This window comes from Pelecanus crispus, chromosome 5 (assembly GCF_030463565.1).
Source record: "Pelecanus crispus isolate bPelCri1 chromosome 5, bPelCri1.pri, whole genome shotgun sequence".
Lineage (NCBI taxonomy): Eukaryota > Metazoa > Chordata > Aves > Pelecaniformes > Pelecanidae > Pelecanus > Pelecanus crispus.
Window position 1 is genome coordinate 24,066,317 of NC_134647.1, and position 70,187 is coordinate 24,136,503.

At 47.8% G+C, this 70,187-nt stretch overlaps 3 protein-coding genes across 4 annotated transcripts; 2 read left to right on the plus strand and 1 right to left on the minus strand.

The window, feature by feature from the left end:
- Window positions 1–2,775: 2,775 nt before the first annotated feature.
- On the plus strand, window positions 2,776–29,848 carry METAP1D (methionyl aminopeptidase type 1D, mitochondrial). The gene is made up of 10 exons (XM_075711395.1): window positions 2,776–2,839; window positions 8,060–8,226; window positions 10,805–10,954; window positions 14,401–14,549; window positions 15,238–15,280; window positions 19,078–19,241; window positions 27,883–27,980; window positions 28,598–28,645; window positions 29,555–29,633; window positions 29,770–29,848. Exons 1-10 carry the CDS (start codon window positions 2,776–2,778, stop codon window positions 29,846–29,848), a joined length of 1,041 nt encoding a protein of 346 aa, XP_075567510.1.
- A 4,242-nt stretch (window positions 29,849–34,090) lies between these two features.
- On the plus strand, window positions 34,091–35,699 carry DLX1 (distal-less homeobox 1). 2 transcript variants are annotated; one of them, XM_075711182.1, is made up of 3 exons: window positions 34,091–34,403; window positions 34,923–35,122; window positions 35,445–35,699. In XM_075711182.1, the coding sequence occupies exons 1-3, from the start codon at window positions 34,091–34,093 to the stop codon at window positions 35,697–35,699; spliced, it is 768 nt and encodes a 255-aa protein (XP_075567297.1). The 2 variants fall into 2 exon arrangements, with proteins under 2 accessions (XP_075567297.1, XP_075567298.1); XM_075711183.1 differs by lacking the exon at window positions 34,923–35,122 and having other exon boundaries at window positions 35,445–35,482.
- Window positions 35,700–44,224: 8,525 nt separating this feature from the next.
- DLX2 (distal-less homeobox 2) lies at window positions 44,225–45,548 on the minus strand. Its single transcript, XM_075711387.1, has 3 exons — window positions 45,227–45,548; window positions 44,819–45,006; window positions 44,225–44,554 (listed from the first exon to the last, which is right to left on the minus strand). Exons 1-3 carry the CDS (start codon window positions 45,546–45,548, stop codon window positions 44,225–44,227), a joined length of 840 nt encoding a protein of 279 aa, XP_075567502.1.
- Between the last annotated feature and the right edge of the window lie 24,639 nt (window positions 45,549–70,187).

Here is a 70,187-nt window from a genome sequence, read left to right on the forward strand (position 1 = left end):
TAGAAACAGCTGTAAACTCTTACACCTCTCTGATCATATATTTTGAAGTCTGGGTTATAGGATGTAGTCCCCTAACCTTACACTCTTCACTCTAGCGAAGGACACGTACCTTTTTGCTCAGTAAAGACTCACTGTCCTAATGTAACTTGTGTTTTCATGTGAAAACAGGACAAGTAATTAACAACACTCAATACAAGGCAAGAAACACCGCTAACTGACATTTTTATCAAATGAGTAGTAATGTAACCTTATTTTATTAAGGTATTCATCCCAAAATTGCTAGCAGTGCACACTTTTTTTTTAAATTTTGAGGTAAGACTGGCTTACGATTCAGGAGTGATCTTGTATCCTTAGAGCTTCGGCTGCAGGTGTATTGAAAATAATTGTTGCAATGGGTCTTATGTTTTGTGTGGGGAAAAGACTCCTGACTGCCCATTCTCTTCCTGTGTCTCAACCTATGCAGAAAATCCCGATACGATGTTCAGGAGCACTCCTAAATAGTCTATGCAAAGATTCTTGTATTTCAGCAGCCTTGCTCACCCACTAGAAGGGTTTCTGTGGGAAACGTTTTTTTTTGTGGTGATTCAGACATATTTTTTCCATTTCAGGTGGAAATTTAAGAGGTTAAAGTAGGATTTATTTTTAAGATTTAATACGGTATCAGGCGTGTATATAGGACATAACCATGCCAGTTGAAAAACAGTTGTTTCACAGAGCACCTGAAAAGATTTTATCCCAGTAGGATTCAATGAATGTTAAAGCTGTGGGCGGGTGCATATTAACAACAAGATTTGGTATTGTGTGTGTGTGTGTGAGGACTATTTGAATAGCTTATTATTTTAATCTGAAACAACGGCTATTTTTTAAACTGAGTAACTTTTTCCAACAGTTGTTACTTCCCTACAAAATCAAAATAATGAATACAATACCCAGTCTTTCAAGCAAAAGTAATTCCTCTGATCTTTTAAAAAACCTAAAGATAGAGAGAAAGTGATTGAAAGATGTATTTAAATATGCAAACCTGAGCAGATATGTTTCTCGTTCTAATTTATTCAGTTTATGATAAATTAATTTACTCAATACGGGAATGCAGTAACATAAGAGGAATGTTTCTCCTGCTAGTCACAGAAGTTGAAACTTGCCAGATGCTGTGATCTGGAGCCTAAATTCCCCTGATATTAGCTGTGTGTGAAACTCTTAATATTGCTTTGTCCAGCTTTTGTACCCGACTTCTTTCATTTTGGTGTGATACTGCTTTAGGCAACACTTTCTTTTTATTTAGTACTTGTGTTATAGTGTCAGAGAGAGAAAACGTAATAGAAATAACACTAGGATGGAAGGCTCTATTAGAGAACTACAATGCCCTGCTCCCAAAGTTAAGCCTGTACAGCCCAGTCCCATTTTCTGTAATAGACAACTAATTTCCTTTGCTGTATGAATGAATATCATTCAGATGTAGTTAGATTGTACTTTATATTTTTTAAATCCTATAATAAAATGGGAAAGTGCTGTTTAATGATACCAGAATTGTACTCAGTCAGTGATTATTTCTTATACTGGCTTGGTGTGACTCTGCGTGTGTGTATATATATATACACAACTGCTCAATTGGTCGAAGGGGTTTTTAAGGATATAAAATTAATTTTTCCTTTCCTTCTTGTTTGTTAAAGTTGCACTGTCAATTGCTGCTGATAAAAGGTGGCACCGAGCCAGCTTCCTGAAGGAGCTATGGGGAGGGTCATGGCTTGTCATGACCTGGGCACCATTACTTGAATGTTGTTATTATTGGGTTGAAGTACCCTTAGGCTGTCATCCTTCCTGTAAATAGAAGACGTTCTGATTCTCTGTGGTTTCCCAGTTTACCAACTTGTAGAACAGCTATTTTGTTGGCCCGAAGTTTGACTGAATAATGAATTAAAAGAACGGCACTATTCCAGAAGGCACTGCTTTATCATTTTAGTGTGCTGGTCTAGACTAAGTCCTAATAAGTAAAGCCAAACACGAATGTATTTCTATATAGTTTATAAATTTACACCCAATTTAAAAACTCATTTGTATTAGCATATGGCAAGCAAATTGCCTGGTTCCGCTCTCCGTGCCGTAAGGGCAAAATTTTAATTAGCGGGGAGTATAACTGGTCCTGAGGGCCAAACTTGACTTTTTTCAGTGTCATTGAGGAGTCCCAGTGGTGTCGGCAGAGGTGCTGACTCTGCTCCCTTACAGTCGGTCGGCGTTTGGCCATTGCCTTGCTTTATTGGCTCTTAAGAGAGTAACGAGAGCAGCAATTCTGTTAATGCCTTTATTACCTAAACAACTTCTGTTGTTAATTTCCAGTTAAGTTCAATAATTAAATAAAACAATGCCAATTAGAATATAATGTTTGCAAGATAGTGGTCCGTGTTTCGGTTTCTCTGGGTACGGTCATAAGCATGCCGTTGTCGAGGTTTTCACCAATGTGTTGCTGTTGTAACTGAAGTCACATCTATCCTGATGAATATTTCATTTCCCCAATCATGCTATTAAAACTAGAGTGTTTTTACCCTTTCATTTCTGTTTTCTCTTTTCCAGTACCATCATGACAGCTGTGGCTGCGTCCTGTTTACAAATTGCTGCTAGTCACATTTTCAGTAGTCCTTGTGGGTTTTGCTTTCCCCTAATATGGGCAATTAGGAGGAAATATTTCTCACGAGCATGGACTTGCTCTTCTCCTTGTAATGACATAGTCCTGCAATCCAGGAAACGGTGCTGCATGGTGTCCATGTCCACGATTTCCTGATGTGGGAAAAAAGTGTGGAAAGCATCTGGAGAGGAGGAGACCCCCTTTACCAGCTTGTTTCCTGTAAGCGAAATTGGAAGACCTTGTCTGTGCAAATAGATTTCAAAATAGAGTCTGCCCTTTGACTGTCTCCATAATTACACAGCGCTCTCTGTATTTTATTTGGCTGCCAGAGCAGTTAACCCCTGGAAGTAAGGGGCTGATGATGGCGTGACCAGCACGGGTATGCAGACATGACCATGTGAATACACTCTTGTTTGGAGAAGCCTGTCGTTAAGACCTCGTTACAATATACTTTTACCAAATTTAAAAATTATTACGTGTTGGGTTATGTTGATTAAGATATGTTATATCCTTAATGTACAGAAAACGCGGAGGTATTAGTTGCAAAAAGGGAAAAACAGAAACAGAGAAAAAGTTCTTTCGTGGCTTTGATGTAATCAACATCTGTCACCAGAATGAATTTGCTTTTGTTTAATTTCAAGGGCTCTTGTCCTTCTACTTTGCCCAATCAGTTTCAACTTCTGCCTCAGGCATTTCCCTATGTTGTTCTTTTTTTTCCCTCTCTCTCTTTTTTTTGGTAGCAAATGCACAGGTTATTGCTTGTGAAATGTGAGCTGCTCTTCTGCTACACAGGTTACATAGAGTTGGAGAGAACCTTTAATCTTTCCCATCCTATTTTTGAAGCTTGGACCTACCTTTGCAACACGGGGATTACAAAGTCAGTGTTTCATTAAGACAGTTAGAATTACAATTACAAGTGAAGATCTATCAAAACACAGACATTATTTTGGATTGAAAAATGGGAACATTTGGTAATTAACAGTAAAAAGCTATATATTCTTACCTAGTTGCATTGGCTGGATTCCACATATTATTAGCCATAGTGATTTTTGATACCTCACTTTAAACTTTATTCCTCTGAAGTTTCAGCAAAAGGAATATTTGCACAAGAAGCAAAATTATGATATAATATTAAAATGACCTGACAAGCCAAATTAAAGATTTCTAGTGATTTACTCTCAAACGCATGTATACAAAGAAAATGTCCACAGTCATTGGTTTTTTAAGTTTAAAATATATATATAAATAGAATCACATATTTAAAAATGAGTTATCTGAACAATGCTTTTGATGTTGTTAATTTTTCATACGTATTAAGTAAGATTTACTTTATCAAGAGCAAGTTGATTTTATTTCCTAAATCAGTTGGATGTTAATTCTTGTAATCCATAAATAATTATGCTTCTGTTGATACTATGACTAAATTATTCTAAAATATGTTAATTTTATTTCTTGGCTCTTTTAAGATGTGCCCTTGTATTTACTGTAGCTTGGAACTGTCATGAAGTTTATTCTTTGGTAACATTTTTGCTAATTGCTGGGAAATTTGAAGTCTTTCATAAATAAATACAAAAAAAATGGTTGCTAACAGCCACATTTGCTGAATCGTGTAGATGAGCAGTTTTTTGCATGTCTACCCCACACCTCATTCATTGAAAACATAGCTGATAAATTGCTGTAACTGTTAAACAAGAAGCATTAGAAAAGGGCTTATGTGAGAGTTCATTTCCAACATCTCCCTTTAAAAATACTTCTTGACCAGAGGAAAATCACATTTAAATGACTAAAATCAACTTAATTAAGGGTCATTAATAGAGATACACATAAAAAACTCTCTACTCTGTGAGTGAAATGGGAGCATTTCATTATATAGTGTAGCATGCATGAACAGATAACAATTAAAATAGACCTAGAGTAAAAGGCTAATAAATATAGGGCACATTGTGCTGCAAAATCAGTCACTTAAAATGCTCCCACCCATCATCATACTTTAATTCTGTATTCAGCCCCTTTGGCTGACTCGTTTAAAAGAAAAAGAAAATGTAATTTCCACGCAAGATAAATTCATCCGGTAATTCACAAAAGCTCACAGTGCATATTTATATTATTAATACAAATTAAGGTCTGGAAGGTATGCGGAGGAATCCCGCGGCTCCGGCAGGACATGCGTGCATACAGATTGCACAGTGTGATTCAGTGTCGAGTCAGAGGAGCAGTTGTCTGTAATTTTCCGTGCTCGGTACATCGTATCTGCTGATGTGATTCAGTAACGCTGGTAATAATTCTCCTTATTGCAGCTGGTAGCAAATACTCTGTTAACTCGTGGCAAGTGACGTGGCCTTGCTGTTGGGGGAAAGAAAGGCGTAAGGGGTCAACTTGGCATCCGGGCTGTGCTGGCGCGTTACCAGGCTGCCCGGCTTCAAATGCTGGGCTCGCGCCGACGGCTGCAGTTGCCCCTGGCAGCTGCACAAATCCCGCGTTTCTGAACTATCTTACAGTAATTAATATACACAGAAAGCGCAGCGAAAAGGATGTGCTTGAGTGCCAGTGTGGCAGAAGTAAATAAGGCGCCGAGAAAAGCTTTGATAGGTGTAGGGGATGGGGAGGAGGGAATATGTGAGCCAGACTTGGAGAATACAGCCAGTTGTTCCTGTCTCCAGTGATTGATGATGTTGCTATATCGAATTAGCTGTGAATATGGGAGCTTAAAAAATAAAAGCAGCTGTGGAGACATTAGGAAGGCCTTCTTAAGGAAGGAAGTGTGTGGATGGAGTCCAGATTTTCATTATAAAGCAGTAACTTCATTATATTTTAATGCCATTTTATTTCATTTTCTTTTTACTTTGTAGGAGAATGTTTTCTGCTATAATTTTTTGTATTTCGAATAAAGGTTTAGTTGTCCTGTGTTTATAATTCTTGCGATGTATTTTGGAAGTTGAATTATACTATGGTGATATTTATTTGGTTGTCGCATTTCACCTGTTCAAGTAGTAGATATTTTTGTATGAGTCTGGTTTATAATGAGTAGTTAGTAGAGTAACAACAGACTACAGTACCTTATTATCCTGTTACCTTGTGACAACACTTAAAGAGTGTATCTTTGGGAGAACAGAAGTAAGAATTTTATTCCAAATAAAAAGGTATCCCTTCTGAATGTGGGATAGCCGATAGGCAGGCACCTATGAATATAAACTGGTTAATGTGTTTAAAGTGTGTATTTGGGATGTTTGGAGTTTTACTGTTGAATAATTGACAAGCACACTTGCACCTTTTCTTCTCCAATTAAACTTTTACACGGTAGACTAGGTGCCTGGGCAGCATGCCGTGCATCAGGGAGAGCATTTGAAATACACGTCCACATATTGATGTCCACGTAGACTTTAACTGACTACATCAGTGAGTGTGGGTTTTCAATATATTTATAATACCTTCAGCTGTGGTAAGAGCAACGTACTTCTACTGCACTCTGTGGAAGAGCTACCTTAGCTTATGCTGGTGGACGGATTGCTACTTCTGATGGCCCAAAAGTTGCTGCCTCAGCAGATTCTGTGCTTCCAGCTTCCAGAAGCTAGTGCAAACCGGCCAGGGAGTTTGTAGGATGCTTTGGGCTCTTTGGATGTACTTACACATTGTGCAGGTTAGATGGCCCAGATTTATTCTTTTTTTAATCGGACAATTATTTTTTTCTTGTGAAGGAGACCCTAGGAAAGCAGTAGATGATGAGGTTGTTGATTAAATGATAATTAAAACACCACCAAACCAGTCCATCCTCTGTTAAGTGGGCAACTCCGCTTCCATGGAGACGCCTGAAGCAGGTGGCTTCCGTTGGGGTACCTAGGTTATACTGAGAGCTTGGTCTGAGCCTTGCTTTCCAACTCTGCCTTATTACTTATAATCAATTTTTAAAAAACAGTAAAAATTTGCTTGCATTGAGTAAAAGTCTCCACAACCTTTCAGGTGTTACACAAATTCAGATATTGGTAACTAAATGTAGCACTGATCAGTGTACGAAGAGTCAGGAACAAGTTTAAAGCAAACTGCATGCAACTATTTAATTCATTTTGGGTTTGGGGGCTCCAAAAAAAAGGTGCATAACTCAAAACTCCTGTATATCATGCAATGCTGCAAAAGGGCTGTTTATGAAGCCAAGTGTGCCTGTGGAAGGATAATTTCTGCATCTGGACATGATAAATGCATCCAAAGGAAAGGAAAGAAGGTACAATAAACACGTACGAGATACGGAAGAAACTCTTCTTCTAAAAAAAAATAAATCATTTTTACATGGGTACAAAATATGCAGTAGATTAATTTCTTAGTTTCTGTGATATAAAAATGTTTAGTTACTTCTGTTTAAATGAAAACACTTTGTTTTTACTAAAGAGTAATTACACATATGGGGTACTTGCCACAGAAGATTGCTCTTGTGTTTGTATACCTATGACATTTTTCAGAAGCAGATTAACTATTATGTGAAACTTATGTTTCAAAAACCCCCTCTGTTTAGATTGTAGAATGTTTGAGTAATGGAAATATGCACTACATGTAATTGTCTTTTAATTGGGCAGTGTCAATAATCCTTTTGAATTTAATATATTTCCCAGTTTTGATGCTAGCATCGTCTTTTGTGATGCATTATTTTGGTTTTGATGTCTCTGACAACCTTTGGGCCTCTGTGCTCTTCTTTCCTCCCTGTTTTTTTCCCCCTCTTTTTTGAGGGGGGAAAAAACGTGTCATTGCCCGACAACTAAGTTTGAACAATGAATACTCTGATGAACTGTCATCCCAAATTCCCATGTGAATTAAATGGAAATCTGATTCGAATATTGCAAGTCAATTGCATATTTTAATCCCTTTGGCCAAGATTAAAAATATCTCTTGAAGTTTGTTCTGTTGCCTTGCTAGGCAGGACAAATTAAAGCCCATTCCTTGCGTCTTGGCGCAAATGACAAGAGCAACATTAACTTGGTTATGCTCAAATCTGTGACCCATTCTGTAAAAATACAAGTGAAAATATTGGCTGAAATCAACATTAAATAGTTTTTTTCTCTCCTCTTTTCTTGCTATTGTCCCATATTCACCGTTTCCCCAAGCCTTGAACACTGCAGCTTCTAGCCATGCAAATGGCTACAAGCAGAGGCCAGCTGGAGCGCCACTCCTGGCTGTAAGCTTTGGGGCATTTACCCACTATTTTTTAATGCATCAAATCAAAATAGATCTGGTTTATTAAGCTTCAAAGTATTGTTTAGGGATTTTTTTGTTCTCATTGCTTCTCAATGCTCTTTCTTTAACGGTACAAGACTTGAACAATTTGAACTACCCTTGGCTAATACGTGAGTTTTGTAGATGGTTTTACATGATGCCCTTCTTTTTGCATACTTTCCACTTTGTAATATGGTAGTAGAAAAAAATGTTAACCATTTTTCACTTATCTCTTAACAGGTTCTGTGACTGGCTGCCACGTAATCTTTTCTTCGTACAATCGTATCTGCCTGCACAGGCAGTCGAGCAATCAACAGCGACGATGCTTCTTTTTTCAGGGACAAAGAAATACTGCTTATAGTATAGTTTGGCCAGCCACGGTTTCTCCAGCTCACCCAGTTCCTAAGGTACTGCAATTTCTATTACCTAATCTGTTCTTCAGTCAGTATAGAGTTTGGCTGCAGGCATGATCAAGTGTATTTGATGTCCGACAGCTGGGGATTTGTATCACCATCCCGTTGCTTGGTCTGGTATTTGAAGTAGGAGCGCTGGTGAGAGAAGTTTTCAGCTGCCTGCCATGTTAAACACAGTGGTGTATCTAGTTATTAGGGAATTTAAATCTGGGTCTTGTTCAGTTATGGTAGTATAAATGTGGAATATAATTATCTGTTGACACTTTTGGGTCCAGATTCTTGTTTTGGACAATGGCCCTACCAAAAGCCAGTAGGAATCATTCATGATCATCTGAGTCCTTTTCTGTATAAATCTCTAGCAAGTTAATTATAAAAATGTTTATATTTTGTGGAAGGTTTTGTTAATGGGTTGTGTCAGATTTAGGAAGAGAAAGTACAATACCTGCTGGTAGCTGCCCTGCAACCCCACTGCACATTCTTTAGTCCCTGAGTGGTTTTTTCAATACTTGTGTTTTTATTTACTTTAGAACCAAAAGGAACTTTTTCATGCAATTTTAACATGTGTTCCACTTCTGGTTTCCCTGTTTTCTTTTTTGAATTTTTTTTCCTTATTTTTTATTTTTCTTTTTCCTTTTTTCCTTTTTTCTTTTTTCTTTTTTTTTTATTTTTTGTGCCATTTAATTATAGCACACAGATTAACTGTTTAGTACCTTTTCTTTAGCCAAAAGAACACCGAAGTACCCTTTCTAAACAGTGCTTTTCAGGGTGTGTATTTGTATTTTTTAAGTTTTACTTTTAATTTGATTATAGATTTCTTATGCGAAATATAGAGTATTTCCACGGGCCAGAAATACTAAAAAGTTGTTACATAGGAAAGCAGATAAGGATGCTGGATGTAGGGCTCTTACATCTAAAAGGCTGTGGAAGCTCTGTGTGCAGGGAGACCATAGGGTTACATGCTTTATATATTTTCAAAGGTGTAAAAACTGTAGAACTTACAAGCTTTTTTTTCCTGTATTTAGATGCTTCTTTTAGGATAAAGAGGGAGAAATATATTGTCATACTGAAAAGTTGTCTTCACAGATCAGAGTTCTCAGTTTTCTGTCTAAAAAATCAGTCCAGTTCTTCAACTCTGAAAACTTGAGGGCAAAGTTATTACCTTATACAGAGTATGCCAGAAACCACATTGAAGTAACATAGGTTTTTTCAAGATGTTGGTGTGAAACTGTATACATAGACATTTGTATGTACGCTGCTTTGGGCTTCTCTGTTAACAGATCTTACAGGTAGCAGGGTTGGGTCTCAGCAGTTGCTAGGTAAGTGCCCTCCAAGGGGAAAGCAAGGGTGCTGCTGCGTATGGAGTTGCTAATCCAGCAAATGGTGGGGTTTTTTTTCTAAATTAAGTCCCAAACGACTGCAATAGGATGTTGTTAGGGTTGATATGCCACTGATTTGAATGAAATGTAAATCTGAAATTCTGTTGATGCAAGTCCACTAAAGTTAGTTTCACTTTTTATCAGAGTAGAAATTAAATACCCGCAGGAGTAACAATAGTCTTCCTATTTAAAGTCCCACTAGAGCTAACCAGTTGCCCCACTCTTCTCTACTCCTACACCCTGCTGTTGTATGGTCTTGTTGTGTACAGCCCAAGTGCCCGCTTTGCCTTATGCCTGCCAGCTTGATTCTGTATTTTGTGAAGTCAGTGCAAAACTCGCCTTGTGGCCGGCGTGGCAGAGGATCAGCCTGGCTGTGGCAGGCGAAGGGACTCCTCCAGCCAGTGAAACAGCCCATGACCCTCCGAGAGAAAGTGCATTTCCATCTCTGTGCAAGATGTTACCGTTGTTATTATTAGTTTTGTTTATACACGTGTCATGAAATTGTTGTGGATTTAAGAAAATCCAAAATGAAATTTCACCTCTGTATGAGGGCTGAGAACTTTATATGTGCAAAAAATGAAGTTTATTACACTTTCCTTGACACAGCGAATTGGGATACCCCTGCATAATGTTGTAGATGGATGAATTTGGGCACAACGTATGAACTAGATTGATAAGTAAAAACCTCTAAATTAAAATAAGTTAAATCCTAAGGTTCATAGTCAGAAAGCAATCTCATGGAAGTTAATAGGAGTTTTGTCTGAACGAGAAATTAAGGATTTGATCACTTTTGGTTTTGAGCCTAGTTCTGTATATTTGTCCCGTCAGTTCCAGTGTTTAGATGCCTTTTGTAGAAAATGTGCCTCTTTGCAAAAGAAAGTAAACAGTGTTTAAGTCTCTTTCTCACAGTTTTCAAACTTGCGACTGTCTGTGCTGGAAGTTGGCTGCAGTATCTGGGGTTTCAGCACTGGAAGGTTAACAGACTGTGTAAGTCAGTAGTAACAGGCAATGTTAAGTTCAAAAGGGCAGTGGAAGAAATACTGAGGCAGCCTTGAGGGTTTGCCCTGATGGCTTAGGAAGGTCGATACTACGACAGAAAGGGCAAGCTGCCATGAAGCAGGAGGCAGTATCTGAGAAAATGATCCCATTGTCATGCTCAGTTTTCTGATCTTCATTTTCAATCCTTTTTCTCCAAGCACATAAAGAAGCCAGACTATGTGACGACAGGCATTGTACCAGACTGGGGAGACGACATAGAAATTAAGAATGAAGATCAGATTCAAGGGCTTCGTCAAGCTTGTCAATTGGCCCGTCATGTCCTGCTTCTGGCTGGAAAGGGCTTAAAGGTAACAATTACAGAAGTCCTATAACAGCTTGGATGTCTTTTATGCTTTCGCTTATTTGGGTTTTTTTCCTACCTTTTTTTTTTTTTTTTTTTTTTACTTTCCCTTAATGTGAATCCAACTTTAAGTTACATACTGAAAAAAGAAGGATTTATTAACAATTTATTCAGTCCATGATATGCCTGTTTAATTATTTCTGTATTTTGGACCTATGTAGTACTTAGAGTGAGTTGCTGGCTCAGGTGTAATATCTCTCTGCCTGTAGTCCCCCTCTGTTCAGATTGTGCCAAATCACGTGAGTTTCTCATAAGGCCCACGCTACATTTTTTCCTTTCATTTCATGGCCCATCTTCCTTGTATGTTGTGCTTTCCAGCTCTGCATGTGTGCAAGTCCGAAGGGCTGGGCTGCCTCCTCCGTTCCCATCCATCCTTCAGCCCCTCGCTGGTCGCAGGGTCCGGCACAACTTGTAGAGCTGCTATTGGAAAAAACAGCTGCCAAATGCCACGCAATTTTCCAGAATGCATCGATAATAAGGCCTCATGGTTTCCAGTAATGTTTCTACGGTATGCTTTTTGGGATACCTCCCAAGTTAAAATGTACTGGGAGGAGCCTACTACCAGGTTTTGCAGATGAGGGAGTGCTTTTTTAGCCTTGCCTCGGTATTTCGTGTAATAGCATACTGGATAGGGTAAAATGGGTTGAGTAGCTATGAGATGCAGAGATAGATGGGGACTCTAGGTTAATGTCATTGACTTAAAATGGGAAAAAATTATCAGTTTACTGTGCATTTTTCATTCAGCTATCATCACACTTTCCCAGAGGTTTAATTCTGGAGCTGGGGCGGCCAATAACAAAACTGCCTGAAGCTTTAATCTTACATATGCTTGTGCATATTTAACTTCTTTATGTGCAATTATTTCCCAGTACAGTAAAACTTACTCATGTAAAGTTAAGGGCATATACATGTTTCTGAAGGATCAGGGTGCAATGTGGGTTTTGAATAAGAGCAGTTTTTAACTAATACTCTTTGGTTGTTATCATGTGTAAAACACATATGTATGCAGCACAGTGTAGCTTATGATCGAGTTCATAGTATGTGCCAAATCATACATAATAGCAAAATACTACATACAAGTAATGAACGTTTTGGAGCAAGGTGGCGTATAAAGTAAGAATTACCTGACCAGGAGCTGTGGCCTGGGAGGGGGGCGGCACTTGGAGCTGCGGTGCCGAGACCACTGCCCAGCTCAGCTGCCGACAGGTGGTGAGCTCCATTTTACACCAGTAAGTGTTTGGCCAAGACTCCCCTGACTGGGAGGATGCTCCAAAACCCTCCCTCATCGATGGGGAGCGTCTTGGGCTTTCCAGCCTGACGCTGTGCGTGGCCAGTTTATACCCATTTGCTCTTGTGCCAACACGGCTCTTTAATTTAAACACCTTCCTGCCTTTCCTTGAGTCTGTCCCCTTCACGCAGGGATAGAGCTATTGCAGCTTTCGGTGCACCAGACTAAACAAACCGAGCTCTTTTAGGCTATTCTCATAAGGGAAACTCTGCATTCCTATTTTATCTGAAGAGCCCCATCCCTCCACCTGTTCCTGTTGTCTTGCTGAACCCATCTTGCATGCAGCCCTCCAAACCAGCTCTCGCCTGTGCTTTAGCTAATGGCAGTAACATCCCCCAGTATAACAAAGGTGCATTATAATGCATGGATGCAGAGAGACAAAGTTTGGGCTGAATGTGGGTTTGATATTACCATTTACTGCCTGTGGGACTTCAAAATACAATATGGTATTGTGTATCATAGCATTTCCTGGGCTTGAGTTAAAGATTTGGGCATCAAGCAGCAAATTCTATGACATGGAAGTATTTTGTTAGATACCATCAGATTGCCCTGTCCCAAATAAGGCGTGAGGTGCACAGTAGGTGCCTCTCCAATATTGCCCAACTAGCAAAAACCCCTGTAAAAGTGAAGCAGATACTGTTAAAAGCGGAACTTTTCACAATGTGTAAGCCTGCCGTGCAGAGAGCACGGATCTGTCTGCTGAGTGTCCAAAAGCCACATCAAATTCCTTGGGCAGAGCAGCGGCAGACAGCACCCAATCTGGTACATAGCGGTTCAGTTTGTCTGTGGGCTGAAGATGATGGATGGCTGAGCGAAGGCAGGAGCAACAAACCTATATTTATCCAGAACCGATGGCTGCAATATCCAATACAGACAGCGCACCGGGGCTGCGGCTGCTATCCCAGTGCAGAGCCTGCAATGGCTACTGCAAAGCAGGAGGGTTGCGCAGTAACCCCAAATCCTGGTCTTGAGTGGGTTTATCGCTCCTCATCTGCCCAGCCGCATTTTCATGCTGAACAAGATGCAAGCTGAGCAAATAGACCTGGTTTTAACCTCAGCACAGTACACAAGTGCGCTCCGCTGTATTCACTGTGCGTGATCGTGGAATATTTCAATATATGGATAAGTATGCCTCCTGCGCCACAGCCCACCTATATTTCACATGTTACTAAAAAGTCCTCCAAAATCACAGCTACTGTAGTGTGTGTGTACGAAGTATGATTTTCAAAGGCTCAAAACTCATTCAAATCAAAACCAATTTGCAGAGGAACCCTCAAAGGCACTTCTCAATGAGGGAGGTTTCCCTACCACATTTCAAATGTCAGCTCTAACCATTCCAGAGACAGTGTCGGTCCAAAAGAAAAGCGAGAAGAATGTTATTTTAAGCATGTGCGTTTTCCACTCCATGGATACTCAGAAAATGGCTGAATGATTTATGAGAGGTTTTTTTTAATATGTAAAATTGTGAGAATAAGATGAATCTAGAAAACGTCAAGCATAAAAATGAAGATTTCTAAAAATGATGGATAAGTGCTTGTAGATTCACTGTGATCATCCAGGCTGTGGCAACTTCAACTAAAATATCCTCAAGATATGAAGTCAAGTATTTAAATCTTTTATAAAATTAAAGAATACTCGGAAAACAATTTCATAAAATGCACAAGTACATTATGATAAATGTACTGGGCAGTTACAAGAATTAAAATCCTTTCTTTTACAAATAAAAAGGGAAAGTAATGTTGTTTTAAAGGACTGAAAGCATCGAAATGAGACATTTCTATAGCAGCTACTGAAACAAGATGCCATGGAAAATTGGTGTCTTTGAGAAAGCAAATGCGGAAAAAAGAACGGAAAGGAAGTAGAGAGTATTTTAGGTTTTCTAGGAACCTTTGAGTGCTCGTTTCTACTGCATGCTTTATTTAAAACCTTTTTTTAAAAAAGGCCCAATATATCAATAAAGTGTATCAGACAGTTTAGTGTTTTGTATCAAAGCAGCATATTTGAAACATCCAAGGTTTCATTGAAACGCTTGGCTGCAATCACATTCAGTAAATATGAGAAACTATCTTTGCTTTTTTAACAGGATGTTATGTTTGATTTTTTAGGTTGGCATGACAACTGAAGAAATAGATTCCATTGTTCATCATGAAATAATCAGACAGAATGCCTATCCGTCACCTCTGGGCTACGGAGGTTTTCCAAAATCTGTTTGTACTTCTGTAAACAACGTGGTATGTCATGGTATTCCTGACAGGTATTTCCCCAATAATATACATTTTACCACCGGGAATGAAAATGTTAAACTGAAATTAATAGATTGTGTTTAATATTGAACATACTTCAGCTTAACTAAATGTCATATGTAAACGTATTGCAGATGCGTATCATGTTACCACACAATGCTGGTAGATGTTATAGAAATGTATGTGAAATAGAAAAAAAACCCTATCCTGTTTGTCCAGACACTTAAAAAAAAAACCAGCATAATGCCTTTAGAGTTTAGAGGTTGTGGGTGGTGGGGAAGAAGAAACAGTACAGTCTGATTTTTTTTTCCCCTCCAGCAAAATAAGTATAGGATAAGGGATAAATATATTTGAATTTATGTGGGTTTTTTTTTTTTTATTTGCAATACATTCAGCTACTCACAAAGTAAAATATGAACCCTAGTGAGAGAAAAAGAATAAATATAATGGTAGATTTTTCAGGTGTTGATATGTTTTCTGGTAGTTGTTTCTCATTATTTTATATTCAGCTACACTTGTTCTCTAAGTAGTGAGAGCTGAACATTAAAAATGGTTATTCTGTTTGCCTCTGCCTTCCTCCATCACAAAATATCTACCCCCTGATTTTTTATGTATGTGTCATTAGGTGTTTATTCTTATATTCCCTTTGTTGGGAACTGTCTGTCACAGTTATTATTTTTTTTTCTGTTTATGTTTCAGTCGACCTCTTCAGGATGGAGATATTATCAACATTGATGTCACGGTGAGTAATTCATATAAAAAAATAGTCTTTGATCAACTTTAGAATCACTAGTAGCAACAGGAAGAATAGCGGATTGGAGATGGGGGATGCACAGATGGATATGCTGTTTACTTCTGAGCCAAGGCACAAGCAGCTGGTTTCCTTTTTTGTTTTTAACTGTGTGTTTATTCCAGCTAGACCCAGGCCTGACTTGAATTTAGGACTGGAATCAGATGCACTGAGATCAATGTTGGCCTAAGTGAAATGTCAACCCAATCCTGCTATGTGTCATGTTTTTGAGAAGGTGTAATTGTTATTGATCCACTGTGTAGTTAATGCAGAGCACCACAGTACTGGGCAGCAGCTGAAGATAGATATGTATGAGATGAGCTAACATGAAGAAAGCCAGCATTTTTCCTTCACTCTGCCAAGATTGATCTTCCTCTTCCTGCTGATTTTGAGTGGGGCCTGTCATTATCTTACTCTGTCATTAGAGGCTACATTGGCCTGTGTATGTCAGTCTATTTGGACAGCAACTCTTTTGCTAGCAGTGTTCCCTACATTTATTAAAATCCCCGAAGGTAGTGTTGTGTTCCATTTCTGGTATAAAAGCCCTGAACCTTTTGCGCAGAAACAGAAATAGTGTGATACAACCGTGACTTAGTATTTCCAGCGAATGGTCAATTATAGCTATTTAAATAAACACTGGCCGGATTTTCTTAGGAGCAAGAAAGTACAGAAACTGGAAACCTAATTCTCATTTCATTTATGGAAAAAAAAAAATATTTGTCCCTTGCAGATGCTTTTTTTCTTTTTACTGTGCATGTTTTTATTTTCCCAAAGTGCCATTTTTTTCTAATATGAACACAGACATCTTTTGAATCTCACCGTTATTTTGCAATAATATGTCACATACACGAGAGTGATGTCTCATAAAACCAAGCTTTTTTAATCATTAAAGCAACTCTCGGTAACTTGATACTATTTTCCATGGGCCCAAATTTCATACTGGCAGAAGCGAAGAAATCTCCAGCAGACCTACCTCTGAGCATGAGATTCAAGCTTTCTAAAATACTTTTTCTATTAAAATTAGGGTCAGTGACCTTTTTCCCATGGCATACTCACATGTGATCCACAACTGGGTTTGTTTTGTTGGTTTTTTTAATCTTTCTAAATTCTTCCCCATCTCCATACTTTCTAATTGTAGAATTCTGACTGTCAGGTTTACACAGCGCGATCTATCATTTTTAAAGTATATTTTTGGACTACATTTTTACTTTGGTGAACTGGTGTAGCTTTGCTCATTTTATTAGACTAAATCAGTTTGCAACAGCTAAGTATTTAACATCCGATTTCTTTGTATCTCATTAAGGTTCATTTTATTTTTTTGTTTTATCCATCCAGATAATAACAACACCTTAGATTAAAAAACCAGTGTAGACTCATATCACAGGTACTTTCCATGATAAACCATACAAATCGGTTTTATATTAATGTGGTGTGCATATCTTGTCCACTCTGCTTTACAAATAACGTCTGACTAAATGTTACTGGTCTTTTTGAAGACATATTTTTATTTGTTTCTGTTTACCTTCATAAAATAAAATAAATCTTGATGTTTCTGTGAATCTGAAGATTCCTGCAGGGATGGGAATTGCTGATTATCTTTGTAAGGGGTTTTTTTATCATTTAAAACTGAACTGTGCTGTTTGATAATTGCTCAGTTCCCAAATAGCTGAGGAAAAAATATTACTTTTCAGTGTTGCTAACTGATCTTTTAGCTTATTTTTAATGAGCAAAACTGGGACGTTTCACTGGTGGACAAACTAAAAATCAAAGTAAACATTGGCCAACAAATTGTTTGTAATTGTGTACAGGTTCTATAAAACGATTAAATAATATTCTGGTTATTAAGTGTAAACACTTCACGTTATGTACAAATTATTTCAAGAAAATCCATTTTTGCACAATTAAGATGGTAGAATTTCATAGATTAAATACAAATTTTATTGGGTTGAATCATGTAGCCTTTAAAATGTATTTTAGTGTAGAAACAATAGCATTATCCATCACTGAATCCTCAGCATAGTGCAATTTTCAGCCAGTCATTACCAGGTTAATGTTTCTTACAACTCGGTTCTTTCATTGACTTTTAAGGAATTAGCGTGTTACAGTTGCTGTGGTTGTAGCTTATTAACATCAAAAATACATAATTGCAGTTGATGGGCTGCAGTAGATATTACTATTACTTTTAAGCTCTCCTATGTTTTAAATCTGTGTTTGTTTTTCCAGGATGATGATGTTTAATGCTGGGGTTTTGTGTGTTGTACTTGCTAGAGCTAAAAATGAACTAGTTCAGTTTAAATATGAACTAGCTAGATTAAAACCTGCCCAATAGGCATTAAATTTAAAAAAAAAAAAAAAAGATTTAGTGGGAGCCTGGACTGGCAGAGGAAGGCGTAGAGCAGGGGATCGCAGCTGCTCTCTGCTAGAGCGGTGGCAACACGGTTGGGCCCTTGCTGGCACTCACCTTTCTTTAAAACACCTCTTGCTCCTAACTGCCTGCATTTTCTTCACATCTCGGCCTGAACACAAACCTGGCCTTGGGATAAACTGTCTGTAGCAATCTTTTTTTTTTTTTTTTTTTTAGTTTGGAATTGACCAAAAAGAATGTGAGTCTGTCTTTCACAAATAGCTCGCCAGTGGCAAAAGTTCAGTGCTCCGAGCTTCGTGAGTTATTAGTCCTAGAAGGATAGTTGCCCACTGTTCAGGGGAAAAAAAACGTTTTAGAAGATCAAAACTGTGCACCATTACAATTTGTCTTTCTGTAGGGAAATTTGGCTTGGTCTTACAATTATGTGCCTGCCTGCCATACTGCAGAGCTGCAAACCCCGTTTTAATGGGGTGTTGGCAGAGCTGCATAGTGCAGAGCCAGGGTTTCCTGTGCCCGGCAGAGAATTTCTGGAGAGGTGAAGTTTAAAACCTATGAAATGTCAAAGAAAAAAAAAAAAAAAAAGTAGTACGTAATTAATTCAACAGGGTGCTACGTTTTCAGCACATGAAACTTTACGGTGCCAGAACAGTACATTTATTCTCTTTCAAAATTCATCTCTGGAAATCAGAAGTAAAATCCAATGTTAGTGCCACGTTGTAGTTTAAAAATGAGATTGAAGAAAGCACGCAATGGCGGGCGTTGGATTTGGCCCGTGCTTTCCGTGGGGCTCCCTCTGGTTGTTGGCAGCAGCACGCGCCTCTCGCCCAGCTGCTCACAGCATCACCCCAAAACCCCACCGGGGATGCTGGCTGCAGAGGGACGGGTCTCCCCGCCAGCCGCCAATGGGTGTCCCAGCACCCACGGCCAGCACCGGGGCTCGATGCCCTACCCCTGCGGGGTGCGAGCAGGTCCCTGGCCCCAGAGGTGGGCACCTGGGGCAGGTGGGCACCCAAGGGCCCCCAAGGCCCCCTTCAGCCCATGCACGGCCCCCACCCATCCTCTCACATACAGCCCAGTTAGCCTCATGTCTTCTGGTTGAACAGTGTCATCATCTGGTGCGCTGCTGGGCAGAGATGAACAACTTTTGCATTTCTTGAATTTTTAATTGTCAACCCCTGCGCACCTTGCAATCTTTCACGCCTTTTTTTTTTTTCCCCTCTGCAATGTTTTGCTTTTCTGGTCTCTTTCTCGCAACTACAGCTTACCCGTGGTCTGTCTCTTGCAATATATAGCTCAGTCTTAGAAAGAATGGATTTAGTTAAGGAGACGATCTGTTTCTGGATGGAAACCGAGAAAATGTCTTTACATTTCTGCATATGTTTAGGTGTATTACAATGGCTACCATGGTGACACTTCTGAAACCTTTTTGGTGGGCAATGTGGATAAATCTGGTCAAAAGTTAGTGGAGGTTGCCAGGAAATGTAGAGATGAAGCAATTGCAGCTTGCAGACCAGGGGCTCCCTTCTCTGTAATTGGAAACACAATCAGGTAAGCCTTATATTGACAAGTAAAGGGAGGGCTGGCAAGCGGGACAAAGGTTATTGGTGGTTTGGTATAAAGCTGATGACATGTTTTATGATTCAAAACCATCATTTCAGTCTGATGTAAGTATGTGAACTGCCAAGCTATAATGTTGTTCCTTGGGTAAGAGAGATTTTTTTTTCTAAAGTGAATTACACTAGGGTCAGCAAAGATAAATGTGGAAGGAGTCAAAGATATTCATAAGGTAGATTTAAATTAACAGATGTAATTTGTGGTGGGGTTTTGTTTATTTTTTATTTGCGTGTGAAACTACACCACATCTGTCTAACAATGTAAGAAGGTTAGAAACCATTGTTTTCATTGTATAGCAATAACAAATGTTACAAAGGAATTAGTCAACATAAGTAAGTCTCTTTGTTTAAAAAGTACAAAAATATTTAACTCGAGAGCTTCTGATCTTACAAAGAGCAGTGCATGCTAACGTCACAGGGAAAAAAGAGCTCACATTCAGAGATTTTTCCCTGTTTTGCATCTCTTCTAGCCTTCACATAAATGCAGTCATGACTCTTCTTCTGCTGGCGGTTTTGAATAAAAATACAGCTTAGAGATTTTTCAAGGTACCTATGGATTATTTTAAAATGTTTGCCAAAAAAAAAATAGACATATATCGTATACATTTCATTAAGCAATACTTCACTGGACTATTAATGGTCCCAACATGCTATTGAATACATTCTGATTACTTAAAAGCTGCAAGGCTTAGTCACCTTGAAAGGATGCTGCTTTTTTTTCTTTGTAAATCTTCAAATACTTTACAGAAAAAAAAGAGAACGGCAAAATATCAGTTAGATGTATTTATAGCTTTAAAAATATTGTAACAGAGTCTGAATCAAACTTTAGTAAAACCTCTTTGGGTTATATCTGAGAAGCTTTTATTGAAGACTTTGTATAAAATTGTGTTTTTGACAGTTTTAAATTATAGGCTAACTAGCCTGGAGAAAAAGGATAGTGTCTTTCTGTTCTTTCATAGGAAATGTTGAATCAGACCCCTACTGGGAAAAGAAATTTAATGCATATCTCACTATCTTACTGTCCATGAATATAATAGAAGTGAATTCAAAATGTAGTTTTATTTTTGCAAATGGGATGAGTCGATAGATGCACCTCATATTTTTGAACACCTAGGGTTCAACAAATTTACTGGTGGTGCTCTTGCATTTTAACAAAATTTATTCTTGAGTAGAAGGGGGCACAGAACACTGGATTCTTATTCAAGCATTCTATCGAGCTCTGCATTCATGGCTGTGTCTAAAGGGCATGTCAGCCTTTGATTCTCTCTGAGAGGTAATTATCCTTTTCCTGTCACGGAACAACAAATGATAGCTAACTACAGAGGCACATTTGCAGTAGTCACATTCATCAACTGCAGAAAAAAAATTCAATTTAATTGTGCAACACAGCTGCACATAGGCTTTTTGAGCATTTCTGTTGTTCTCCCTGTCTTGCTATTCCTCCCTCCAGATCTATTTTTTAAACTTTTTTTCTGGTTATTTTTTCCCCCTTTTTGTCTCTTCTTCCATTTTTACTCTCTGTACTTTCTTGTTAAAGTAATTTTCCTTTGTGGCTCTCATTCTTTTTTCCCCATTGAAGGCTATGAATGTAGAAAATTATCACAATTACTCATATAATTGAGCCTCTTTGTAGCAAGTGCAACTCCAGTAGCCTTTCTCCATCATGAAAATGGTTTCATTATAGGGTTTTTCATATTCTCTGACACCATCTACACAGAGGAACAGGCGTGCAGATGAGATGTACTAGGAACAGGGTAGATCAGTAAGGTCACAGTAGGAATAATTAGCTCTGCTATGGAAAGAGCATCTAGGCCTTTTACTGCTACATAAATGTACTGTCCGTGGCTTTTAGTCACAAAAAAACTTACTAACAAATGGAGCTCCCGCCTACTACTTTGAAAAAAAGATTTGTATCAACACTACAATTTTCCATCATTAAGACTAATAACACAGAGCCTAGTATACATCAAGGGGAATAAAAAGAAAAATCTCACATTCAAGTGGCGGCTGGGTGCTGACCTTTGTTCCCTTTTTTTGTGTTCAACTTAACTCTTTACAAAAAAGAGCCACACGCCACACCAACACGCAGGTGAACTCCAGCTAGTGCTAGCAAAGCATGGCATTCAATTGGAAAATCTGATAAATCTCCATGCAGGATAATGCATTTCATTACAGATTCACTACATTAATTCTAGCTGTATTAAAAAAAAAAAAAAAAAAAAAGAAGAAGAAGAAGAAGAAGAAAAAGAACAGAATTGAATGTGACATTGGATTTTTGCTGTGTTGGTACAGAGGTCAGTTTACTTGCAAAGTGTAAATATATAGTCAGCGCCCCCTTTGAAAAGCAGATTAATCAAAGCTAGTAGGTGTTCAAAACTACATATGGAATAGCAGGTCATTAACTTTATTTCTCAAGATTTTATCGTGTAGACGATTTAAATGTGCTGATTTGTTTAGAACTACTTTAACACTGCCTCTGCTGAAAGATCACCTTCGTTTGGTGAAGCTGTGTGTTTCTGGTTATTTGTCATTTGACATTTGCATGCGGACAGACATACGTACATAATACATATATCAAAATCTTAAGTTTCAAGAGAGTTAGATATCATAAATACCTGAGAACAAGCGCCTACAAGCTGAAAACATTGAGGCCCATCAGAATGGAAATGTGTCTAGGTTTCTGTCATCAGTATTTTTGATAAAGGTGCTCAAGTGATATGCGGAATGTATCTTAGGCACAAATAATCAGAGTATTTCCTTTCTACAATGGGATTGGGAATAATTATATCACAGAGGTAAGTTTGCATTCAGTATTCTAACATAGTCTTTGTTATGGAAGCTCGATAGCTGACACTGAGTATTTCTTGGATAGCTCTTCCTTCTCCCATCAGCTACAAGTTGCAAATAAAAGATTGCATGGATTCATGAGTTACTTTGCTTAGAAAAATTTGAATCTTTGCTAACCTGTTCTTATTGAAGGTGGTGGCAAAACTGTCGGTCCACTCCAGTGGAAACAGAATTGGGCCCTACATTCCATTTTCTTCTACCATTTCTGGCATTTCTCTTTCAGACAGAAACAAATTTAGTTTGAAATCTACTTTTTAGACAGCGAGTTTAGGTACGTGGAAGTGTTGTGAGTGTAGAGCGCTAAAAAACATAAACGTGATATTGTTAAATAAACCAATTTCCAACTCCTAGGAAAAAATAGTAGTGATGAAAGTATTAATAAATGGTTTAAAATGTTTAACTCATAAGTATATGTTTTGATATTAATTTAGAACAATATAAAGCAGATTTTAAAAAAAATCCGTTTCTATCAGATTATGCACATTTAAACAATAAGTGGCTCAGGCAAAATAAGTCATTTTAATGTCATCTGTGATAGATTTTCCTTGACAGCTACTGTAAATTACAATTACACTGCTTCTCTCTGCACTTGAAAGTAAGCATTGCAATAAATTATCTTTTATTTCAATCCATCATGTCTGCTTTCAGAAACAGAGAACCTCAAATAAAAGTTCAGCACTATTGTAAGAAAAATACAGTAATTTGTGTTCCAGTTTGAAACTAAAATGTACCTTTCTTTCAAAAAACAATTGTTGGCTTTCAAAAATATTACTAATTATACCTCAACATTTATTGTCATTATAGGGAATCCCTGAACTTGTGCATTCCCTCAGTCTAGGATTACCATTTAAGAGAAAAATACTTCAATATTTTCCCAGTAGAATTTTGTAATTTCTCAAATTTGATAATATTCAAAATTAATATTTTTATCACGAGCAAATCTAGTTTAGGCTGTTTTCAAGAATTTAAAAAAAAAAAACAAAACCAAACATGCCATTCAGTGGTCATTTTGCTAACAATGTATCTCAGAAAAACATGATTACTTCTAATTAAAAAAAAAAAAAAAAGATGCATTCATATGGATCCCTAAGTAAAAAAACAATTATCATGGGTCTGTTACTGCTTTCCATGTTTCCCAAGCGTGTTCACTGCCCAGAAGTGTAAGACAGGTTTGTTTAGCAACTTCAGCCATTTGTGTCATGCTGCTCTGGAAGACTGTTGTCGATAGTTTCATCCCTGGGGAGAGAAGCTGGCGCTGCATCCCTAGCTGGGAATCCGTTCACCAGGATGTTCAGCCTGGGAAGCGAGGCAGTCTGTGCCATCTTGTCTTCCCTTGTGCCACCAAGAGCCCAGAGAGGCAGTTGCTATCAATGCTGAAAATGGGATTTGTTTCACTCGCTTTCTTTGGTGAGGGCTTAGAATACTGGACCAGGCCTGCCTTGAGGAAAAAGTGACAAAATTTGCTAAAAAGAAAAAAATGCAGGTTTTGGGGTGGGTTTTTTTCCTCCCCAAAAAATGGGAGTTCCATGGATGGTTTTTCCTCTGGAGCTCAGACGCCTGTTATCCCGTAGACGCTCCTAGAGGCAATCCGCACAGGGCCAGCCCCCTAAAGAAATTCTTTCGACCCGCTTTTCAGCTTCCTAGCGGGAGGGATTTATCCCATTCACCCAAGAACTCCTTTCAGGGGAGGCTCCAGAGTATCGGGGAGAGCTTTGTAGAGAGTCGGTCTTGCCTGTTGCTGCTTTGTGGCGTTTCCCCTGTTCGGCTGCTGGCAGGACGGCAGTGCATGCCTCCACACTTATCCCTCCTTTTGGAGAATTAGCTGTTGTCTGGCAACATGGGAAGAGGATGCTCGGGGGGGAACTGACACCCAACTCTCCTGTTTCTGTGCACTCTTCGAAGCACGATACCACCGTATGAGAGGCTCTGCCTGTGGGTTTAGGTGGACAGCCTGGCCCTCAGTGATGTTCCTTTACCAGCTGGGCCGGACGCTTTGCCTGGCTTTGCCATCAGCAAAAGAGGAGCAGCACTGCAGGTACTCTTGACTCTGCAGCCACTGGGCTGGAACACATGGCAGCAAAACATGAAATCAAGTACTGGGCTCATTAAATGATTATGCTTTTAATCCTGCCCAGTTCACCTCTGCCCAAGCGTGCAACATGGCTCAAAGAATAAAATGTGTGATGACAAATGTATGATGGGTATTTTTAACAATTACTGTTCTGAAAAATCTTTTTTTTTTCTTTTGTGATGCTGTCGGTGCAGCTTGGCTCTGCTGCCCCAGCCTTAGCTCTGGGAGTGATTTGGCTGGGGGAAGCCCCGCGGCCGAGGGGAACTGGCAGACTGGCACATCCACCCAGCGGTGCAGCTCTCCTTTCCCACGGCAGATGCCAGGCAGCCCAGCTCAGCCATGCTGACTCCTGCCTCCTGCCTTCACTGCTTTCCCGCTTGCAATTGGGACTCCTCCGGCTGCCTGATCTTACGCTGCCTGTCTGCAAGGAGCAGCGCATGGAGCTGGGGCTGCAGTCTTGTAAGGTTGCCTTCCAGGGAAGGCTGGAAAGAAAGGCCACCACTGACAGGTCCTGAGCTGGGCAACGAGACAGCGAGACCAAAATGTTGAGCTGTTGTCAGCAGCAAATGGCAAACTTGGGCAAAAATGCTCCGCTCCATGACATCCCGATTTTGTAACCAGATTCCACAGCTTGGGAGTCCTGGCTGGCCAAGATCAACAGTTCGGTTCACTCTTCTCAGAGCTGTTTCAAAGTCTTCCCTGCTAGCATATACAGGCAACATGTACACATGCATTTACAGGATTACCTTTGCAAGTTGTAGCGGGGCTTAGTAGCTTTGTTTTTTATGAAAGCTGGGTGTTTTATTGTAACTCCATGAGGATGTAAGAGCTCACTAGGATTTTTTAAATACTGCAAAGTAAAGCTAGTAGTTGTGGAGTGAAATTCTCCGTAAGGTGCTTCTGAAGCACATGCAAATACTAAAACCAGATTGCATGTGGCTGAGTCTCATACCTGAAGCTTATGTTTTCTCCACAGGTTTTCTCTGTGTCACTTTAGGTTCATTGGCCACGTTACATTTTACGTGAAGAATACCCAAGCTCTGTCTATAGACATTATTCGGTGCTTGGGGGGGGGGGGGGGGAGGGCACAGGCGTCTGTCAGTGCAGATGTCAAAGCCCTGTGTGCTCCAAGATCCCCTATTTTGATCACAGACAGTAACCACTGAGGTACTGGTGCCAACAGAGTTGTTTTCAAGCTGTTTGGCAAGAAAGTGGCAGAATTCACCATTCAAATGCACAAGAACCACTTCTTCCACCGTGTGAGGACGCGATACTGTCTTAACACTGCCTTCTGTGCGCCCTGGCGCTCGTGCGCCCGGTGCCCGGCACGCAGCTGCTGCTGCTGCTACTGCCGCCCGCCTCGGCAGCAGCTGAATGCTGGGGCAAGAGCTTCCCCTGCCCTCAGGAGAGTATGTAGCTGTGGTGCTCGGAAGAACAGCTTTCTGTCTTGCTACAGAAGATGGATTTTTTGGGGGTGAAAATCCTGTAATAATACAAAACATTTCAAAAAATGACGGTGCTCTTTCAGTGGGCAGGGATACCATGTAAGGACATCTGCAAAGCTGAATAGTCATTGGGATTGTTAGTGCTTTTGCAAAAAGACTTGCAGAAGAAGGCGAAAGAAAAGCTTATCGCATGTTGCATGGACGGCTTCTCCCATCTCTCTTCAGAGAATCGCTTCACCCGTATGGGAACCATTATCTGCATTGCTCTGGGCTTGGTCACCGGAGATCTTCCGTTTTGTTTTGTGTATGTTTCTGAGTAATCTGGCTTTCTAACTCCTCGCTGTTCCTCGTGCTTCTTCCTTGGCCTTCAACATCATCATAGGTACTGGGCCGAGCCTCTGACCCAGACATGGGTGATGTGATAGAAAGGCATGGGAGAAAGTCTTTTCCATTGCTAGTAGGACTTTTTGCTGCATAAACCTTCATGATTTTTTTCCACATAAATGATGTATAAGGTAAAAGCCTGGACTTTGAATACGACCAAATGAAGCCCAACTTCTAGCCCTATCGGTAACCCTCTTTGCCAGTACTTAGGAGTTCGGGGGCAGCTAAACTTGCAATTTCCATTCTTCTCCAGAGTTAATGAAAGAAATGTGATAGGTCTTTGTATCAGGGCGATGGGTAGGTAAAAGCTAATACACAAATCCTGTTAAAATGTGCTCTTAAGGTCTGAACACTGCAGCGTTATTAACCGTTGACCTAACTCACCTCTCTCGTTGCCATTTCGTTGTCCCTCAATTGCAGTGGCATTAAATTCTGGGATGGTGACCCACAGGCACTGGAGCCAGCACCGCAGGGTCTGTGGAGCCTGGTGTGCAAAGGGATTGCTGCGTACAGCAAGCTGAGGCCACTTTGCACCTGAGTAAGAGCCTCCCCATGGGGTTTAACATGCTTTAATTTCTCTGAGAGCTTACACCTTTATTTGAGGTTCTTAACTTTTCCGCTTTTCCACCTGTAGTCAAACTCTGAGAAACCATTTGTTAGGGTGTAAATATAGGCAAACCTGAAGTTTGAAAGTGCCTACCTCGATTTAAAAGAAATAAATGAAGCTTTTAATGTTGTAGGTGAAATCTCAGGCTAAGTGCCTTCCTGTCTGGCTCGTGTTTGCATTGAGAAATAGCTGGGGATGATATGCAGGGACAGGGATAGCTTCCTTGTCACTTCCCATCTGCCTCCAGGTCCCCCGAAATCTCCACACATTCCTGTTTCGGATGTGGGCAACCTTCCTGGCTGAGCTGCCTCAAGTCACCCCCTCCACCACTGCTTGAGTAAGGGCAGAGCCTGAGAGTGAAGCCGGCAGGCATGGGGTGGCCAGAGACACCCCACATTTCTCCAGGTCCTCCGATTTTTAGGGATCAGGATAGGACTTTGCTTTCCCAACACAGGTAGGGATCAGTGCCGGGACATGTTCCTACAGGCGGCTCTTGGAGACACTGCCGGAGGCAGGCCGTGAGGGACAGGACAGATCTCCCAGATGGAACTGAAATGCCGTAATTGTTTTTGCTACGGTGGTGATGGGTTCATTAGAAATATGTTGTTAATTAGCATGAACAGATTTGCTGGAGTTGCAATACATTTTGGTACTGAATGTTTGCAGTATTCCGAAAGGGAAACGGTAAGGCTCTTAACTCTCCCTGTGGGCAGCAGGACCCTCTTTCTCCTGCAGAAAACCCGCTGCGGCCAGTGGGTACGTGGCCCAGCACGGGCCCTGCACGTAGGGAGGACTCGACGGCAGCTGCGGTTTGGTGGTGTGCCAGGGCCTCGGCTGCACAACTTGGCTGCCATTGAGCTGTCCCACACGCAAAACGAGCTCCCAGTGAGTTCATGGAAAAGGCTACCCTCCATCAGACAGGGAGATAACGTGCTGCCATCTTGCTCAGACAGCAGGGCTGGCACAGGAGCTGCCAGCCTCTGCTGGCAGGTGTGTTAACTCTGAAACCTAACAATGGCTCGGCGGTGCTAGCTCTGATGGCTGCTGTCTTTCGGAGCAGGTGCAAAGTGGTGACCTGGCACTGGGGGTGGGGGTGAGGGCTTGCAGGAGCTGGGAGATGCCGCTGCTGGTACCAATGCGGTGGCAGGGGCCAGGACCAGGGCCGGCTAGCAGAGGTGGTGTCGGGGCGTGCTCCCTCACGGTGTCCTCTTTGCCCCTGCAGCTGCGTGGCACGGCGGGGTGGCTTCCAGGTCTGCCCCTCCTTCGTCGGCCACGGCATCGGGTCGTACTTCCACGGGCACCCCGAGGTGTGGCACCACGGTAAGCGGCCCCCGCCGGCCGGACCTGCCCCCGGCCCCCGCCGCTCGCCCGCCGCTGGCCATGAAACGACTTCGGGGGGGCGGGGGGGGGGTAAAAAGAGCAGAGCCCCCCGCACCCGCCCGCGCTGCCGGTCCCGGTGGGGGTGCCCCGGGCGCGGGAGGGGGTGCCTTTCCGCGCTGGAAAGCCGGCGGGGTATTTTTAAGGCCGAATCCCTCGTTTAACGGAGCCGTCGGGGCAGCGGGGCCCCCCGGCTCGCCTCCCCCGCCCCGCTCCGGGCCGCAGCTCCCGGCGGCCCCCGCCGTCTGCCGCCCCCCCCGCCTCCCGCCCGCGGCCGAGCCGCGCCGGCGGAGTTTGCGCGGGGCAAGGAAAAATCTCCGCCGAAACGTTAAAGCCCCCGGAGCCGGCCTGCACCGAGCCGCCGTCGGGGCGGTCCCGCCACGGCCCGGGGGGGATCGCTTTCGGCGGGTGCTCCGGTTCATAGCGGGGACCGGCGTGCACGGTACCCTGCGAGCCAAAAAGGGGTTCAAACCAAGTGCTGATGGCGTTTACTAAAAAAAAAAAGGGGGTGGGGGGGGAAGCCCCAACAGCCATAAACGCGTTTTTATTTTCTTTTGTAGCCAATGACAGTGATTTGTTAATGGAAGAGGGAATGGCGTTCACAATAGGTTAGTAACTCTCTGCTATGGTTTTCTTTAAAAAAGCACACACAGAGCAGCCCAGATCCGAACCATTTCTTTATTGGGATGCAGAAAATATCCATGCAGATACGGGGATGTCGGCGACACCGACCCCTTAGGAAGCAGATTAAAATATCATTTTTTTAAAAAAACGCATTAAGGAACCACTTGGGTGAAATAGCTTCCAACTGGTAAGATGTCGAAAATGAAATGTTTATTATAGATCTTACTAAATGACATATTTGACGCATGTTTTTGGCAAGGCGGAGACTCCGCCGGCAGGCTTGGGCTGTGGAGGATGAGCAGGATGCGATCGTGTCCCTGAAGCCGTGGTTTACCCGCAAGCTGCCTGGTGGCTCTTGTGTCACTCGCTGCCTGCCAGAGCTGCTCTTGGGGTTTGGGGACTGCAGCGCCGGTGAGCAGCCGGAGCCTCGCCCCGCAGACTGAACGCGCTAAATACCAATCATGGCGAGCTGCTGGGGCAAAAGCCCTCTTTCTCACTGTGTGGCTAAATGGCGCGGCAATTACAGGGAAATAAGAAAATTGTTGTTTTGCTCATTTAATGAACATTTTAAGGCTGTTTCAAAAATTCAAATATTTAAAACTATCTGCTGTTTGTAAGTGTGGTTGGTGCTTTGGTTATTATCCACGGGGTCTTAATTGAAGCTTGATTAAAATTCCACGCTTTTACAAAAGAGGACTGGGCAACTTCCTACCTTGGTATTTCGTCTTCCTCTTTAGTTCACATTTTAGTGTTGCAAGAGAGTGCCGGCCCAGGGAGGACGGGACCTGTGCGGAAGGGGAGCTGCCTGCTGGGACACCCCCCTTCTCGCTCGCTCCACAGTCCACACGGGAGTGTGACTAACTTTAGAACACATTTTGTTTTTCTTGTTGCAGAGCCAATAATAATGGAAGGATCCCCCGAATTTAAGATTCTGAAGGATAAATGGACTGCAATTTCTGTAGACAATAAAAGGTGCCTGATTTTATTTTTTGATCTTTCCCAAGCCATGGAACTGATCACCGACAGCCAGGGAAAAAAAAAAAAAGGTGAGTTTTACAGGCATGGTGGACGCGTTTGCCCCCTAATAACCGCTAAATGTGCGTTTCAGGTCAGCGCAGTTTGAACATACCATTGCGATTACCTCAGAGGGAGCAGAAATCCTCTCGAAATTGGTGGAAGAAGCTTAAAGATGGAGCAAGGAGTGGAGGGACTCGCTGTGCTTCTGGGATTTCCACTTTCACTCGGGACAGAGAGGAGGTTTCTGTAATTTCTGTGGGGAATGGGTGCTGCAGGGGACAGAAAAAGCAGCTTGAGGGGTCAGCTCTGGTCATAGTCCTTTCTGTGTGTTACCTGGTGAGTATTTAATAAAAGTCCCTCGGCTTGTTTGTGACCCTGGAAGCAGCCACGCACAGCCTGCAAGTGCAAAGGGTTTGGGTTATTTGGGGTGAGGGGGAGAGAGCGGGTGCCCTCTCTTCCAAATCCTCCGCGGGACAAACACGTATCGGATGACACGGTCGCAGTGCAGCTGAGAGGACAGAGCAACGTGGTATTTTCCCTTTATAGCTGAGCTATGGAGTCAATTTGTCTTCACTGCGATTAGCACAGTGCTGTTGCCCAGGCTGTAACTTCTACTAGGATGGAAAGAAGTTTCCCGAGGGTGGCAGGCAGAGGCAGCAGCCTCTTCCCCCCGCAGCCGTCCCAGCAGCTCTCCCCTACCCTGCCTCAGCTAATTTCTCCTTGCACGGCACAAAAAGTGATTAAAAATGAGATGCGAACCGCGCTTCTCTGGAGATCAATAATTGCCCTGCTTGGAGAATTAGCCGGTTTGGGGTAATCACAGCTCTGCAGTGCCCACGTTAGTTAAGGGAGAGGCACTCCGCAATTTAAGCGTTTAACAGAAACGGAGGAGTTTGCGGTCTGGAGGACGAGCCCCAGCTCCTGCCCGGAGTTTGGAGCTGATGGTCCCCATGAGGTGCGGGTCCTCTTTGGCCCCGCGCTCGCTGCGGTCCTGTCCTGGGCCTGCCGGGGATGGAGGCTTTGATTTGCGATTAGCCGGTTGCTGACCGTCCCGTCGGGCCGGACGTGCCTGGCCCTGGCACTTAGAGGCTACCGGAGCAGGACCCGGTCCTGTGAAATGCGGGATAGCCTTGGAGATAAGCAAGTGACATCCAGAAGTACCCCAGACCCGCGGCAGCAGCGGTGCGGTTTTGGTCCAAATAACTTGCCCGTAAATGTAGGCGGCTGCGGTCCTGTGCCGAGGGCTGGCCGGAGGCGCCTGCAGGCGACCGGGGCTGCTCCGCACCGGCTCCCTCAGCGGCTCAGGGCAGGAGGAAGCAGCTTTCTTACAGCTTTACAATCTGCTGCTTGTTTGCACTCGAGTACAGCGAGCTGTCGGCTCTAATAGTTTCTCACAGCATCTTTTCAAAAAGCGTGTCGTCTGTCCGTCCGTCCGTCCCCCCCCCCCCGAACTCGGCTGACACCGCGGGGCAGCCGCTCAGCTCCGTCCGCCCCGAGAGGAGCTCGGAAAGCCCTAAAACCTGAAAAAACAAACCATGCAGCCAACAAGTTTACAAAAACGCAGAGGTTAAGCAGCGCGCTGCGGCCGCGGGAAGGCGAGGGGGGCCCGGCACTGCCCGGGGGGGGGGGGGGTATATTTTGTTTCCCGCCGCCCGGCCGCGCTGTCCCCTCCGAGGGGGGGGCTGGGGGCAGCTGGGGGTCCCGCGCGTCCCGGGGGCACGCCAGGGGGGCATCCCGGGGGTTTTGGCCGCGCCGGGAGCCCCTGGATGGCACCGCAGGCGCTAAGCTGCTGCCCGTCCCCTGCCCCTCCGCCGGGCCGCCGCCGCCTCCCGCCCCGCACCCACCGCGGCGTGGGTGGGGTGGGGGCCGCTGGCAGCTCCTCGTAGTCGCTGTTTGCTCCGAAGCCCCCCCGGTAACTCTGACGGGACTGCGGGTTTTACCGGCCGCTGCGGAGCGGCGGCGGCCAGGCGCTGGCATTGGCGGCGCACGCCCGTAATCCTAATTACGAACGAGAGCAGAGGGACGCCTGGGCTGGGAGGGGGGGGGCCGGCGCCTCGCACAAGCCCTTCCCGCGGGAGGTCTCGCCGGGCAAGCACGATGAGAGCCCCGACGGGGCGATCGCCCCCGCGGGGGGGGGGGGGGGGGCGGCCCCTCCGCGCCCGCCGAAGCCGCGCTGCCCGGGGCGGGCATCGCACGGAGGGGCGGCGGCGGCGGCCCTGCCGCGGAGGACGGGTGCGAGCAGAGCCGCGCCGTGCGGTCCGCGGGGTTTTGGCTAACGCGAGGGGGGAGCTCCGGGCGGGCTGCGGGGCCCGACGGCCGGCGGGACTGTGGATCGCCCCGGGAGTCTTCTGCGCCCGGCCGAGCGGAGGAGGTGGCGGCAGAGCCGGCGAGCTCGGAGCAGCCTCCCCCCCCCCGCCCCGCAGCCGCCGGGCTGGAGGCCGGCGAAGGCGCCGGGGCTGCCGGGGCGCCCCGTCCCCCCCTTCGGAGAAGCGCGCAGGGCCGCCGCGGGGGGTCACTTACATCGCCGGGGGGGGGCAGAGCCGCCCGAGGAGTCCGTGGGGGGACACACCGCTGCTGCCCCTTCCCGCGCCAAGCCGCCGCGGTTTGGTGAAAACGAACTTTGCGCATCGCAAGCAAAACACACACCAGGGGGAAAAAAAAAAAAGAAAAAAAAAAAAAAAAAGGAGGGGGCAGGAAGTAAAAGAGGCGTTAGGAAATGGGCAATTAAAACCGACAGAGCCACTAATGAAAAAATGGGGGGGAAAAAAAAAAAACCCAAAACAACCAAGACCAGGACCAAGACCAGGAGCAGAGGGGCTCGGTCTTGGCAGCTTTGCGCAGTCATGAGCCGGTTGCTTCACGGCCCGTCGCTGCCCGACGGAGCCTGAACACCGTGCGGGCGCTGCCGGGGGTGCCCCGGTGCCGGTGCCGGTGCCGGCGGCGGGGGAAGGCAGGTCGGCTCTGAAACCGCCAACGACATCAGCGCCGCGATTTGCTTTGAACGTTCACTTTTATTGGTGTTCTCCCTTTGCCAAAATGTGCTTGATTACATAGATGTGGTGCCGTGATAACTGCGCACCCTAGACAGCCTAGGTGTAACCGGGAAAGTTCAGCCCAGGCCAGATCAAATCCCAGGCTGTTTAACGCTGAAAGGCTGCATGTTGCTATTAGTGTTAAATATATGGCTAATTATGCGTATGAAAATTAAACATCAGTGTTATGCTAATGGGGCCGCCTTCAGCTGTGGATCAGAGCACTTGAGACTAGCATTTAATCAAATGAATCAGTAACTAATACATCTGCACGTGTGAACTTTCACAAGATCATTTTCCTGTTACAGTCACACCGCTGAATTATGAAAGAAATAATTATCAACACTTTCTAATTATCTAACAAAGTAATTTGGGATTCATCGTGGGCTTTCTGGGGAGGATCTCCCAAGTCCCACCTCATTTACGGCTCACGCACGCGGAAGTTTGCATTTTAAGCTCAAATGCGCCGTTTGGCTCGTCCAGGGCGATCTTTGTTTTGTTGGGTTTTGTTGGGGTTTTGGGGTTTGGGGTTTTTTATTTTTTTTTTCCCCCTTATCAGAACAACGACGGCAAGAGCGGAGCGGCGCGTTCCGGGAGGTGCGGGCGGCGCTGGGCCCCGCAGGCCGGCGCGGAGAGCCCCTGCGCGCCCGCGGAGTGTGCGCGGCCGGGCAGGCGGGGGCCGCCCGCTTTGTCTGCCGGAGCGGAGCGGCGCGGCGCGGAGTGGGGCCCGGGCGGCGGGCCGGCACCCCCGCAGCCCACCCGGGCCGGCGGAGCGCGGCTGCCGCCCCCTCCGCGCCGCTGCGCGGCGAGGGGCGGAGGAGAAGGGCGGAGGGCGGCGCGCTGCTCCCGCCGTGCCCCGGCTCGGCGCCCCCCGTCGCCGGCGGCGGGAGCGGGCGGCCCGCGATGGGAGCGGCGGGCCCGGGCGGCTCCTCGGCCGGGGAGCGGAGCCGGGGAGCGGCGCGGAGCGGAGCGGAGCGGGGCGGCGGGCGCCGAGCGGTGCCGCCGGTGCCGTCGGGGCGTGCGGCCGGCGCTCGGGGACGCGCGGCGCTGCCAGCCCGGCTTCTCCGCGCTCACCGGGGTCCGGGCGAGCCCCGAGCGCCTCGGACCAATCCAAAGCGATTATGCAAGACGGCGGACCAATCAGCTCCGCCAGCTCATGAATATTCATAGGCTTGGCTGAGTCAAAGCTTTTAGGCGAGTTTGTGTAGATCTACAGCATCATGCTTAGACTTTTCAAAGAGACAAACTCCATTTTCTTATGAATGGAAAGTGAAAAACCCTGTTCCGCTTAAATTGGGTTCTTTCCTGTCCTGAGAAACACAACAGACCCCAAAAAGGCAAGCTGAAGAGAGAACACACACACAGACCAAGCGACAAGAAATGACCATGACTACCATGCCAGAGAGTCTAAATAGCCCCGTCTCAGGGAAGGCTGTCTTTATGGAGTTTGGGCCGCCCAGCCAGCAAATGTCTCCTTCTCCCATGTCCCACGGACACTATTCCATGCACTGTTTACACTCCGCGGGCCACTCTCAGCCTGACAGCTCGTACAGCACAGCTTCGTCCTTCTCCCGACCGCTGGGCTACCCCTATGTGAACTCGGTCAGCAGCCACTCGACCAACCCCTACATCAGTTCAGTGCAGTCCTACCCCAACAGCTCCAGCCTGACTCAGACCCGGTTAGAGGAGACAGGTAGGTGCACTCGGCTTTGGGGAGGGGGGGAGGGGGGAGGGAAGGCAGGGAGGGAGGGAGGCTGCTTGTATCAAAAAAAAAAAAAAAAAATCTATCGGGGGGGGGGGGGAATTAAATTAAATTACAAAATATTAGCCAGGAGAGGCTGAGGATCACAGGGGAGCAGTACACAGAGCACACAATGCCCGGCTGGAAAAGAAATCAACCCAGATGTGCAAGTATTAGTCTTCGTAATTATTTATTGCGTAGCGCTATAAACAATGTATGCAATTAAGGGTAATTAAACCTAAACTGCAGCCTGTAAAAATAGCAAACTTTCTCTGGGAAGAAGCCTGGGCTGCCATAATCGCCCGGAGCCTTTGTTAGCGTTACTCGAGCTTCACTTTTCTTCCTCCTCATTATTCTTATTGTTGATGTTGCTGCTGTTATTGTTACTATTGCTGCTGCTATTGCTGTTACTGCTATTATTACTATTGCTGCTATTATTATTATTTATTCTGCATCGTTTGTGGTTTGTAGGGGCCGAATCCGAGAAAAGCACTGTGGTAGAAGGAGGGGAAGTTCGCTTTAATGGGAAAGGGAAAAAAATCCGCAAACCCAGGACTATTTATTCCAGTTTGCAGCTGCAGGCTTTGAACAGGCGGTTCCAGCAAACTCAGTACCTGGCTCTCCCCGAAAGAGCCGAGCTCGCAGCCTCTCTGGGACTCACCCAGACCCAGGTACAGCTCCGAAGGAGCCGGCCCCTCTCCCGTGTCCTCCCCCTGTCCCCCACCGGAGACCCCACGCGTGATGCAGACGGGTCACAGCCGCGGGCAACGGGGCCCGGAGCGACACGGGGGGTGGGGGTGGGGATCCTTACCGGGTGGTTTGGCATCACAAAATGGCAACGGGCACAACAGCCACGGGGGGCGGGGGGGGGGGGGGGGGGATAAGGGGGAGAAGCTGGGGGCTGCAGGGCGCGGGGGTCCCGGGGAGGGGGGGGGGGGGGGCCTGCAGGACCGTACCGAGGGATGCTGAGCCCTGTCCCCTTCCCGTTTGCAGGTAAAGATTTGGTTTCAGAACAAGCGCTCCAAATTTAAGAAGCTGATGAAGCAAGGAGGGGCCGCCCTGGAGAGCAGCGCCTTGACCAACGGCAGGGCTCTCTCGGGCAGCTCGCCACCGGTGCCCCCGGTGTGGAATACCACCTCCGCCTCCGGTAAGGCCTCGTCGGGGACCCCGGGAACCTACATCCCCAGCTACACGTCGTGGTATCCTTCGGCTCACCAAGAAGCTATGCAGCAGCCGCAGCTGATGTGATTATAAACCCGTTTTCCCCTACCGCAAGCACTATCGGTCCCGAAAAGAATTAAAATTATTCCGAAAAAAAAAAAAAAAAAAAAAGAAATTAAGTAAAATAAAAGGAACGGGGGGAAAAAAGGAAAAAAACAAAAAAAAAAAAAGAGGGGGGAAGAGAGAGGAAAACCACAAAGGAAACCCAAGCAAACAAACAAACAAACAGGAGGCCTCTTGCCCACCCAGCCAGCCGGCCGCTGCGCTGTCGCTGGGTGCCGGGGAGCACAGATGTGATGCGGGCCGGTTCCCAGCGCCGACAGCTGCCCGAGCGGCCCCGAGCGCCGCGCAACAGCCCGGGAGCAGAGCGAGCGCCGGCCGCGGCTTTGTGGGACAATCAGAAAAAGATGTTTGGGGGGCGGGGGGAAAAGCCCTCTCCTCTGTCCTGTCTGTCTGTCTGTGTCTGTTGAAATGTAGGTCATTTATTTACTACCCCGATCTGACGGTCTCTCCGCTTGCAAGGGGGAAGGAAGCTGTACGATTTCCAGAGCTGCTTTCCCTCGACGTCTTCTGTACCTTTCACTAGCCATCTGTATATTTTTTTTTTTTCTTGTTGTTAAAAGGGGAAGACAGGGGGTTTATTTATTGATTTAAATTACCACTACGAGCGTGCTAGAAACGAACGGACAATCCGGCTTGCTGAGCGCACTGCTCGGACGCACAGTTTACTTTAAACAAAACCACACACGGTCCCGCGGCCCCCCCCCCGCCCCCCGTAAATCACCACAGGAGAAGGATGCGATTTTTAACTTTTACAATAACTTTTATACTTCGCTGGCGTGGAGAGGTTTGGCCCGAGCGGGTTGCATTTCTCGCGTACGTAACAAAGGAAATAAATGCACATTGTTTGGTACTCTGAAGTGGAAGCGCAGCAGCTGCCGAGCGCTTTGCCGGGGTGAAGCGAGGCGCGGAGGACGGAACGAGAGCCCCGAGGGCGGCGGCGGCGGCGGCGGCGGGGGGCGGGGGGGGACGGGGACCCGCCGGGCGGGCGCAGCCGCGCAGCTCCGCGCAGCCCCGGCGGGGCTTCCCCGCCGAAAGCCGGCCCGGAGTCGAAATGCACAAACCGACGTGCAGGAGCTACTCGCTGTACATATTTTATTCTTAATTATTATTATTATTATTGTTCTGTAAACATGTTGCACAAATTTAGCCCTTTTTTAATTATTATTATTATTATTATTATTATTATTTCCGTTCTGTTTCGTGTGGCTGTAAAACATGATGCTTTGTGTACTGAGATCTTGACATTTTACTTGTGAAACTCGGAAGATGTGATAAACTGAGCTCGGCTGTGTTTAGTGTTCTATATGTCAAAGTTTAGTTTTATATTGAGAATGTTAACTTATTGCTTTGTATCTGGGGAAGGAAAAGGAAAAAACAAAACAAAACAAAACAAAACAAAACAAACACACAAATCTTTGTACATAAGTTATAAAGTTTCTTTGAGACAGTAAAATTATGGTTTGGAAAAAGAGACACGCGTGCTCCCTGTCTCGTAGGGCGCGGGGCGCGGGCCATGCTCGGCGCTCGGCGGCGGCGGTAACCGGGAGGCGAGGCGGGGGCCGGGGCCGGCGCGGCTCGGCCCGGGCAGCCTGTCCCCGGGTGCGGCGGGCCGCTGGGCGGAGGGGCGGCTGGGGCCGGGAAGGGCGCCCGGGCCGGGAGGGGGCTGCGGGCGGGCGGGCCGGCCCCCGCCCCGACGGGCAGGCCGGCGGCCGGAGCCGCGCATCCCCTCGGCGGCGGAGCCGTCCCGGCGCCGCCGCGCCCGCTCCCCGGGGCGGCCCTGCGCCGCTCGGGGCGGAAGGGAGCGGGGGGCGGCGGGGCTTGGCCGGCTGGGTCCCGGGGGAGCGGGGTGCAGCCCCGCGGGGGCAAGGCTCGCCCGCCCCGAAACCCGCCGCCGCTCGCACCCGCGCAGCGCTGCGCGGCAGCGCGGTTTGCGCCCAGGCGCGCACCCGCGGCGGCGCGCCCAGGCCGGCCCGGGAAATGCCTCCCAGCTCCGCGTCTGCCGCCGTGCCGCGGCCCCGGGCCGGCCCCGCGCAGCCCGGAGCCCCGAGCGGAGCGGGAGCGGGAGCGGGAGCGGGAGCGGGGCGGCCCCAGGACCCGCGCAGCCCCCGCGGCGGCTGCGGCCGGAGACCAAGCGCCTTCGACCGGACAGGAACGGGGTGGCCGAGCAGCTCGGAGCGCTTTAAAGATATATTAGCTTCTCCTAATTCAATAACGCCTTGCTAACAGTTCAAATAGAGAAATTATTAGTTTTCTCTCAGCGAGGCGGTCTTGAGTTAGAGTCTATTATCATTGTACATTCGAAAATGTTAATCTCAATACAGGCCTAATTAATTCTGCCTTGTTGCTGACAAGTAGTTCATCAAATATCTGATTCGAAGATTTTCATAATGAGGATATTAATTAAACTATGAATAATCCAAAGGTGCTTATATTGAAACAATACCTCATTACAATGATTAAGTCCTGATTTCGAATATTATACCTTTAACAATTGTCACCCCGCAAACACAACCTTATGGATGAGCCTGTAAATGGCAAAATGCAATTTTGGGATATATTTTTTCCTTGTTGGGGGGGAAAAAAAAAAAAGTGCCCCTCATTTTCAAACACTTCTGAAATAGGTTACACACAGCTTAATGATGATCAAAATGACTCTTTTCTGCAAAAAAAGACCCCAAAGTGCGCGTACAGCTGCAAACCCAAGAGGGTCAGCATCATTTCACTGTATTCTCTTCTTGATTACAAGCCGAGCCCATCAAACACAACATAATTACAGTAATTTCAGGTTTATTTATTCTAATGCAGTTTCCCCATCTCTCTGGTAATTATGAGCAATTTTTTCGCCCAGGGAATCTTTTTGCATTAACAAAAGAGATAACGCACTGAAAGCCAAATTTGCTGTGCATTGAGAAAAGCGAAGAAAAAAAAAATAAAATAGGTGCGAGCTGCCATCTCTGCAATTCTCCTATATTGGAGCTCTGCAAATTGCTTGCAGGTGTATGGAGCAGAGCTGTCAATAGGAAGGGGCTTCCAAATTAGCAAATGCACAATGTTGAAGTAATGAAGACAGACTTAGCAAAATTGCCAAACAACAGATACCTCTTTAATATCTTCCACCCAAAAAGAAAAAGGAAAAAAAAAAAAAAAAATCCCTTTGGAGTGTCCCTGCGAACACCCTTGAATGGCTGGGGATGTTGTGCATGTGTCAATCTATTTGCAGAGCACAGAGCGGCCCCTGAAACTAGAAAAAAAATCAAATATCAGAGCCCAAGCCCGTTTGCATCCGGAATTTGCTCCCTTCGTTTGACAGAGGGGGATAAGACATCCCCGCCGCCGCCCGCTCCGCTCTCCCCGCCGCCGGCCGCCTGCCCCGCTCCCGCCACCGCCGCCGCTCTCACGCCGGTGCAAAAAGTGCCACGTCCCCCCCCCCCCACCCCCACCCCGCGCCGCTGCCCTCCCCTCCCGCCGGCTCCCGGCTCCCGGCTGGGAACCGGGCAGCACCGCTCCCCTCTGCCAGGCACCGACAAGCGCACACACCGCCAAGCCAGCACCGCAACCGAGCGCGCCCCGGCGCCGGCAGCCCCCGGCCCCCGCGGCAGCCCCGGGCGGCGAGTGCCCCCGCTCCGCCCCGCCGCCGCTCTGCCCGCGCAGCGCTCCGCGCCCCGCCGCGGCTCGGCTCGGCTCGGCCCGCCGCATGCCCCGGCGCGGCTGGGCTCTGCGCGGCGCCCCCGCCGCCCCGCTCCCTTCCCGGCGGGAAGTTTTGCGGGGAGAGCGGGACGGCGGAGCCGCTCCCGGCGCGCCCCCCCCCCCCCCCTCCGCGGCCCGCGCGGGGAATCCGTCCACGTCGCGCCCCGTGCACTCACCTACCCCCGCGGGAAAGGAGCCTGTGTCGCCGCCCTTACCTTCCGCCTCAGTCCCTGAGGCTCGGGGCACAGCTCTTTGCTTTACAACAAACCAAAGGAGCGAAGGCGGCTTTTTGCTACGAAAGTTACAGGAGCGAGGGAGTGCGAGAGACAGGGAGAGGATCGGGGAGGGAGAAGGAAAGCGGAGGGGGGGGGGGGGGGGAGGAAAAAAAAAAAAAAAAAACCCTGAAAAAAAGAAGCCGAGCACAATAATAATATCCTGAGAGTGCAAATGTGGATTGAGATCCCCCAGAGATGCACATGCCTCTGAGCGCAGCAGCCTTTTTGCAGCTCTGCTCTTGCAGAATATGACTGAAATTTTCTGCTATATAGCCTCTGTCTTTATAGCTGATGAAAAAAATTGCAGATTATTAGCATAAATGTTTACTCTTCATTACGCTGATGACATTGTGCACTCGAGATCTTGGTAATCTTTGGGAAAATTATGAGTAATTTTTAAAAATTTTAAAGCAGCAGCAGTTACCATGCAATTCAGGCTAATTCTGCGTAGGCTCCGAACGGATATAATTATCGAGGAGTCAAGATGTTATGCTAAAAACTATGCATTGATATTCCCATTTATTATGTACATACAACTTTGACAATGTTGATGCTTGAAATAGCAGGAAATTGTCTTGCGCAAAAATTACAGTCCATATTAGGACATGTGAAATTGCGAAGAATTATATAGTAATTGCAGGCTTTCAGATGGGAGAGCCAGAATGCTCAAACTAGTGCAAATGTGGATAAAATTACAGATCAGAGCAAAAATTAGGGAAAAAAGGGGTCTGGGATTTTTCAAGTTGGCTATAGGATTCCGGAAGTGTCTAATGCCACATGATTGCTGCAGCTTTAGGGGAGACATTCATGCCTCAAATAACTCCTTTTGCCAGAGCCGCTTTAATTGAATTTCTCGTGCTTTTTCTTTTCACCGGGGCAAATGAGTAAATTGCCTACCCACGGCACAAGCCCGGCCGGCCCCGCCCGTGCGCCGGGGAGGCAGACGGTGCCCCTCGCCCGGGCGGCTGCCGGGACGGCCCCCCCCGGACCGGGCTGGCCGCGGAGCCGTCACTTACCCCGGCCGCCCCCCCGGGGCCGGGCCCGACGGGGCGGGGGGGGGGGGGGGGGCCGTCGGCGCTGGGACGTGGGGCGGAATCGGCCCAGCCCCCCCCCCTCCCCAAAGCCTCCCCGGAGCGCTGGGGGGGCAGGGGCAGCTCTCGCCCCTCGGCTGCCCCGCTCCCCGCGGCCGCGGGCGGCAGAGCCCCGCGGAGCCGCCGCCTTGGGCGGGGGCACACGGCTGGCAGCGGCGCCTGCCCCGGTCCTACCGGGCAGGAAAAGAGGACGAAAAAAGAGATTACAAACGCACACATCTCTACACGTTTGCGTCTACGGTGCGTGCCTTCGCCGTCCCCAGCGCCGTGTGAGCCGCAGCCCAAGCCCGCGCCGGCAGCGGGCGAAATGCGGAGCCTGGAAGGGCTCCGGGAGCTGCGGGGACGCTGCAGCGGGAAGCGCCAGCACCCCGACGCACGCAGCAGGAGCGGGCAGCCCAGGGAGAGCTGCTGCTAGCCGGCAGCAGAGAAAGACTAGTAATAAAATAATAAATAACTCAAGAGGAGAGGGAAAGCGCGGAGGGCAACAGGGGCGGCCCACGGTCTCCAGCGTCCCGCGGCGGGGTGCTCCGCTCCCGGAGCGCTGCCCAGCGCCCCCCGGCTGGGCAGGGCCCCGCCCCGGGGACCCCGCGCCGCTGTCGGCATCCTGCCCGACCCCCCGGGGCCCAGCCGCGCTCCGCACCGCACCGCTGCACCGGGCTGGAGTCGCTGGGCGAGGAGGGACGGCGGGGAGGGGACGCGGGTACGGGGTGGGGGCAGCTGTTTTGGGGGAAGTTTATTTAAACAGCGAGAAGCGCTTGGAAAAACGACGGGGCTGGGGAGTGCTGTCCCCGTCCCGGCGATGTCCCGCGCCCACGATTTCCCCTTGCATCCCGGACGAGCGGTTTAGCAAAACTTGTCGCCTGGCAGAGGGGTGTCCCAGCGCCCCCCCATCCCCCCCCCCCCCCCGGGGCCCGCGGAGGCACCGTGCGCTGCCGGGAGCGCAGCCCCTGCCAGCCCGTGGGGGCGGGGGGCTCGGCGGTGCTGTCTCGACACGCGTGCCCCCGCCACGCGTGCCCCCGTCTCTGGAGGCGGCCACGCCGCCTTCCCCCCCCGCCCCGCTCCCTGCCCGCCGCCCCAGCGCTTCCCCGCCAGCGGGGAAACTCCTTCCCCCCGGCCCGAGCGGGCGGCCGAGGCCGCTGCCGCCGGGTCCCCCCGCGGCCGGCGGGGGGGATGATGCGGGGGGGGAGGTGCGGGCCGGTCCGGTCCTGCTGTTTCCCGGGGCGGCTGCGGGCTCTGCTCCCCGTCCGCGCCGCCGGGGCAGCGCCGGGGCCGGCGGGCAGCTGCCGCTTCCCCCTTTGTCTCTCCCGCTCCCTCCTCCCGCCGCCTTTGCAGCCGCCTCTCTCGTCCTCCAACACCCCCCCCGCTTCTCTTTCCCTCACTCCTCCTTCGCCCCTCTGCTGCCTCCCCACCCCCCCCGCCCCCAAACTTTCCCCAAGCTCTCAGGAGCAATCCGCCCTTCTGCCCCCCCCCCCCCCCCCCTCCGGCGTGTCCCCTGTGGGGCCGCCCCCCGCCCCGCTCCTTCCCCGGCCCCGCCCGGGCTCCTCATGCCAGGGCCTGTCGGGAGAGTCCCTGTCGGGAGAGTCCCTGTCGGGAGAGTCCCGGCCGGGCTGCGCATTCCCGGCCCCGGGCGAGCTGGCCCGGGCCTCTGCACCGTGGCTGCAGCGGGATCCCCCGCGCCGGTCCCTCTGCCCCCGCACCCTCCGAGGCTGGCGAGGCCCTTGGGGCGACAAGGGGCAGAGACCCCCCCCCCCCCACCTCCCTTTACTCCTTCCAGCCGCCAGGACCTCCAGGGATGCAGCCCGGAGGGGTTCACCCCTCAGGGTAGAGCTTGGAGGGGCACAACCGGGAGGGGTACGTCCCGAGGGGGATGGCCTAGAAGGGGGGGGTTCAGCTCGGAGGGGTGCAGGGAGGGGTGCAGGGAGGGGTACGGGGCTTCCCAGAGGGCTACATCCCGGAGGTGTCCAGCCCTGGAGGGATACATCCCAGGGGGGTTCAGCTATGAGGGGTGAAGCCTGGAGGGCTACAGCCCAGAGGGGTCCACCCTGAGGGGCCCAGCCCTCCAGGGGCTCATCCCGGCGAGGCCCAGCCGGTGCCTCCAGCCCTCGAAGGGCCACAGGAGGGGCTCGGGGGTAGCCACCAGCTCCGGCCCACGCACAGCTCCCACGCAGGCTACGGTCCTGGGTGCCACCGACGAGGTGTGGGGGGGGCGGAATTTCCCCGGGGCAGGGCTGCGCCCGGGGCCAGCTGCAGGCGTACTGCGGTCCCCGGCCACGGCCCTGCCCCGAACCCCCGTGGCCCGGCTGGGGGGCGGCAGGAGCCAGTCCCGGGCGCGATGTCGCTGGCGCCAGCAGGCGGGGGGGCGGGGGACGGACGGCTCTGGGCTGCTGCAGGCAGCGCTGAGTGATTCATGGCCTCGCCGAGAAGACTGGCAGGGGCGAGATTTTATTGTAGACGGGAATGGAGAGGGGGGGAAGAAATGGGGAAGTTGCCGGCTTGCGGCAACAGTTGCAGCAGGGAGGGGGTGGAGGGGACGCAGCTCTCCCCCCCAGAGAGCGCTGGGGTCCGGATCGACACCCCCAACCTCCCCCATCCCCAAAGAAACTCAGCGCGGGCACCATGGAAACAATAATTTATTTAAATAATCTCTGCTTATTGTAAAAGAAACATTAAAGAGTGTTTAAGTTTTCCATAATAAATAACCAAAAATACCCTTTTTGTTCGGTTTTTTTTTTTTTTTTTCCACGACTCTAGACATCAAACGGCGCAGGGGCAGGACCAGTGGCTGGGTTACCGGCGGGGGGAGCGGAGGGGAGGGCTCGCCGCGGCTCGGCGCCCGCCCCGGGGAGGCCCCGTCGGGGCACGAAACCCGCCCGGAGGCACGGCGCGGGCGGGAGCCCCCCCCGCCGCGGGGGGCAGAGCCACGCCGGCCCCGCCGCCCGCGCCCGGCCCCCCCCCGCCGGACGGCTTCGTTCACGGCTACAAACGATAACGTAAACACGGGAGGCTCTCGTTTTAAATCTACATATAAAAATTATTTATCTTTTTTTTTTTAACATTTTATTTTTTTTAACCCCCAACATCAAAGTGAGGTCATCCGCAAAGGCACCTATCAACTTTAAAAAAATAAAAAATAAAGTTAACCAAAGTTCTGCACCGGTGGTTTGATGAAAAGGCCGGGGAGGAGGGAGGGGGACGGAGGGAGGGGAGGTGGGAGCTTGTTCCGCAGCGTGGTTATTTTGGCGGCGGGAGGGCGGACCCCGCGGGGGCGAGCGCACCCGGGGTCCGCCGGCGGCGGCGCGACGGGACGGGACGGGGCGCGGAGCGGCTCCTCTCCGCCGGGACGGGCCGGAGCCAGGCTTCACCAAAACACCAGTGCTGCACCTCGGTGCCCGGCGGCTGCCGGGCGCGGCCCCGCGGGCTCAAGTCTCTGCGGCGCCTAGAAGATGCCGCCGCCGCCGCCGCCGCCGCCGCCGTGGTGGTGCGGGGGCTGCGCCGGCTGCGGGAGGGGGCCGGCCGCCGGCAGGTGCGCCGGGCCGCCGGGCGCCGGCGGGTACCAGGAGTAGCTACCGAGGAAGGCGGCGGCGGGGCTGGGGCTGGCGGTACCGGCGCCGCCCGCCGTGCGCGGGTGCGGAGCGAAGTCCCAGGCGGGGGGCGAGGCGGGGGGCGGCGGCGAGGCGCTGCGGCGCGGGGGCGGCTCCGCCGGGATCTCGCCGCTCTTCCACATCTTCTTGAACTTCGAGCGGCGGTTCTGAAACCAGATCTTCACCTGCGGGGGAAGAGGGGGGCGTCAGGCGGCCGCAGGCTCCGCGGGGCCGCCCCGGCGCCCCGGGCCCCCCGCGGCGGGGCAGGGACGAGCGGCTTCCGCGGCCCCGAGCGGTCCCGGCGCTGCCTCGGCGGCGCGGCCGCTTCCCCCGCACGCCCGCCCCGGGGCCGCCGGGCCCCCCTCCCAGGCCCGCAGCCGACCCCGTGGAGGGCGAGCGGCCCCGGCGGGGCGGGACGTGCCCGGGGCCCCGCGGCGGGAGAGCCCTACCTGCGTCTGGGTGAGGCCGAGGGAGGCCGCCAGCTCCGCTCTCTCGGGCAGGGCGAGGTACTGGGTTTTCTGGAAGCGCCGCTGCAGAGCCGCCAGCTGGAAGCTGGAGTAGATGGTCCGGGGCTTCCGCACTTTCTTCGGCTTCCCGTTCACGATCCTGATCTCCGGCTCGCAGTCTTCCTTCTCTGCTGCGGCAGAAACGGCGGCCCCGGTGAGGGGAAGCGGCCCCGCCGCCCCGGGCCCTGCCCGCAGCGCGGCATCACCGCCCGCCCCGTCGGGGCGGCCCGGCGGGGGCGAGCGCCCTCCCGGCCCACCCCGGGTCCCGAGCCCCTCCTCGCCGGGCCTGGAGGGGCCGCCCGGCTCTCGCCGGTTCCCCCGAGCCGCGCCCCCCCCGGGGCTCGGACGTACCGGAGTCGTTGGCCGGAGAGGCCCTGCTGCCGTAGGGCCCGTAGGAGCCGTAGGCGCCCGCGTAGCCCAGGTCGTAGCCGGCCTTGGCGGCGTAGGGGGCGGTGCCGCCGCCCGCGTAGGGGTAGGAGCCCACCGGGCCGTAGGGCGGCCCGCCCGCCGCCCCGTGCTGCTGGTTGGTGTAGTAGCTGCTGTCGGTGGCCGTGGAGACGGGCAGCGTGGGGGACTCCTGCGGCTTGTGCAGGCCGCCGTGCTGGTGGTAGCTGCCGGCGGAGATCTGGCTGGCGTGCATGTCCGGCACCAGGCTCTCCAGCACCCCGGTCATCCCGCGCCCCCGCCCGCCGGGGCACGGGCCGCCGCCGCCCCGCGGCCGTCCCCCCCCGGGGAGAGGGGGTCAGGGCCGCGCCACCATGCTCGCCGCGCCGCGCCGCGCTGCGCTGCGCTCCGCGCCGGCGGGGCCGGGCCGGGGCGGGCAGCCGCGCTCCCGCCGCCGCCAGCGGGACGGGCTCTGCGGCGCCGCGCGCCGCCGGGACGGCATTTAACACCGGTCACGTGGCGCGGCGCACGTCACCTAGCAACAGCCAATGGGGCGCCCGGCCGCGCCGTATCCCCGCGGGTTCGCGGGGCGCGGGACGGGAGCGGCGCCGGGCGCGGGCACGAGCGGCCGCGGGGTCGAGCCCTGCGCGGGGCTGCGCGGCGCCACGCACCGGGACCGGGGACCGGGGACCGGGACCGGGACCGGGACCGGGACCGGGACCGGGGTACGGCTCATGCCGCCGCCGGCACCGTCCGACGGGGCGGTCCAACCCCCGCCGGGGAACGCTGGGGGCTGCGCCTCGGCCCGGTCGCTTCCCTCGCACTGTGCCCGGTGCGTGCCCCCGCCCGGCCGGCGACCCCCGCGAAAGGCCCGCGGCGTCCGTCGCCGCCGTGAGCGGCATCCCCGCGAGGACGCGGCCGGCGGCGGGCGCCGGTAGGACGGCAAGCGGCGGGCGGAGTGGGGTGGGGGGGGTGCCCTCAGGGATCCCTCCCGGGTGTCCTGGCCCCGGGGGATCGGCCACGTGGGGGGAGGGCTGCCCGCCCCCGCTCCGTGCCGGGGTGGGAGCGCTTTGCAGCGACACCTCCGCAACGTTAAGGCGGAGGGGGGGACACACACACACTCCGCCCGGTACACACGCACATGTGTCTCACGCAGCAGCCGCTGACTGCACCCCACGGGACGCCCCCTCCACGCCGCAGCTCCGCTACCCCCGGAGCCGCCGCCCGCCTCCCTGCCCCGTCCGTGCCGGCTTTGCGGCTGCACCGAGGGCGGCGCCGGGGGCGGGAGCGGCGGCGCTGGCCTCGGCCGCCCTCTGCCGGGGTGAGCGGCGTGGAGGCCGTGGGGAGGGGCGGCAGTGGTGCGGGGGGTGACGGCAAACGGGACAAAAAGGGGGTGAAAAGGGGGGGAAGAAAGAGAGACCGGCGGCCCTGGCGTCACGTCGTGACGCCAGGGCCGCCGGTCTCTCTTTCTTCCCCGACGTGACGCCAGGGCCGCCGGTCTCTCTTTCTTCCCCCTCCTTTTCCCCCCCGCTGCCGCTGCCGGGCCTCCCGCCCCCGCCGCGGGGCTGCCTCGCCCCGTCCGCGGCCCCGTTGCGGTCGCTTTGAAGCGGGGCGCGGCTGGAGCCCGTCCGTCTGTGCCCGGCGGGGCGGCGGGCGGCGGGCGAAGGTGAGCGGGGCCGGGGCGGGGCCCCACGATGCCGGCGGTGGCAGGTGGCCCCGGGAGCGGGGCCGGCGTTGTGGCCGGGGTGCTGCCTCCGGAAGAAGCGACGTGGCGAGTAACCCGGGGTGAGGTGGCCGCTACCTGGCGCACGGCTCTGCCGGCGTGGCGAGCGGAGCCCGCGGGGTCCCGGGGATGGGGGGGAAAAAGAGCAGCGGTGCTCCCGGGGAGGGCACGGCGCCTGTACCAGTGAGCTGGCGTCCTGCTGTCTCTCTAAAAAACATGGCATTTAATGCAAAGGGAAAGCTGGTGTCTGCAATCCGGCAGTCTGAGCTTAACTGCTGTCCCAAGTCACATCTTTGCGCCGCTGTTGCTGGATGGGGGCCAGCAGCCTTGAAACAGCCGCTGGCTGGCACCGGAGAGCAGGGGCGGGCAGCGCGTAGCGATCGTGGGCAGAGATGAGGGCAGGCAGCTCCTCTTCATTAGTCACATCTTGAAGCATGCGAGGGAGTTTTTTTTTAAAAAAAAAAAAAAAATACAAAGGCGAAAGGACATGTCACCTTATACTATCTCATTCTGAGGACTTATTGCAAATGGCTTTCTTGGAAATTTGTCTTGCTATGTGGCATTTTTTTTTTTTAAATTAAGTATTTTATTGCTATATAGCCCCATGCATGTGCAGGGTGATTTACAGAAAAAGTAAAGGGCATGGTTTTGTTTACTTCAGCTTATATGAATAGTCTTTCTCATGCGAGTTGTTCCTCAGAAGTTAGTACAGGTTTCAGAAATTTAAGTCACCTGGTAGCTGCTCCAGAGTCTTACCCTGAGGTTTGTTTTGCCTGTGTTGGCGGCACAGGCTCCACTGGAATGGCCACTGGAGAGTTCCTTATGCGTATGTTCATATGGCTGATGTTGCAGAGCTGATTTTATTATTTCTCATTTACTCGAACTTTGCTCGTGAGTAAGGTGGTTGTTTTAAACACCAGCTTGTATAAATAAGGGCGTGACTCGCTGGGCTGTTAAGGTGAACGAGTCACGGTGCAGGGAGGGAGGGCGTCAGGCAGCAGGAAGGAAGGACGAAGGGTTGTACTAAGTAGGAGGCAACTCAGCTGCCATCAGTGTTTTAAAACACACTCCTCTGAATCAGTCTTGGTACTAGCGATACCAAGTTTAAAAAAATAATGGCATTAGGCTGGCCTGTGTTTATGTGTTTTCATGTTCTCCTGTGGAGTTAATAATTTTAATTCTACTTTTTTTGTCTCTGCTTTGGGAATTGTGGATGTTGTCAGGATGGGTAATTAGAAAGGACCCAGGGGGACTGGGGCATGAGGTAAAACTCATGGAGGAGAGAAGGAGTGTTTTGTGTACCTGCTATTACTACTTGGCAGTCTTGCTTGGTTTTGGTGTAATAGATCATGTGTTATTATTTATGTCCTGTGAGAAGGAATGTTTGGGTGATGCAAAATATGTTAGTCATTCAGTTGCACATGGGAGAAAGATGCTTGCCTTCTCCTTGCAGAGCAGTTCAGTGTTCAAAAGTTTTGGTTGTGAGGTTTATATAAATGTACAGCACTTATTCCCAGAGGCTGCAAAACAATTGAGCTGGCTTTGTTATTGTTGTTGCCTTTTTTGTTTTAGAAGCATCCTCTCACTGCTAGGACTATGGACATATTTTGTTTATCAAGTATACTAAACACAGCATGTACAAACACAAGAAAGGACCATCAGTCTTCAAAATCATCAGCTCTCTAAGCTGATCGGTTTGTATTAATTTTTTTTTTTTTATAACAGGCCAGTTGTATATGACTCATAGAAGTGGCTACAGTAACTCCCACCTGGTATGTTTTGTTTTATTTTTTATTAACTATTATTTCTATGGTTCTCTTCCTAAAACAGACTTCATCTGAGATAAAATGTGAAAGCTCTTAAAGGCTGGCATCCTCAGTCTTTATATATGGTATAGATTTAACCTAGGGATCAACAGAGCAAGTTGTTCCGTGATGTTTTATCTCAAGTTTGACTTGGAGAGAACCATACTCAGCATTAAGAAAGAGATTAATTTTTAATCTGCTGTAGTTGTTAGTATTTTATCTATGATGATCCACATCTGCCTGAACAATTTCACTTATTTCAGTGGGAATGTAGTGAATCTTGGGAGATGGGCCTGTTATTTCTGATAACATTGCAAAAAAGTAATTGGACAGTAGTCTCTGCTGCAGTGGCACGTTAACAAGTACGGGTTTCTTTTTGTGGCTGTGGGAAATGCTTTCCAGTGGATTTATGGTGATACAATGCATAGTGTGGTCCTGACCGTTTGTCTTCATAATAGAAGGGTCATTTAAATCATGTGCCGCATGGAGCCCTGAGGAGGGTTTATGCTTGCATTGTACCTATGAGATCTGGTATTACACTCTGGAGTAATGGTAACAGTTAAATCTTCCTTCTCTGAGGGATTAAGCATATCAGCTTTTAGGAAATTGTATGAGTCTTTTCAACACCCATCCGGAAGCTTGCTACCTGCTGTGCTTAGTTTCAGAATCCAGTGTTATCATTTTCCTCTCTAAAAACTGTTTATTGTCTCATCCATCTGTGCATCAGATTACTTCATTCCAAAAATCACAAAACTCTTCGGGGAAGAATATGCCCCCTTGCGTGGCTCCCCAAGGTTTCCTTTCTTAGCCCCTTGCTGTAAACAGCTTATACAAGCGTGATAGGAGACATGGGCTCTGTAAAATCCTTTCAGAGTTGTTTATTTAAGCTGTCTTGGCCTCAGAGTATCTTTCTCAGTGAAGATTCACTGGCAGCTCAGCACCTTTCTTCAGTAGAAACCTTTGCAGACCGGAGCAGAAACTGAGTTTTAACAGTGAGCGAGTCTGGTGTTCCTTGGCACAGGTGTTTCTCATTTCTTTCCTTGTACTATACTGAGGAGGTGCACAGCCTGATGCATTGGGGTGAGCATCTGATATCAGCACATCCTTGGGTCTAATTATTGCTACAGATGCAGGGGCCGGGGGGGAAGGTCTGTGTGCAGAATGTGAATGCAGTAGAGCAGCAATCCTCCATATGTGGCACGTGGGTTTGGGAATAAAGCAGAGCGTGCCCAAGCAGTCCCTCTTGCCTCCTCTATGGCTGTGAACTCCCACCCAGTGATTAAGTACGGCTCTTCAGGCTGTTCTGACCACCTCTTGCATTTCCAGAGTTTCTTTTTCTTTACCAGCTGTATCATAAGTAACAGCACTGACAAAAGCTGTATGCTTTTTTGCTATAGAAGGGGATTGGTAGAACAGCTAGAGAGTAATCTTTTTAGTAGTGTTATACTAGAATGTTAACCAGCTACAGGCTGGGCAACCGTGGCTGCAGGTACATGTGCACTCCAGAGCAGGTGGTTCTGAGCCCACTTCATCTGAGCAAACGTGGTTCAGCCCACAGGTAAATCTTTGTTGAAAGTGTTTTGTGTGTGAATGTTTAGATGGAAAAAGTCTTTAGTAAGAGCATGCATGAAAAATACTTTCAAGATGAATCATTAGCTAATTTCTAATATTGCTGTAGATGACAAGTATGAGAGAAGTTGAGAGGCGTATTTTGTGGGAGCAGATTTAGGCTGCCTTGATCACTGTGTCATTATGAACTGTTGTTTTGCACAGGTAGTGGGGAACAGATTTTTTTGCCTTGATTGTAACGTCTGTACAACCTTTACTTGTGCAGTCTAAGCACAGTTTAAGCAAACTGTTCAACACGGAGAATAACCTAGAGTGCTTTGGTTTTAGTTTAAGTGTGATTATTTTAAGGGTTCAATTTAGTGGACAATGGTATTTGGAGCTGAGAAACGCTATGTCACCTCAGTGTGCTTGGATGAGTTTTGATTTGTAGTACCAGTGAACTGCCTGAGGCGTGGAGTGCAGTTTCTCCTGCAGCGTGTTGCTTGAGCTGACACCTCCTCTGACTGGCAAATAACAAGGTCTGTTCCTGCTGGAAAACATGAATGTCTAGCTTGGAAGGATGGGATGTTTGTTTTGCTTTGAAGAAGACATGCTCAAGAACAGACCTCCTAAGTGGATTATACAGCTGCAACACACTTGGGGCAAGTCCTAGATGGCTGCGTTTCCATCTGGAATGCCACACTAAATGGACTCAAATTTGTGGGCCATGCAAACTGCAGAGCCTCTTCACAGGAACACTGGGGCATATCTGGGATTTGGCACTGGCTATCCCCAGCCTTCGTAGGCAGCTTAAGTAGAGACGGTGAATTGCTTGAAGGTGTAAATTTAAAAGAAAATCTTCTTCTTTCCTGTAGTGAGAAAATATGCACATACAAACCACAAAAAATAATTGTCCTTGAAGTTCATTTGCTTTTTGTTTTTAAAAGTGGTGAAGTCGACATGATCAGAAGTGAGTGAGTTGAGATGATCTTGATTTGTGAAGCCACAGCTGTCCCATGAACTGGCTGGCGGCCCTTTTGCTCAATCTGTATAGCTGAAGTCCATCGTGTAAGTATGAAAACAGAGGGCATCCTGGGCAGCGAGTTGTCTGTGAGGAGCACTCAGCCTCAAAGTCTGCACACATATCTGTCCTGAAATTGTTCCTCCCTGGGCGGGAAGGGGATCAAAGGAACTGTGTTCAGATTCACAAGAGCTACTGGCCTTTCATTTTCTTGTGGTTGCTTAGCTTACAATATTGGCAGGTGCTTTACACATGTATTTCATCTGATAGTATTTTTCCTGTTGGCAGAATGCCTAGATCTGAGAATTACATGCTTTTTCTGAACACTGCTATAGATCGAAATAAATTAAATTAGAACATCACTTTTGACTTGTATGCATGGCTGTCAGGGGTTAGTGTTGCCACCTAGACCAGCTCAAGCTCTTTAAATGTTCTTTTTTCTTTTTTTTTTTTTCTTTTTTTTTTTTTTGACTTGGAAACCATGTAACCCGAAAGAAGATATTGAAAACTGAAGTAGAGCACAGCAACTGCTGAGAAGGGATTACATAAAGTGGTAGGTGGGAAGTTAGCTAAGCAAATCCTATTGCCTTCAGGCCCTCTTACATTATTAAGTGACTTTGCATCTAATTTGCAAAAGTGGTTGAACAAATGGCTTAAAAATAATAATGGCAACATTCAAGTGTACAGAATCTAAGTGGCCACAGGATGTCCCCACTGTTCCATGCTGATGTATCCTGATAGGCCATTTATCCTGTAGTACAAAGCTTGACACATTTCTTAAGTGTGATACTTCATATGTTGGAGGTTTACCATTCGTTTTCATATTCCCAATGCTTATGAATTGACAGGGCAACCAATTACCATCTGGTCTGATGGATGGAGAAGGGAAAAAGGGGGATGCTTTGCTTTGCTTGGCTTGCTTGCTTTAGGTCTGAGTTATCTTTTAGCTTCCAAAGATTGGGAACGGACAAGACTTGATTTTCTTTGAAGTAACAGTTATTCATTCCATGTGAATGCAATTTGGTCACTCAAATTAGAATAAGAATTTATTCAGAAAGGTAACTTTCTGCCCACTTTTAAAAGCCTGCTACAGTTGGTTTGCATGTTGATTAAGAAAGCGAAGGGGCATACATACCTAAGGGCTTGTCTGAACAAGGCTGGTGGCATCGAATAAGCTAAGGTGTGAAAGTAAAAGTTATGTTTCTGGGCTGTTAGGGTAAACTACTGTGGAAGTGGTTTAATTTAAAAAGAAGGGAGGCATTCTGCAAAATCAATCTATCCGTGCAGGCAGCTGGTGCAGAGAATAGCTACAATGCTAAAATGTACACCCTGGCTTCTCAATAACGTATGTGTCCCAAAACTCTGTATGTACCATATGTGATGGACCAGACTGTGGCTGATGCTGCACAAGGATATATGCAGGGAAAAGTATAGAGCATAAGAAGCTCTATGTTATGGCTGGGACTTTATGTGAAAACAGACTCCCGAGTCCAAGACCGTGCTGTTACATGTAGGCTATGGCAGCAATGTTAGGAATTCTTTATAGCTACAGCAACTATATCAAGTTACTTCAGATTTTCAGCACCTCTGAAAATCACAGCCTGTGTTTTGAAGTCAGGTAGTATTTGAGATGAGGAACAGTAACATTTTGTGTAGCCTGTTGTGCCTGGAAAGCCATGCAGTGAGGCTTTGTACGCTGGGTACAGACATATGTCCACATTCATACTTTTTTTACATGCATGTGGCCATTTCAGCCTTATGGGAAAATGCTTAAGAGGCAACTCTTCTTCCCTGAGCAACTTGTTGCTTTTGATTGTCCCTTCTGCAGTGCAGGAGCTGTGAATTATATTTTTGTATCAGTGGCACACTTGCCTTTTCTTAGGGAATCGAATGCTGCAATACTGGCAGCATTCTGCAGTCTTGTTTCTCTGATAGCTTCCAGGCTTGGATTGTCTATCCTATTTTAAATAGCTCTGTAGACCAGACTTGTCTAAATAACTACAGTAATTATGCTGCAAACAACAGATGACTGGCATTTCACCTAGAGGTGTTTCCTCAGGAGTTGGTGTGAGAGACTGAAAGAGTTAATGTATGTTGATGTCTCAAACATTGTGGCTAGACAAGTTAAGGTCTCCATAGCGATACATTAGGGTCTGCATAGCAGTCTAAACCACAGGTGAGAAGCCAACTGGCACAGAACTGGTAGGGTGTGTGGGAGGATGTGCAGTTCCACCCTCAGAGCTTGTACAGAGTTCATTTGAGGAAGGAGGCTCACGACCACTCAAAAGACCCCTTGCGACCACGCCTCACAATGGCGCCTGCACAGAGGATGAAGAACATTCTGGAACAAGAACCATGTAAGTCCTCAAGGGGGCAAGACTAGAGGTGGGGACTGGCCTGGAAAAGACACAACCTCGAGGAGCCACATGTGCACCCACCACTGGAGGATTGCCACGTTTGCCATCGACATCGCGGGATCCAAGGGTGGTGAAGTCTCTTCCCCTTCCTTCCCCCCCCTTTTTTTTTCCTTTCTTCCTATAAGTATTCCAGTTAGAACCCACATTGTCTACCATTACGCTTTCCTAGTTCAGGTTGCCTACCGTTAACACTTTCCAAGTTCAGGTTGTTTTTTACCATCAATAAAGTGTTTAATCGATCGTTTGGTGTCATTTCATGTTAATTTAGCCCAGGGGAATCACAGAACTGCCATGATCCTCCCTGGGCAGCCCAGTTTGGATTGTGACATAAATTGGTGTCACAGACAGGATTCCCTTGCTAGTGCCAAAATGATTGTTGGGACCAGGCCTTTACTGCGGCCGCTCTCTGAAAGGAGTCATACACAAGGGGAGACAGTCCTCAGAGGACTGACAAGGGATCTGATCCCTATAATTGTATACTCGTTATGGCCTCCCTGGGAGGTCCGGCTGTAGACTGTATCCCTCTCCTGGAGAGACTGGAGGGCTGTAACACCCGACCTTCTCCCCCTGGTATGACTTGGGCCCATAATAATTAGCACGATTATTGTCCACAGGAGCAGACAGAATCTCCACCTTGGTTAAGGAACAGAGACTGAGGCTTGGAAAGAGGAAAGCGTTGGTATGTGTGGTTTTAGGAGCTGCCCTGGTGGCAGCACAGCAGGATAAACATTTAACACAACAAGCAGAAGGGGAGGTGATAAAATCTCTTCAAGATCTGGTGAAGGCTTTACAGGAACAATTAGAAAACGAAATGAGAAGTCTCTCCGATCAGCTTACCACTGAGCAGAAGACTAACCAGAGGCTACATGCCGCTTTGGCGGAGGTTTTGGAATGGGAGAGAATACTAAGGGAGCAATTAGATGAAACCTGTTCCCAAATCAGTGTAGAAGGTATGGATGCAACTCTGGTGGGGGAAAAGAGTTGGAGTTGCTATACCTTCTTAAAGACCTAGAGATGTATTCCTCTGGAAGGGAGGAAGCCAAAATATGACCTCCAATTAAGACAGAGACTGTAAATGGTGGTCAAGGAGGAGCTCAACAAGTTACCACCCATACTGTTCCCTATTCCCCTACTGATTTGGCTAAAGTTCAGGAAAAACATTCCCGGGACCCCAGGAAATGGAAACTGAATATGTATGGAGAGTATCTCTTACTGGTGTTGACCGTATCTTGCTGAGTGAGGATGAGGCAAGAGGGTATTGGGGACCGGGGGTTTTTATAACCACAAATGATAATAGAGAGCCCTGGTCCCTGACCCAAGGAGTAGTGTGTTGGGCAGGTGGATTAGATCCTATGGAAAGGGGAGACCCCTTCTCAATTAAAACGCCTACAGCGGGCCACATTTTAGGGAGCATGCAGAAAACTGCGTGTCTCCAGTTGATGCATAATTGACTACTGGTTCCATAGCAGCCCTCCCCCATGCAATATGCGGCAGACCCCAAAAGGTTTCATCCCCTTATAAGGGGACTACCTGATGCCTTGAAATTATACGCTACAAGACTGGTTGAGAATACACCCTCCCCTAAAGGGGAGGTCCCCAGAGATGACATGGGGCGAAGTAGCACAGGAGTTAATTAATTATGGTAGGCAAATGGGATTTACTGGCAGGGGGAGACCAAAGACAAGGCAGATCTTAGGAGGGTGGAAGGGAATGGGGAAAAAAAAGCTCCCCCGTGCAGTCCTCGGCCCCTGCACCAACTAGGCTGATGTATCTCCCTGATAAGAGAAGATATACATTATGGACAGAGGGCATCTCAAGAGGAATCCCCCAGGAGGTGATGGATGGTTACCCACTCCCAGCTTGGAAAATCTGGTGAGAGGATGGGTCAAGATAAAGAGAACCCCATCCCCCTCAAAACCCAAGGACCTTTCCCTCCAGGCCAGGGAACACAGAACGGTAACCCTGTCTGCTCCCCTGGAGACTGGGTTGATTGATTTAAGTGTCCCCGAGTCAGGAAATCCCCTCCGCTGTCCCCATAAGCGAGCTGGGGGATGGCCGGTGGCCTTACTTGAGAAGGCTCACGGAAAGTGACCAAGGAGACTTGTTGATTACCTTTCCCCTAGGGCCCTTTAAGACTCCAGTCACGTTTTTGGTAGATACAGGAGCCCAGGTGTCAGCTCTCCAGATCGATGTTGCTAACCTCAACGGCATGGTTGCTGACAAGAAACAAATCTGGGTCACAGATGTTTTTTGGAATTCTAAGTCACAGCCAACTGCCCAAGTCAAGTGCTGGCTGCTGGGAGATACATCCCTGGTTGAAGTCACAATGATAGTAGGCTCATTGCCCACTAACATTTTAAGACTGGATTTATTGAAGGGGAAAGCATGGATAGACTCAAAGGGAAGGGAATGGAAATTCGGACTGCCTGTGGCTTCAGTAAGACTTTTACAGTTGGCGCCTGCATTTTCTCCTTCTAAAATAGTTAATGTGAAACCCTATGCCTTGCCGTTAGGGGCAAGGGAGGGAATCACCCCTGTAATAACAGAGTTGCAGGAAAAGGTGATAATTATCCCAACTCACTAACCTTATAACTCTCCGGTGTGTCCAGTCTGTAAACCCACTGGAAAGCGGCAGATGACAACTGACTGTCGGCGCCTAAATGCTAACACAGGCCCCTTGACCTCTGCCGTACCTAACATGGCCGACCTGATTGCTACTTTACAGGAACAAGTCCACCAGATTTTAGCAACTGTTGATGTAAAATACATGTTTTTTATGATTCACTTGCAGGAAGCAGAGAGAGATCATTTTGCTTTTACCTGGGGAGGTGTGCAGTTCATTTTTACACACCTTCCTCAGGGATACTGCCATTCACCGACCATTGCCCACTATGCACTGGCACAGGAGCTTGCCTGTGTTACCCCTGAGAAGGGAGTTAAGGTATATCAATACATTGATGATATATGGATTGGTGACCCTGATACCAACGTAGTGGGACAGACCCAAACAAAAATAATCACTCATCTGGAGAGTTTAGAATTCCAGATTCTGACAGAAAAGATACAGCTTCCATCCTTGGAAGTAAGGTTCCTGGGTATCTGGTGAAGGGGTGAGACAGTGTGTATCCCCCCCAAAACCTTGACTACCCTTGAACAAGTGAAAATGCCTGGAAACAAGAGGGAACTCCAGCATGCCTTAGGCCTGTTGGTATTTTGGAGAAAACACATTCTAGACTTTTCCATCATAGCCCAACCCCTATACGACCTGACACACAAAAGGGCCTCTTGGGTTTGGACCCCTGTCCATGAGGAAGCCTTGAAGCTATTGATTTTTGAGGCTGGGGTATATCAGGCTTTAGGACCGATACACCCAACTGATCCACTCCACATTGAATGGGGTTTTGCAGTTCATGGGCTATCAATACACATGTGGCAAAACAGACCTGAAGACCCAACTTGTCCTAATGGGTTTTATTCACACAGTTTTAAAGATGCAGAAAACCAGTATTCAGTTTGGGAAAAGAGCCTCTTTGTGGTTAATTTAGCTTTACAGGAGCGAGAAAATTATATGGCAACAACCAGTCATTTTACGAGGGCCCTTGAAGGTCCTGAAACCAGTGCTGGCAGGAACACCTCCCCGCCCTGTGGGAGCTGCACAGCAAGAGACAGCGAGGAAGTGGTATGCACAGTTAGACCACTACTGCCATGCACGCCAGACAGAGGAAGGGACACCCAAACAGCTTTGGATACAGGATCCACCCTCTGATCACCCAGATCAGGACCCTCCCCCTTCCCTGATTCAAACCGCTCCTCCGTTCAAACCTCACCTGAAAAACATGTGGTTTACTGATGCATCCTCAAAAAGGGAAGAGAAGGGAAGGTATGGAAATACCGAGCTGTAGCCTTACATGTTGGTTCGGGAAAGTGGATTATAATGGAATGGAAGTGCTCAAATGGGAGAACTGGTAGCCATATGGAGTGCAATTATTAAGGAAGCAGAGAACAAAGAACCAGTATTTATTGAACTGATTCATATGCTGTGTTCAAGGGATGTACCGAATGGTTCCCATTTTGGGAGCAAAAACAAGTGGGAAGTTAATTGGGTACTGGTGCAGCAGCGAGAAAAATGGGAAGAAATGTTAAACATTGCTAACAGGGGATCTTTTTGGTGGGATGGGTAGCTGCACATCAAAAGGGGAATCACCCAGCCCACATTTGGAATAATCAAGTAGATTTGCTAACCCGTTTAGCTACAATGGCAGCAGAAGCTGAAGAAGAAAAGTGGGTGCATCTGTTAGAGTGGTTACATGTAAAACATGGTCATTCAGGGGTTAAAGACCTTTTCAAAGAAGCTGGTGGCAGGGGCTGGCCTGTCACTCGGGAACTATGCAACATGATCATTTCTGCTTGTAGTCAATGTCGCACCCAGCTAGGAAAATATCCCTTGCAAGAACCCCCTCTCCATTTACGGAATGCAAAGGGCCTCTGGGAAACTTGGCAAGTGGACTACATTGGTCCGTTTTGGAACTCTGGTGGGAAACAATATGTACTACTAGGGGTTGAAGTGGTGTCACGACTAACTCAAGCAGAAGCAGTACGACAGGCAACGGGGGACAACACGGTGAAAGGGTTAAAGCTGTGGTTTAGTTACCTACCAAAACCCCAATCAATCCAATCAGATAACGGAAGCCACTTCACTGTTGGGGTGGTTCAGGAGTGGGCATGGGACGAAGGGATCCAATGGATTTTTCATAATCCATACTACCCCCAGGCGAATGGCATTGTTGAACATACCAATGGGCTCCTAAAGTGAACCCTGAAACCTCGTGAACCTGGGTGGACACGGCAAGTGTCGGATGCAGTATATAGAGTCAATAGCCACTGGGGAATTAACAGATGCCCACAACTTACTGTGTTTTGTCCTAAACCTCCATCTATACTCCTTGGGAAAAAGGAGACTGTGAACCCACTCCATTATCCAGGACAACCTGTCCTAGTAGATCTACCGACGGTGGGAGAGATACCACTAACCTTATAAAACCTGCTCAATCTTTATATTTGGGTAGCCACTGATGCACACGGGAAAGATCACTGAATTCCTAGCCGGTGGATTGTCCCATCCTTTTAATTGTCATTCATCTTATGTGTATGTTTTACAGGTTGCCAGAAACCCACCATGGGACTTACGTTGTTGGTTTCTGAGTGGGTCATTGTTCGTGTTGGTTTGCCTGATTCTGACAGCCCTGGTTTTGTACTGTACAAAGGAAAGGTGGATTGGAAAACCTGTTTCCTCTCCTTCGCTGTTGGGGTAAAGGGATTGACCTCACTTTTTTTGTGATTGTGTGGGGGAAACTGGCATGTTTATTTTGAGTTCATAGAAAGTATAATAACATTATGGGTGGTAAAGTTTGCCTTATTTTGCTTGTTATTAGAATAGTGGGAACATGGGGAAAATCTGCCAATTTGGCCTGGGAATTGATACAAGGGTTCGTACACATTTGGGGTCAAACTGATCAGGGAATCTGTGTCACCCTCCCTGGGTCAGCAGAGGAAGGATTTAAATTTGCAATGATTAATATCAATCTTACAAAAATACTAGATGAGGCACTCAAAAATCGAAATGTATCAAATCCAAACCCCACATGGGAAGACATTAGAGGGACTTTGTATCAAATCCTGAACAACTCTACACAGGAAAACCTATGGAATTCTTCTTGTGAAATTACAACAAAGACCTGTGAGTGGCTTTACGGTGAACACATTTCCTGTAATAATATACCCTGGGGGGGGACCACCTATAGGGGGAAGTTATTTTGAGTATCAATATGAGGAGAAGTGGGCTACTGAAAGGTGTATTGAAATTCCAGATTGGAAAGGTAACGTAAGTGTGTGAAATCGTAGTGGGTATGCCTGGGCCTGGGGCTGGAGGCATGTCCTAGGAATAAAGAAGGAAAATCCTGATGATTTGGACGATGTGGAATAGGAGTTCCTACAATGTGTCCTTCCATAGTATTCAATTTCTCAGTGCCTCATCAAAACAGAAGGTGCTGAGAAAGTGATGGACCCAGGGCATGACCTGAGTGGGCGGTGCATGGAGTCCAAATACCCAATTATTATACCTGGGGCATGACAACATCTCTGATACTAGAAAATACATTTACCCCATATGTGACCCTCGAAAGGCATCAATTTGTCTTAGAAAATTTAACCTGGCAAGTATGTGTCCTAAGCAATTGGACTGAATATGCTTTTGGGGAAATGAATTTACAGATTCAACAGGTGTCTAAAATGACTTTGCAAAATAGATTAGCTTTGGATATGTTATTGCTAAAAGAGCAGGGGATATGTGGGATGTTAAATCTTACCGATGGAGAATGCTGTCTCACCATATACAATGCAACTACTACCCTAGAAGAAGCGAGAAAGAAGATGAGAGAGGTGTCGGAGCAGACCGGAGAACTTTTCTAGGCAAGGCAGCCAAAGGATCAGTTTAACAGCTGGGAACCCAGATCTTGGTTCACCTCTCTCCTAAATTCACTGGGACTTACAGGTTGGGGCAAGTGGCTTTTATATATTGTTATAGTGTTGGGCTGTGGGGTTTTGTTCTTGACGATCAGCCTTGCAATTGTAAAACGTATGCTCTTGCGACTTTTGTCTTCTCTATCCTCTCTCTCTCCTATCTGTTATGTGAGAATCACCACCCTGGGCGAAGATTATACAGACAATGTTTCAGCCACAGGGTGATCTGAGAGACTGAAAGAGTTAATGTATGTTGATGTCTCAAACATTGTGGCTAGACAAGTTAAGGTCTCCAAAGCGACAAATTAGGGTCTGCATAGCACCTCTAAACCACAGGTGAGAAGCCAGCTGGCACAGAGCCCGGAGGGTGTGTGGGAGGATGTGCAGTTCTGCCCTCTGATGTGCCTTACAACTCACCACGTATGACCAGAGCTCATACAGAGTTCGTTTGAGGAAGGGGCTCACAACCACTCAAAAGACCCCTTGCGACCACGCCTCACAATGGCGCCTGTGCAGAAGATGAAGAACATTCTGGAACAAGAACCATGTAAGTCCTCAAGGGGGTGAGACTAGAGGTGGGGACTGGCCTGGAAAAGACACAACTCCAAGGAGCCACGTGTGTGCCCATGACCAGATGATTGCCACATTTGCCATCAACATTGCGGGATCCAAGGGTGGTGGTCTCTCTCCCCCTCCTCCCCTTTCCTCTCTTTTTTTCCTTTCTTCCTATAAGTATTTCAATTAGAACCCACGTTATCTACTGTTACGTTTTCCTAGTTCAGGTTGTTTTTTACCATCGATAAAGTGTTTAATTGATCGTTTGGTGTCGTTTCACCTTAATTTAGCCCAAGGGAATCACAGAACCACCACGACCCTCCCTGGGCAGCCCAGTTTGGGTTGTGACAGTTGGTGAATGCGAACTTACTTTCTTAAGAAGAATTACTCTAGAAGTAAGCTTGGAGTGCAGCACTGAGTTAACATATAAACTAAGTTTGTTCTTGTCCATGAGGACATGCTACCCAAATCTATATGATTGTATATGCTTTTATCATTGAAAGGGCTCGGGGGAGACAAATGTTTTCTCTTTTCCAGCAAGCTATGCCTTCTAGGTGTTTTATGTGGAAATATGCTAGCTTTTTTGTATCTATGGTTTTCATGACCAGTATGAAAGGATTTTTATAAAGGAGGCATATGCTATCATCCACTTCAGTCTATGCAAGATTCCCACCAGACCAGATTCATACTACTGCTGCCACCACCTGCTTATTCAGTTGGCTCATTGACATCAGAGGTAGCTTTGCATGAAAGACAAAACTCTGATAGAGCTGTTAGTGGGGCTAGCACTGTTCAAAACAATGGGACTCTTATGTACCCAGAGACTGCACATCTTGACTCTGACCTAGTCTTTCAACTCTTACATTGACTGATGGGAAGCAATCCAATAATGAAAGCTGATCAACAAGTAGATAAAACTTTTACAGTGCTTCTGGAACTGAAAGGCTGGAGTTGCAGTACAGTGTATGCAAGCTACCTGTGAGCTGGGAAGGTGATGCATGGGCAACTGGGCTGTTGAACTCAGAGTGGTTGGGCTTCATGAGGAGCCTGCAGTGCTGCTAATCGAGAATCCTGTTGTATGGGTCTTAGTGCTGGAAGAGTAACTGCATTACTAAGTGCACTGCAGCAGAGGAAAAGGCTACCTTACAAGCAGGGGATTTTTGTGCTCTAATTGAAGAACTGTGAACAGTTGCTCTTGAACAATGTGAGGCAGCACATACTGGAGGAATAATTGCTCTTCAGACATAAACTATACAGTATATGGGTTGCATGCTTCCTTCATAATACTTTTTATGTCCCCTTGGCTGCTGCCTTCCTTTTTTCTTCCTGCATATGCATACCCTTCTGGAATGGGGAATAATAATTAGTGTAATTTTTCAGTAAGAGAGTGTCATGGTTTAACCCCAGCCAGCAACTAGAGCACCACACAGCCACTCACTCAATCCCTGCCCTGGTGGGATGGGGGAGAGAATCGGAAGGGTAAAAGTGAGAAAACTCGTGGGTTGAGATAAAGACAGTTTAATAGGTAAAGCAAAAGCCGTGCATACAAGCAAAGCAAAACAAGGAATTCATTCACTACTTCCCATTGGCAGGCAGGTGTTCCTCCATCTCCAGGAAAGCAGCGCTCCATCACACATAATGGTTACTTGGGAAGACAAAACGCTGTAACTCTGAAAGTGCCCCCCTTCCTCCTTCCCCTGGTTTTATATGCTGAGCATGACATCATACGGTGTGGGATATCCCTGTGGTCAGTTGGGCTCAGCTGTCCCGGCTGTGTCCCCTCCCAGCTCCTTGCGTAACCCCAGCCTACTCGCTGGTGGGGTGGGGTGAGAAGCAGAAAAGGCCTTGACTCTGTGTAAGCACTGCCCAGCAGTAACTAAAACATCCCTGTGTTATCAACACTGTTTTCAGCACAAATCCAAACATAGCCCCACAGTAGCTACTATGAAGAAAATTAACTCTATCCCAGCCAAAACTGGCACAGCAAGACAGCTGCCCAGAGGTTATGAATTCTCTCTTTTCCTCATTCCCCAGCGGGAATGAGTCAGGAGATGGCATTCCTGCTTGGGTGGGTCCAGGTCACTTACTACATCTCATTCTCTGTATCTGTCCCTGTAAATGGTTAGGAGAAGGCAGCAATGAGAAATGTGGTCTGAGGCCTTCTACCTACAGTATGGCATTGCTGGCATGGTTTGGCTTTTTTGGCTCTGTGTGTGTGTCTGTGTGGCACAGGAATGCAGCGGTGCTGTGGTTGGAGTACAGCAGCTCCCTCCCAGCTTGCTGTGGGAATGGGGATTTGGATGTTGCCACCTCTGACCAGAACAGATGCGTGCCGTGACATCAGCCAGCTTGACTTGGGGAAGGAAAAATAGGATGGGGAACATTGCCTGTCCAGGTTATTGGCCTCTACGTTAGCTGGCCCAGTCTTGACAAAACCCAGGAGCAGAGATGGATAGAAAGGTGTCTTCATAACCATATTGTCAGGAAAAAAGCTTTCTTCCAGGAGATGGCACATTTCCACTGGGGTTGTGCCAGCACAGCTGTGTTGGCAGGGAGACTCCAGCCCCCTGGCCTAGAAGGAAATTCTGTGTTTCACCTTTCATTCACCCAGCGATGAAGCCAGACCTTTCCTGGCAAACTCTGGAAGGGTAAAATAGGCACGACAGGAAGCATTCTTCTAACTGGTAACTAGCTGTGGCTGCCAGTTGGTACTCACCTAGCACACCTGTAAATGTTAAATTCTGTTCTTATATCAATGGCTGGGGAGCTGGGGCGGGGAGAAGAGAGTACTGTTGAGTGTGAAACTTCTCTGGCTTTGGAGGGGGAATAGGGAGGAGAGAGCACTGTCATCACTCAGGCAGGGTGGGGGAACAATGTGTTTTGCAGTCCAGAGATTTACTTTTAATTACATAAAGCATAAACACTGTTAAGTTGAACCAGAGCTTGCTGTACTGTTATTGAATTTCAATTTTGCTATGTGTGAAATATTTTTGAATTCTAAAAGTGTCCTCACTGTTCTGGGAAGGATTGGATAGAGATAATTTGGCAGTTTGTAAGAGTATCTGTCTTTAAAACAAAAATGTGTTTTTGTTGATCCCTGGTTTGCACTACCTAGTTAACTAGTTAAGTTTCTCAGAGCTCTGCAGAGACTTAATAATAACCTTGTGTTGTAATTAGCAGTTCCTCAAAGAAATACCAAGCTTCAACAAATGTATTGCCATTGATGATTTGCTCAGTGAACTGATAGCAAAGGTAAGTAAGTAAGCTGCTGTGCCAGCTTCTGTCCTGTTTGCCTGATGTGCTTCCCAGCAGTTACTTAAGCATATTATAGGGAGGTAGATAAATCGGACCTTCCTTTTTCAGGTGACATGTCTGACAACTAGCTGTTTTCCTGTTGCCTCTCATGCATTTTCTTTTTTGACAACAGCTCACCTGATGGAGTTGATGTGCTGTCTTTAACACAAGTCTAGTGCCTGTTAAGCTAGGAAGTCAGTGACGCATCATCTCTTGAAATTCTGTTATTCTTAAATTCTCATTGCTGTATCTATTCTTTCTTATACTGTTATTTTTTTTTTATGTAAGGGTGGGCCACATTCGCATGGGAGTTGTTAAGGAAGCAGTTAAATGTGACATGACATTTTAACAAGTGTACATCATATCTGTTGCTTAATTGTACAATGATATATAACAATACTCAGTTCATCCACATACACAAATGTGGTGTTTGCATTGACAGTTTTAACAGGAGGTTCTGGAAACTTGGGCTTTCTCCCTGGTGATGGTATTTGAAGGTGAAAAGTACAGCTGTACACTTATGAAAGCTGGCAGAAAAATCTATTTTACAGTAACAGTGGTTATACTCTTGCATCCTTATTCCCCCACATTATGCACTATTAAAAATGGATGACTGAAATTGGAGTCAGTGTAAACCACAACAGTCTTCATGAAAAATGTGAAAAATAGTTTTAACAGGTTTCCCAAGCAGCTTTAAATTGGGAATAAGTGTAGTATCAGGACATTTGAGGTGATCCCCTGCAGAACTTGCAGAGGGAATAGCAACCATCTTGTAGTCTTAATGCAGTTCCTTCAGGACTTCATCTGCACACAGCATTCATGAAGAGAAACATCCCTGGCTAATTCCCTATTTGCATCAGGTATTTGCACTCTTCTTACAAGGAGAAGAGCAATGCCTGAGATTTCTTCTACATGAAACTGAAACTTCAAAACCATGTTGTTACCAAATGTGTCTGGTCTGTTTGTATTTTCTCTCTGACTGGAGCATGGTAGCATCTCTTGCACAGACATCACTATTGTGACATGCTGATTAATGGATAAGTGCTTTCTAAATGTGTCCACTTGGCTGCACTGTAGATTTATAAATGTTACCTTAAAAATCCTCTCCTGGCCTGTTTCCTAAATTAGTACTTCACCTGAGCTTGAAAAACTTTTAATTTCTTGGAATGTTTCCAAAGTTCCGGCATCAGGTCTTCTGTGAGAACAAGACTTTGGAAAATTATTCTGAACCAGCTGTAGAGGTCTACAGTTTACACCTCTGCCAGATTTTCGTATCTGCTCTTATATAACATGTTGAATACAGAAACCGTGAAGTTAAATTGTTGGTCTGTCTGTGTGTCATGTTCAGCATAGTTTTTGAGCAAAAGCATTTTTAAGTGCTAAACCAGCTCTAGAGTTAGGGTAGGGGGTATATGTGCTGGGTAAAGGCACAGGGACTGGCACCCCATCCTGCTGGGGCTCACCTGCCTGGGGTGCCACCTCTGGCCCTGGGTGCATGCATCAGGTGGGCAGGAGCCACGGGAGAGCCTCCCACCCAGCCAAAACAGTTGCAGAGGAGGGCTCTGTGCCACACTCCTGGCTCCCCAGCAGGCCCAGCTGCTCCAGCGTCCACCCTGGCAGGGCACCGGGCCTATGGGGACAAGTGAGGCAAAGCCAGTGGGACTTGTGCACTATGGGGATATTAAGGATGGGTGAAAGGAGGTGAAGAAACCTACTTGCTTTGTGACGGTTGTACAGGCTTTCCCTAGTCTCCATCCTTTTCCTCCCCCTTGGTGGTTTTCTGCAAAATCTACTGCATTGTGTGAGATGTGGCTGATCTTCAGTAGTCTCATAATGCTATGACCTCTTCTGAGGTACAGGAAAATTAAAACAAGAGCAATGCACTGTCACAGATCCCTAGTATGATCTCTACTGATGGGTTCCCAGGCAAAGATCTGGACCCCACCTGATTTGAAAAGTGGTTTGATTTGATAGCTGCTAACAGTTCTCCCTGTTTCATATCTCTAGCATTGAGTGTTGTAAATTGGGAATTACATTTCAGTAGCATCCCTTCTTAGGATAGCAAAGCATAGCTATCAATTTAGGGATTACTTCATTCAAATAGTATCTATTATTATTACATATTGCTCTGTCAAACACAGTATTAGCTTTAAAGATCATGCATAGAGGAACAGTGTTTAGTAATGCATAGCATTAACAAACAGCGTTATTTGGCAGCCTGACCACCCAGCTTATAATAAAGGCTTTGGCTTTCACATCAGTGAGATCTTTGTATTGCTGCCAGCATGCTTTCCACAACACTGCTTCATGGTTGTGTAAAACTTCTGAGAGGAGAAGTTTTATAGAAATAACAGGCTACACCATTGTGCAACAAGATTAGACGCTGCTTATCACAGATGAAGTGCTGAGTACTGGCCGAGTCATCAAAGAAATTGAGATTGATGTGTGTGTGAGTGGATGGCTGCATGTTTAACTTCTTCCTTGTGTTCCTTGATGTAATATTGTCTTAGCTGTTGAGCCCGAATACTTTCACTAATACTTGCTGTGTTTAGCTACTGCCAATTTTGACTAAGCACTAGTCACAACAAGGAGCAGAAACTTTCCAAACTTGTTCTTCCTTAGCTATCTGGGATACATCTGCCAAATTCCTTAAAAGAAGTTTTATCCTTCTTACCTGATGCTTTTGGCTGTGTAGTCCACATAGATTACCTGGATTTATACCTCCAAAATGTGCTTGATCATGATTTGAGAGTGACACTTTTTACAAATATTTTAATTCAAAAAAGTTCCTTTTATAAAATTAAATGGCTTCTTCTCTATTGTATAGATGTATAGCACTTTTCCCCTTTTTCTTGTGCATATCAATGATGTTTACTTCAAATACATCTTAGTTATTGCAATGGAATCAAAGACCTTACAGCATGTGTCCGTATACCTAGGCAAAACAGTGGCTCGACTTAAAGTCAACAATAAAATAATTAATGACTTCAGCTATAAAAACTTAGAACAGTAATTTCTCCAAAACACTTTCTTCTGTCTGGAAAATCAGGAGTCTGTTTTACAAAATAATCTGGAGCATTCAGGAAACTTACAGATGAGGTCATTCAAACACTCTGCTGCTACCCTGAGAAGAACCAGAGTCTATGAGGACTTTATCTTGCACCCCACAGTTCTTATTCTCAGTGAGCATTAACACCTTTATATTATACAGAGAACATTAACATCTTACTATTACAGAGAAAGCTATGCAGCAGAAAATAATAGCTTGCTATTTCTTGTACAGCTTAAAAATAGATAGTGGTAGCATGTATATTTAGTTATGTGCTGCACAAGCACTTCAGTTTAACTGTACAGAAGACTTTTTTCGGCATTTGTTTCTTTGTTTAGCCGCCAAGACCTTGTTGGTTTTTTTTTTTGTTACTGATAGTCGGTGTTCAAACTGACAAGCAGTACTCAGCGGTCAATAAGCTTGCTTCCAAGGCTGACTGACGTGTTGGTAGTAGTGGCAGGCAACCACAGCTGCTGTTGGCTGAAATGCCACAGTTTCACATTGCTTTTCGGAAGGCTCCTGCAAGCCTCAGATGAGGTCACTGCATGACTGCAAAAGAGCAATGAGTGAGCAGCAGTAAAGTTCTAGGATCCTAATTTTTACACTTTAAGGAAATAAGGGAATCTGTAGATCTGCTACAAAAATGTGGAATCAGAGCTGAGAAGAAACAAAGATGCAGCAGTAATCTGAAAACAGCAGCAAGTGTACTAAGAGCTGTCCTCCAGGGTTAGGGCTTTGCTGACTTTTAGACCTCTGTCTATTAGGTCATTAGTGCCTGGCTTCAACCTTTGATCTTTCTGCAGTTCTGGAAGCTCTCTTCATTTTTTTTCCCACACAAGGCCAAAGTTGTGTGATTACAATGAAGCCATTGTACTAAACATCCCACATATGGATGCAGCACAGAAGACTCGGAGAAGTGGCTTATGTTGCAAGAATGCAAAATCCGCATTGTACAATGTATATTCATCTCAAAACAGCCTTTATTAAGTGAATAAGGCCAGATTGTTTTTGTTTAAACAGAGCTTTTTTGCGGGAGGGAAGATGCACCTCAAGACAAGGGATGGATAATCTAAGCTCCCCTGTGACACATTAGGCAGAGAGGAGGGGGCTGTTTGCCAGCTCAGAGCTGCTGGAGAGCAAAGCTCTTGGGAGAGAATGAGGAGCAGCAACATGAGACTATAAAAATGGGGCCAGCAATGCTGAACTATGTTATAAATGAAACTTGGACACCTTTGCTGTAACTCCCAATAATGTTATGCCTGGAAAAACACCAGAGTTGATAAGTTCTGCACAGTGGATTAATTAGGGACTTGACTAACTTGAAAGTACTGGTATCTCAGGGAGAAGTGTGTCTTCTGGGTCAGGACGGGATACGCTGGATGTATGTATTCCTTAAGAAGGGTTCCGCTGTTTAATTTTTAGGAAACATTTGTTTTTCCCTTGGTATTTGGGTGAGTTACGTAGCAGCAGTGTCTTTAGTGGTTTCTTGTGATTACCATGCATGACTGCCTTCCCTGTTGATTTTTACGGGCCAGATTCTTAGCCATTTGGGGGTATCACTGACCATTCAGGAGCATCACTGTAGATTTGGGAGTATATGCTGGTTTTGGCTGGGATAGAGTTAATTTTCTTCATAGTAGCTCCTGTGGGGCTATGTTTGGATTTGTGCTGAAAACAGTGTTGATAACACAGGGATGTTTTAGTTACTGCTGAGCAGTGCTTACACAGAGTCAAGGCCTTTTCTGCTTCTCACCCCACCCCACCAGCGAGTAGGCTGGGGTTACGCAAGGAGCTGGGAGGGGACACAGCCGGGACAGCTGAGCCCAACTGACCACAGGGATATCCCACACCGTATGATGTCATGCTCAGCATGTAAAGCCAGGGGAAGAAGAAGGAAGGGGGGCACATTCAAAGTTACAGCATTTTGTCTTCCCAAGTAACCATTATGTGTGATGGAGCCCTGTTTTCCTGGAGATGGCGGAACACCTGCTTGCCAATGGGAAGTAGTGAATGAATTCCTTGTTTTGCTTTGCTTGTATGCACGGCTTTTGCTTTACCTATTAAACTGTCTTTATCTCAACCCACGAGTTTTCTCACTTTTACCCTTCCCATTCTCTCCCCCATGTCACCAGGGGGGAGTGAGCGAGTGGCTGTGTGGTGCTTAGCTGCTGGCTGGGGTTAAACCATGACAGAGTACCATGTGCAGATTGGAAACCCCACGGCTTCCCCAGTGTCTTTGGGGTTGTTCTGGTTGGTGGAATAGGGCCAGCCTGAGAGCTCTAAACTCTTTCCCTAGGCTGTGAAAGAAAAGGACTTGGAAATACCTGTATTGCCTGATTACCCAAGGCTGCTCTCTTACATATTTGCTAACATGTCGCCCCCTTCCTACTTCTAAGAAATGCCTGATTTTTTCTTAGCTTTGCTTTTATTGTACCCTACCACCACTGACAATCTGGACTATGGGTCTACTAAGCTGATGGTTCCCAGGAGCACAGCTTTCAAACTACTTAGCGCCGTTTCTTTCGTGTTTGTTACAGCAGCAGTTACTTGCTTTTGGTTACCAGCTAGCTGTGCTAGTGCTTACCAACTCTGACTGAAGCACAGACATGTTGTCGGTGTTGCAGCACCTCTTCATCTTCTTCCTCATCTGTATCTAGTTTAGATGGGCCCCTGTGTTGCTCAGAGAGCCTGCCCAGGAGTAGTGGGTGAAGCACCGAGTCATGGAAACAGGCGCTGCGTGCGCTGCACTGGCAGGGTCTTAGAGCACGTTGGGGCTGACTCCAGGACAGACTCATTCAAGCTCACTCTTGCCTCTCAGGCTGAACCACGGGCAGGCTCTGTCTTGTCCCACATACCAGCGCCCAGACTTGCATGGGGTTACAGAGGAGAGTCCCAGGATGTCTGTGCTGTAAACAAAGATGTAACTGTGGAGCCAAATACCGAAATCTTTTGAAGGTCTCAGAGGCTGGAAGGGCTGTGTCGTGAAATCTGTTTCAG

Bases quoted from the DNA above. Each gene is read 5' to 3' on its own strand.
- METAP1D (XM_075711395.1), top strand. From the start codon at position 2,776: ATGTGGGAAAAAAGTGTGGAAAGCATCTGGAGAGGAGGAGACCCCCTT. The intron at 8,227-10,804 runs GTACTGCAATTT...TTTTTCTCCAAG, and splicing joins CAGCTCACCCAGTTCCTAAG to CACATAAAGAAGCCAGACTA. The intron at 27,981-28,597 runs GTAAGCGGCCCC...TTTCTTTTGTAG, and splicing joins CCCCGAGGTGTGGCACCACG to CCAATGACAGTGATTTGTTA.
- DLX1 (XM_075711182.1), top strand. From the start codon at position 34,091: ATGACCATGACTACCATGCCAGAGAGTCTAAATAGCCCCGTCTCAGGG. The intron at 34,404-34,922 runs GTAGGTGCACTC...TGTGGTTTGTAG, and splicing joins GACCCGGTTAGAGGAGACAG to GGGCCGAATCCGAGAAAAGC. The intron at 35,123-35,444 runs GTACAGCTCCGA...TCCCGTTTGCAG, and splicing joins TGGGACTCACCCAGACCCAG to GTAAAGATTTGGTTTCAGAA.
- DLX2 (XM_075711387.1), bottom strand. From the start codon at position 45,548: ATGACCGGGGTGCTGGAGAGCCTGGTGCCGGACATGCACGCCAGCCAG. The intron at 45,007-45,226 runs GTACGTCCGAGC...TTTCTGCCGCAG, and splicing joins CTCTCCGGCCAACGACTCCG to CAGAGAAGGAAGACTGCGAG. The intron at 44,555-44,818 runs GTAGGGCTCTCC...CTTCCCCCGCAG, and splicing joins TCGGCCTCACCCAGACGCAG to GTGAAGATCTGGTTTCAGAA.